The sequence below is a fragment of the Cebidichthys violaceus genome, unplaced genomic scaffold, assembly GCF_023349555.1.
Source record: "Cebidichthys violaceus isolate CVI_PGR_0920_01 unplaced genomic scaffold, fCebVio1.0.p SCAF_1, whole genome shotgun sequence".
Lineage (NCBI taxonomy): Eukaryota > Metazoa > Chordata > Actinopteri > Perciformes > Stichaeidae > Cebidichthys > Cebidichthys violaceus.
This window is the reverse complement of record NW_027176262.1, coordinates 17,687,644-17,759,732: the sequence shown is the minus strand read 5'-3', so window position 1 is coordinate 17,759,732 and position 72,089 is coordinate 17,687,644. Positions and strand designations below refer to the sequence as shown.

At 41.7% G+C, this 72,089-nt stretch overlaps 3 protein-coding genes across 4 annotated transcripts; 1 reads left to right on the top strand and 2 right to left on the bottom strand.

Annotated features, from left to right (window-relative positions):
* Nucleotides 1-6,128: 6,128 nt before the first annotated feature.
* Nucleotides 6,129-17,802, bottom strand: zgc:154093 (uncharacterized protein LOC777623 homolog). Its single transcript, XM_068712904.1, has 2 exons — nt 17,663-17,802; nt 6,129-8,622 (listed from the first exon to the last, which is right to left on the bottom strand). Exon 2 carries the CDS (start codon nt 8,061-8,063, stop codon nt 7,152-7,154), a length of 912 nt encoding a protein of 303 aa, XP_068569005.1. The 5' UTR covers nt 8,064-8,622; nt 17,663-17,802; the 3' UTR covers nt 6,129-7,151.
* An 18,574-nt stretch (nt 17,803-36,376) lies between these two features.
* zc3h4 (zinc finger CCCH-type containing 4) lies at nt 36,377-53,831 on the bottom strand. Of its 2 annotated transcripts, none has more exons than XM_068712893.1 (14): nt 53,555-53,831; nt 48,594-48,963; nt 48,382-48,492; nt 47,669-47,927; nt 47,310-47,500; nt 46,339-46,435; nt 46,055-46,191; nt 45,638-45,745; nt 44,715-44,826; nt 44,307-44,416; nt 43,649-44,118; nt 42,605-42,909; nt 41,417-41,659; nt 36,377-40,451 (listed from the first exon to the last, which is right to left on the bottom strand). In XM_068712893.1, exons 1-14 carry the CDS (start codon nt 53,632-53,634, stop codon nt 38,758-38,760), a joined length of 4,287 nt encoding a protein of 1,428 aa, XP_068568994.1. In that variant the 5' UTR covers nt 53,635-53,831; the 3' UTR covers nt 36,377-38,757. The 2 variants fall into 2 exon arrangements, with proteins under 2 accessions (XP_068568994.1, XP_068568986.1); XM_068712885.1 differs by lacking the exon at nt 53,555-53,831 and adding an exon at nt 52,234-53,495.
* Nucleotides 53,832-55,166: 1,335 nt separating this feature from the next.
* On the top strand, nt 55,167-69,991 carry sae1 (SUMO1 activating enzyme subunit 1). Its single transcript, XM_068712872.1, has 9 exons — nt 55,167-55,360; nt 56,651-56,762; nt 57,323-57,496; nt 61,241-61,386; nt 62,474-62,573; nt 63,002-63,107; nt 66,589-66,733; nt 67,114-67,183; nt 69,717-69,991. Exons 1-9 carry the CDS (start codon nt 55,260-55,262, stop codon nt 69,807-69,809), a joined length of 1,047 nt encoding a protein of 348 aa, XP_068568973.1. The 5' UTR covers nt 55,167-55,259; the 3' UTR covers nt 69,810-69,991.
* Nucleotides 69,992-72,089: the final 2,098 nt, after the last annotated feature.

Genomic DNA, 72,089 nt, shown 5'->3' with positions numbered 1-72,089 from the left:
CACACACAGAGCGGCTGGTTAGAGAAGCTGCAATGGTGTCACCCTGTCTATCAGGCTACATCGCCACAAGAACATCTGGACAATCTTACTGGTTTACTGATCGAATTAAACTGCAATTCAGTTGAATTATAAATTGAACTTGAGCTCAGCCTGACAGGTGTAACTCTGACGCAGACAGTTAATACATTTATGAATACATTGTTTACTTATCCTAACAAATAAATGCATCTTACTGGCTGTGGAAGAGCAGCAGGGTAACTGGTGGCCGCTGCATTCAGGACATTATAGAAGATAGGCAGGTTCTGTGAAGAGAGAGGGAAGGTTAGCCAGCCATGAAACACCAACACTCATCTCAAATGTATGGAAACACACAATAGTGAAATCAATCAAGTAGTATTCTGTTAAACCAATCATTCATATCATTCCTCAAGAAAAAATACAACAAAAATAGAACAAAAAATTATTTTCATTATTGCGTCATGCATGAATAATATGCCCAAAATTAAACAACGTTTCCATTCTGTCATGTTGTAAGTTAAGGTTGTTGAAAATAATTATAAAAGTTTGCAAATAAAAAAAAAATCTAATGTATCTTTCCAAGAACATTTTTTTCTATACATTAAAAGAAAAAGGGAGGGATGAGTTTGTTGTTTAATTGGTGATCTGTTGTGATCTAACTCAACATATAAAGATATAAAATGTATCTTTAAGATGAGTTGAGTAGAGCAGCAGAATTTCTGCATCTCACTCAGTTTGTCTTCAGGAAACACATTCTGCTGGACTGAATCTCACCATCTAGGACTCATTTCACCTCTAAACAAATATCACTTTGGCTTCGGGAGCTCTTCTTCTTTAAACCAGCATAAATACATGAAATATCTCATAATATTGATCATACCTGGTTGGAGATCTGCTGTAAATTAACATAAACAGATATGTATGTACTTTACAGTGTGTAGATAAAGTGAAGCATCACAATCGCAAAAAAAGGAAGAGCATGTTGTGTGTTTCACTCCTCACCGTCGGTGTGACATTGCTGCATACACTAATTTTTAAAGTTGTTCAGGTTGCCCTCACGCCTCCCATGAAGACCTATCATTGAGGAGGAGTAATGTTCAGAAGCCCACAAACAGACCTGGTTCTCGTTCTTCTTCACAGACCACTACAGAAAGAGAGAGAGACAGGATGTCGGCCAGAGAGGGGAAGATGACTATGAGTTAGGACTTGATTAGATTAGGTTAAACACTTTTGGTTGACAACATCACAAATTCAGTTTTCTTTCTGATTAAAGCTCGCCACTGAAGTTTAACCACATTTTACAAAGTAAGACATTCACCCAAATCTGTTTATTTCACTTTGTTGTTGAAATAACTGCAGCATTAATTCAAAGATATAATTATACTTCCTGCATTCTGTTTCACACTAATTTGAATGATGCTACAATCTGGATTAGAAACCACATTAAAATGCTGCACTAATGTTACAGTATTAAAACAAACATGTGGCTTGAAACAACAGACTTGTTATTCACTGTTGATGTAAAGAACCTGTATAGCAGCCTTACAGGAGGCAATGAAAAAAAGAACACCATTTAATCCACAAACATTTGGTCATACTTTATGAAACAAACCAAACTGCAATACAAACGTGTCCTTCCCAAGTACAACACATTTTCTAAATATACAAGTAAACATTAATAGGATGGACTTCTATCTGAAGAGGGGAGTAACGTTATTTAAATGAAAGATGCACAGACACAAACTTTCCTCAATCAGAATCAGGATTTAAAACTCAATGTATGAGGCCATGTTTCTGGTGATTTACATTATTCTGTCACACCACCACACGGCAAACATTCACAGGGTCGGAGAAGTGTTATTACCTCGTGTTATTACCTCTTCCTATTAGATAAATAACTCTTGATCTAAGTGAGTGCTTATGTGGAAATATGGAACCATTCTAACTTGGCACATCATCTACAGCAGATAAACATATAACTTACAGCCCCTTCTAGTTTATTCTGATGAAGATATTTAAACCAGTGGTTTTTATCAGGACTATAGGAGTAACCTTGTTCATGGCCAGAGCACGTTATCAGCATGTTGTTAACATCTGTAATAGTTTTAATGACCTTCCATTCATCTTTGCTAAAACCTCTGAGGTCATGGCTGTACAATAGTCTGCTTGTATATGTGATATTATAACTGATATCTTAAATGAAGAGCAGAAAAGGGAGCATGTCCAGGTTTTTGTCTTGTGTCATTTTTGTATGTATTTACGGTTGCAAGCAGCTGCATCAGCAGAAACAAATGGGCTCATGACAGTAACAAACAAGAAACAGCAGCCAAACAGAGTTATGACTTGTTTCTATTGGTGATCTGTTGTGATATAACTTCACATGTTGTGTGAGTGCTGAGACAAATTCCTTTTTCTCCATCGTGCGCCTCATGTGATGCTGCCTCATGTTGCATCTCTGTGTGATGAGTTCAGATGAGCAGCGATGTTTCCTCATCTGGTGGAGATGTGGTGTGTGTGTTTTTAGTGTGTTTTTTTACGTCCTTTATCAACTCACCTATCATTCACCACCCTGCAGTACTCACCACTCTCGGCTTTGCTGTAGAAGCCTTGTGTGAAGGGCACATACAGACCGATGGTGGAGTCAGAGGCCCAGATGGGGGGCTGGCCTGTGCAGGGTTGGGCCTCCGTGTGCAGACGGCACACAGCTGGGGGGGCCAGGACGTATTGCTGGGCCTGCTGGAGGGAAGAAAGCCATAGACCACACAAAGTCTTCTAAACTGAAATTCAAATTTACATCTACAAAGACAAACTCAACAACTCTGAGCTAGGCAGGACTTGGCAGTCCCATTTCTCTAATATTATTAATGGAAATCGTGCTTTATTTGCCACTGTTGACAGGTAAACAAACACCTCCTGACTCTCTGTCAGCTAAAGAATCTGAGGAGTTTGCATACTTCTTCCAACACAAAAAATATTAGCTCCACTCAGCCCAGGAAAGACATTACAACCTTGTTGCCCTCTGCAAAAGAGACTGGCCTTTATGAGTCTGAATCCACTGGATTTAATTACAAAAGGTAAAAAAAGAGTTTGGAGCATTTTGGGAGTGGATTTGTTTCCGGCAGTTTTCGAACTCCTCTTGTAAAAGAGGAACCTGGATGATTTAATACTAAATAACTAGAGGCCCATCTCGAAGCTTCTCCTCATTAGCAAGATCTTTTATTCTTCCAAACAAAAATAGTTTTCAATAGGGTTGCTGCCCACATCATGGGCAAAAAAAGAAAAGAATCTAAATGGCATTCACCTGAATAATAATTCAGGTAGCTTTAAAGGAGATCTTGCAAAATACACACAAGTGTAATTAAGCATTGTGACCAATAGAGGGCACTAAACACTCATGCTGTGTCAAAATCCAGTTTGAAAACCTTGACCATTACCGTTTAGATAAGCTTACATAGTGCATGACCTCATACAAATTTGTAATTAAATTATGTTCTCACACATTTAAGCAGCAATAATTTTTGCCTCCAGAGAGTAAATTTGGTCCTGAGCACTTCTATACACCGAACCCTTTAATGTCACGGTGTGTTGGAAGGCTTTATTTCCACCTGCAGCTCGCATCTTTGTACACCATGTGCACCTGCACAAATCTGGTAAGAATACTTCTGCTTTATTGTTCATAACAAAAGTTATAACCACCTACCAAGAGAATCTACCAACCGTAGAAAAAGAAATGACGGTGTTCTTCACCGGGGAAGGAAGAATGTCTCTAATCTTTAACTTAAGTAAAAGTAAAAAAAAATCACAGTGAAAAAAATACTGTTTCAAGTAAAAGTCCTTCATTCAAAGTAACAGCATCAAGGCCCACTTTAAGTAAGAGAACTCTTTACGCAAAATGGCCCATTTCAGAATAATATAGTGTATATGATATTGTGAAGTTATAGATGCATTCATATTTATTTGTACTTAAATGATGCAGCTAGTAAAGAAGATGTGTCTACTTTTAATGACTTAATATGCAGCGGGGAAGCTTCATATTTAATAATTTATTAGTAAAATTATTATTTTGTATTAATCTAAATCTCAAAAGTAACTAAAGCTGTAAGACAAATGTAGCGGAGTAAAAAGTACAATGTTTGTAGTGGAGAAGAAGTAGAAAGTAGCATAAAGTGGAAATACTCAAAATAACCAAAAAATATTACAGTTGAGTAAATGTTACATTCCTCCACTGCTCTTAACAAATATATTTTAAAGGAAGTGGTAGCCAGCAATTGTTTTTAGAATAAAGAACTTAATCACACACACACACACACACACACACACACACACACACACACACACACACACACACACACACACACACACACACACACACACACACACACTCTTTATTCTAAAAACAATTGCTAATTTTAAATTAATTATCAATCATTATTAAGCACACTTACAGTTGTGGTCAAAAGTTTACATACACTTGTAAAGAACATAATGTCATGGCTCTCTTGAGTTTCCCCGTTATTTCTACAACTCTGATAGAGTGATTGGAACAGATACTTCTTTGTCACAAAAAACATTCATGAAGTTTGGTTCTTTCATGACTTTATTATGGGTTAACAGAAAAAGTGATCAAATCTGCTGGGTCAAAAATATACATACATACAGCAGTGCTAATATTTGGTTACATGTCCCTTGGCCATTTTCACTTCAATTAGGTGCTTTTGGTAGCCATCCACAAGCTTCTGGCAAGCTTCTCGTTGAATCTTTGACCACTCCTCTTGACAGAATTGGTGCAGTTCAGTTAAATTTGATGGCTTTCTGACATGGACTTGTTTCTTCAGCATTGTCCACATGTTCTCAATGGGATTTAAGTCAGGACTTTGGGAAGGCCATTCTAAAACCCTAATTCTAGCCTGATTTAGCCATTCCATTACCACTTTTGATGTGTGTTTGGGGTCATTGTCCTGTTGGAACACCCAACTGCACCCAAGACCCAACCTTCGGGCTGATGATTTTAGGTTATCTTGAAGAATTTGAAGGTAATCCTCCTTCTTCATTATCCCATTTACTCTCTGTAAAGCACCAGTTCCATTGGCAGCAAAACAGCCCCTCAGCATAATACCACCACCACCGTGCTTGACGGTAGGCATGGTGTTCTTGGGGTTAAAGGCCTCACCTTTTCTTCTCCAAACATATTGCTGGGCATTGTGGCCAAACAGCTCGATTTTTGTTTCGTCTGACCACAGAACTTTCCTCCAGAAGGTCTTATCTTTGTCCATGTGATCAGCAGCAAACTTCAGTCGAGCCTTAAGGTGCCGCTTTTGGAGCAAGGGCTTCCTTCTTGCACGGCAGCCTCTCAGTCCATGGAGATACAAAACACGCTTGACTGTGGACACTGACACCTGTGTTCCAGCAGCTTCTAATTCTTGGCAGATCTGCTTTTTGGTGGTTCTCGGTTGACTCTTCACCCTCCTGACCAATTTTCTCTCAGCAGCAGGTGATAGCTTGCGTTTTCTTCCTGATCGTGGCAGTGACAAAACAGTGCCATGCACTTTATACTTACAAACAATTGTTTGCACTGTTGCTCTTGGGACCTGCAGCTGCTTTGAAATGGCTCCAAGTGACTTTCCTGACTTGTTCAAGTCAATGATTCGCTTTTTCAGACCCATGCTGAGCTCCTTTGACTTTCCCATTGTAGCGTTTGTGGGTGCTTGTATCTAATGAGCCCTATTTAAATGGCCTCAGAGAAGTCACCAGCTGTAGTCACTCATAATCACTCACAAGAAGTTAAGAGGCCATGCTATGAAGCTCATTTCATTGACACAACTTTCTAAGTCACCAAAATTGCTAATTCATGTTGCTGTATGTATATTTTTGACCCAGCAGATTTTGTCACTTTTTCTGTTAACCCATAATAAAGTCATGAAAGAACCAAACTTCATGAATGTTTTTTGTGACAAAGAAGTATCTGTTCCAATCACTCTATCAGAGAAAAATCAGAGTTGTAGAAATAACTGGAAACTCAAGAGAGCCATGACATTATGTTCTTTACAAGTGTATGTAAACTTTTGACCACAACTGTATGTCTGTTTGAAGAATTGTCCACACCCCGTCAGTTTTCTTTATAGGAATGTTTATTTTGTACATTTACAGTGACAGCATAAATGACATTTGAATAATAGGCTACTGTGATAATGCAGAGAGTGAATGTTAGAGAGGCCGGCAGTGAGCCACAACATGGAGGAAGAGTGTTTGTAAGAAGACAGAAGAAGAAAAGAATATTGCAAAATTATCTAATGCAGCACATTTCTTTCAGGAACTTTCTTTTAGAATTGTATATGTAAAAACTACAAGAAGGAGCTTCTTCAGTTTCCCTGCGATCAAAAGAAGGACACTGAAATGTTGGTGCTGCTGCTCTCATACGCCAAGACCATTTTACATCACTTACATCTTCATGTTTTACAGAAGGAGAGGACTTCTTCACATCTCATCTGACATTGAAGCGTTACAGTAAACCAGTGAAGATATTAATGTTCAAGCAGCCGAGACGGATTAGGACAGAATATGGCCTTCAGCGTGAAACTCTTCACGTCTGCAGTTCAGCTAAGCGTGACTGAGAATGTGCTTGAACAACATCCGAAGTTATGGGACGTTATTTATCAGTAGCTGTGGTTTCCACTCTGCTCTTGAATGTTGTTGACAGCTGCTGGTTTCTCAGTCTCGACACATTTATGTCCGACTCATTTGACGTTTTGTTAACCATTAACGGGCGGAAAATCAAACAACACAATGCTGTTTGTGGCTGATTGTTTTGTCCAGAGAAAAGGGTTGATGCGTTTGTGATAACAGGGTGAGTTTGTTAGCTTTCAGTATTAAGTGTTCACGACGTTCAGTTTTGATAAATGGCTCTTAAGGACCAGCCTCTGGCCTCAGCTGTTGTCATGTTGGGCAGCAACGTCCCGACACTTAACAACAGTGTCCACCTGTTTCTCACCTTTCTGAAATCCTTCAATGACCTTTAAGCTCAGTGTCTTCTCCACTCCTGCATTCCTTCTGTCCTCCTTTACTATCTTAACAAAGTCTTTAAGGGATTTATTTATCCGTATAAAAAAATATCTGTACATCACATTAACATTTCTTCACAGCTCGCAGCGGTCGTCCTCGGTCTTGTAGCGGTCCATGATGCTCAGGACGTCCTCCATGATAGATGGGCCCAGATCCAGGTCTAACCCCGCCAAAGAATCTGACCTCGAGACCCCGGATGACACCGTGAGACCTGCCGGATGGAAGGTGGAGCAGGGCGACTCGCTGCGGTCGCTCCTCAGATCCTCGTTGCTCAAGCCGGCGTCCGAGTCCAGACTGAGGCCCCGGCGGGCATCCAGGGGCCCGCAGGTTTCCGACATGGAGTCCTCAGAGGAGACCTCTGAGAAGGAGCCGGAGGAGGGGACGAGCCTGCGGACGGCGGGGGAGAGGGAGATGTCGCGGCAGGGCTCTGATGCCAGACGGCCCACCACGCCGTTCTCGAAGAGCTGGCTGTGGTTGTCCGTGTGCCCGTTGGCCTGTTTGCGGCCCGTGTCCGCCGACTGCTGATGGTGGTGGAAGTGGTTCTGCTGGGACGCCAGAGAGGGAGGGGAGGGGTCGTCCAGGTGGAGGCGCGGGGGTTTGGGCGGAGCCTGCTCGTGGGCAATGAACACGGGCATAGAGATGGTGGTCTTCAGCAGGCCGGTGGAGGAGTGCTGATAGTGGTAACCGTTGTAGGCGTAGCTGTGCGAGTCCTGCCTTGCCGCCAGGCCGTCGTCCAGCCGCCTCTCCACGCTGTGCGAGCGGCCGTCCTGCATCCGACTCAGAGCCGGCAGCATGCCCATCTTGCCCTGCAGGAAGCCCACGTCGCCGAACATGTCGCCCTCCCCTTCGGGCCCCACGTGGGCGCTGTGGCGCACGTCGCCCAGCGGCGGGCTGATCATATCGCCCGAGAGGACGTCGCGAAGCCTCAGCCTCTTTCCCTTCTTGGGGGTTGTCGTTTTTAAGTACATTGGCGTCTTTGCCGGCATTTTTGCGTCCGACGTCTGCGTCACGCGAGGTGATTTGGAGAAAACTCTCTTAATCTGAGAGGAGAGGTTCGTGTCCTCCGTTCAACTCACTGGGAGGCACCTCTTTATGTCTGGGTATTAGTCAGTTTCTGAGGAAATTAAGTTGAATGTAGACGAAAGCAAAACTCCCCTGATAAGAAGCTTTTTTCCCCTCCCAACCGAGGTGATCCTTTTGCTCCTCCAAGTGAGAATACAAATATTTAGCTTGGTCAGCGTAGCGATAGCAACCAAAGGGGTTGTGCCTCACGCTGTCTTGTGACTCCGGGGCGAGGAGGGGGAGGAGGACGACCGTGACCTCAGATCAGCTCCGTGTGTCTTTCTCTCATACACAGAAAAGCCATATCCAAGCAAACAGCAGCTCCTCTTCCCCCTTCAGAATGCAAACACGCTCTCGTCTTTATCCCTCCTCAGACAGAAGGGATGAAGGGATGAGGGGTGGGATCCCCGGCGGGCCTCACCGTCTGCTCTCTGGTGGGTTCTGTCAGAAACTTCGGGAACGTGACATCAGAATGCTGGAGATCTGTGCGGAGAAACGAGAAAGAGAGAGGCGTCAGGAAGTGATGAAGAGAGAGGGAGGAAATTGGGGAGATGGATGGGGCAAAAAGGGGGAACGGAGGAGGCAGGAGCCAAGGGGGAGATGAAGAGAGGAATGAAGGCGGAGGAGGAGATTTACAACTCTTCTTTTCAGGACATATGAAGGAAAACACTCCTGAGTGTTTGCTAAGAAAGGGGTCTGACTGCCCCCAAGTTGTGTGACTCTTACAGCGAGACAGTCCACGAATCAGAGCAGAAAATTGGTCACGCATTCCCGAGGAACCCCTCAGCTTAGTTGGTGGAAACACAAATTACTGTATTGGAAACAGTGAGGTTTTAAAAGCCTCTGGCCTCCACAGCAACTCCCCTGTTATCAGTGGAAAATCTTAAAAGTCTCTTTCCTGAGACAAACACTGTGAATTATGGGACAACAGTTCAGGTCTCGCCTGAGGGCTCTGTCATCTTGTGATCCCATCATCTGAAATATTTATTTGGTATTTAACTCTTAAAACGTTAAAAAGAGTGCCGTTTCATGTTCAGGGTTCAGAGGTTGCGACACAAAATTCAAAGAATGCGATGCATGCCTTTACAAAAAGATAGCTAGACTTCTTTAGATGACGAGGGAGTAGAGAGACATTTAAGAAGTGCAATCCCTTTCCTTTTTGTAGCCCGAGGAAGCATTGTCTTGAGAAATGTATTTGAAGTTTTTACGCAGCGACTTGGACAGTCGTTTTACTCCAATATGACTTTCAGATCTTATCTTATAATTATGTCTGAATGCTGCGCAGATCACAGTGTTCTCGATGAATGCTTGACCATTGTTTGAAAATGAGAGAAACAGAGCTTTTAAACCAGCGTGTAATGATGTTTATCTTGTGAACGCCTGACTCTTTAGTCTTTAGTGTTTACTGGGGGGGTGCACAGTGCAATGTGTGGACTGCAGAATCCGTAAAACTAGGACTTCTATTTGTCCCGTTTGTCTCCGGGAGTCTGTTTCATCTAAAAGAAAAAAAGTCACTTTTTAATAGCTAAACAGCTTCGATCAAAAACTATTTTCCAGCCAGAAACAGGAGGTATTCTGGTATCCATCATCACATTGGCATCTGAAATGGTTCACATTCAGGTTACTGTGAACTTCACTCAACCTGTGCAGTAAAAGTAGCAGCACCGCAGTGTAGAAATACTCTGTAAGAAAGAACAGTTCTGCTGTACAAGTGTACAAGTAGAAAAGTATTATCAAAATAGACAAAGTAAAATGACTGATTATTCAAATTAAAGTATATGGATTATAACTACTGAAGCATTAATGTGTTCATCGCTTTAATGTTGCAGCTGGTAAACATTAATTTGAATCACTTTATATAAATGACAGAGCATTATTGTTGTTTTTTTCAAATTCTCAATAGATATTTCAATAAAATCATTATGGTGAATTCTTCTGGCTATGAAAATCTAATATCATGACAGCCCTACCTCAAGTTAACTATACTTACAATATGTTTGTACAAGAGAAAGTACAAAAGAATAAAGTCTGAATCTCAGTACAGTAAATCTCAATTTGAGTTGCCAAAAACTGACTCCAATACACAAGCTGAAATAAAATAACTTCAGTCCACCTGTTCATGTTCAAAGCTTTTGTTGAAAGTGGGACTAAGTATTAGTCCAATTGGCATGGACAAAAAACAAAACAGAAAACGAACAGAAAACGAATCGATGGAATAATCGTGTTTTTTTACGACAGCATTGACTGCATGTAAGTAGATGATTATATTATCCAGAAGTTGGGAAATTACTTTAAAGCTGCTACAAGGAACTTTATTTTTTGTTGATTTTGGCGGTCCATCTGGACAAAAGTGGTAGCGTTTCCGAGCACCAGACTCCCTTTAGAAAACCTCTCATTTTACTGCTGCAGGTGTCTGACAATCTGCCCCGCTCAGTCCTGGTTCTGGTTCTCCCCATGCCTCCCTTCCCGACAGTGAGCTCAGCAATACAGCCTGGGCCTCCAGCAGTGTGGCGTTGGTTATGGCTCCCAGTGGGGACCGTCAGAGGCCCCGCTGGAGTCTGAGCTGAAGCCGTTTCTGGAAAACCTGCTCCCGGTGGGGCTGATCGGTGGGGCAGGTCGGTGGGGCAGATCGCAGCGCACACGCTCCCGGTGGAACCAAATATGTACCTTACCTATGTGTGTGTAAATAATGCTGATATGAAAAACAACCAGTAGTCAATGTGCAAGCTGCCAATTGAATGGTGATTTAAGCTACTCTATTGGGTTCATATATTTGTAAATCTGATGTATGTAGTGTCAGTGCCTCACCAGCCACTAACTTCACCGCACGTCACTGATATCTAGGTAACTTCTTAACATTGTTTCAGCAATATTTCAAGTCCTACATTTTGACATTTGGTTAGAATCTGCTAACATTGATCTATTCATTCAAGGTTTCAGTAAAGGATCGATGTGGATATCGACCCGGGTTAAGTTACATCCCTGGACTTCAAAGAACACAATAGATTGTAGATTATAAACTATGCTAGAAAATCTGAGGGCAGATTAGTCCTTTAACAAGGGGGACAGATGATGTTCAATTGCAGGGTTTCCACTAGAACACATTAACATGCTTTGATATTAAAAAAAAGACATTATTTTTCTCATACTCTCCGTCTGAATATACCTGTATTCACCCTCCATTTTAGTGTCTGTCGCTTTACTAAGCCCGTCTTCAAAAAAACCCCAGTCTGCTCCGATTGGCTTGAGAGGAAAAATAGGGCGCACCTTTGCAAAAATAGTTCTCAAGTTGTGGGTGGAGAAACTTGGATGGGGGGGGGGGGGGGGGGGTTCGAAAAAGTTTACAAGTTCTTCATAATATGTCCCTTTTAAATGTGAAAATCTTTAATCATACTCCTGTGTCCTTCCACTTGTCTCTTTCTCTCTCCAACACCACAGTCCAAAGACAACCATCAACCACAAATGAAAAAGAAAACAGTCTTTCCATCTGACTGTAAGAACATCTGAATCACAGATATATTAGACACGAGATCAGCTCAGTCTGATTTAAGCCCTTGAGAGACATCTTAACACAAACAAAATCAATAATCATGCAGCACATACCCAAGTGAAGAAGTGGAACAAATTAATAAAAAAAACAGTCAAGAAAATATCACGCCTAATAATGGGAGGCCGTTCACTGTCGGCTCCATTAAAACAACCAGATGACAATAGAACGACCACAACAATTCAAATACACATAAAAGTAAAACCAGTGAAGAACTGAACCAGTCCGAACTGGTTCAGACGGGTGGAGCAAGTCCTGTCGGACAGTCGAAGAGACCGTTTCTAATGTGTTTTGAAGATATTTCACTATTTGACTCGGTGAGGGATGATGGGATGTGGGCGACCTGCCCTTCAGCTGTTCCTTCAAAGGAATAGCTCATCCAAATGAGAGAAATTGAGACAGAAATCTGTCGGTAGACAAAACCAGATACTTTCATCACCCTTCTTCCTGCTTTGAAATTATTTAGCACACATATGCAAACGGTATTACAACAATCGAAACAAATACTACATCTCAATTTATTGAGAAGCCAAAAGATCTTAAAATGTTTTTTTTCTGCCTCCATTGATGTTGGCAGATTCAAAAATACTCAGGAGGAAAGCAGATTGTATGAACTGTGTGCTTCAGGAGAACTGGAGAGTGAGTCCCATATTGATCGGCAGAAAAATAATCAACCGTTTTGACGACTGAGAGTTTCATTTCAAGTAAAAACAGTGAAAAAGAATCGTAACATTTTCTCTTATCAACTTCTCAAATGTCTCAGTTTCTTTGTTTTACATTGTTTTAAATTTAATTTCCATGGACTGTTGAAAACATTTGAAGGCGTCCCCTTGAATTCTGGGAAGTTTCGTCAGCAAAATTATTTATTGACTAATTGAAAAAACAAATAACCGGGTGGTTAAACAATAATGAAGATGGTTGTTAGTTGCAGCCCTACTACAAACTATGAGGAAAAGTTGGAACTCATTTTTTTATTTGAATGTGTTTTATTCTGCATAGCCTGGAAAAGGCTTTCTTCAGTATTGTTAAAAATGTTCACATTAATTTATAAGTTGTATTGTAGACTGAATGTTATAAAGATTGTATTATGTCAAAATGTAAACGCAGCACACTGAATCTGGCTATTATTATTGATGGTGTCTTGTGCCACAATAGTAAACAGACAGATGCCAACCATGTATTTACAGCTCTAATCACCAGTTTCAAAGCCACTCTACTACATGCTACACTATTCTCCATCGTTGATTTCGATAATACAGCAAATATTTCTCTTAATAGTTTCAAAACATAAACACAATTACCTATTTATTTGTGTACTATTTGGCAGAAGGTTGAAACGGAGCTAAGAGATACATACATTCAGCTGCCCGTGAGTGAGAAGGCTTTTCTTTAATGTCATTAGAGAGGAAATTCAATCAGTGGTCAGGTAGGAAGTTAGTTACTGGATGAAAAGATTGTAATTAGTAACCAAAAGTTATTTATCTAATCTTATTGATTAATTTTGGTTTTACTTATTTATTTTTTTTCATTTCTAGAAAAATTAAAGGGGAACTATGCCCATTTAAAAAAATCCATACATAACTTTAACTATTATTGACTCTTATTGACTCTTATTAACTATTATTAACTCTTATTAACTCCCTCCCAAATCAGAAAATTGGAGTGCTTAAACTCAAGACCTGTGATGTCATCAAGTATAAAGAGCGGAACGGCTCCATAATGAAATAAAGATGTTAAAGATTACACTGAGGGGAATGTTTAGAGTGTATGGGAACATTTTCTGTTTCACAATTAAGAACACTACAATAGAGTTAAAGCCAAAATCAGTCTCCCATTCATTGTCTATGGAGCAGCTCCAGACTTGATGAGGTTTGAGACTTACTTCTCTGGTTTCTCGCTTTGAGAGAGGGTAGCTCATGTTCACTGATATTGATTGCACTTTCTCTAGGCCATGGAGATAACATATTGGAATCTTAATTTCGGTGGTGTTCCCTTTAAGACACAAATAAGTCAAAATCTTCAGCGCCACCAACAAATGTTCAAAGAAAAAGTACTACAAGGACATTAAACATTCCAACTTACATACTTATCACATTATTTATGTATTCAGATACTAACACACACACAAACACACTTTATGAGTATGCATAACTTCACTGGAAGCTTTCCAGCATCAATGAAGCATGAGTGAAATGTTTGTTTGTCCTGCAGTTCAGACATTAAGTTTCTCAGCTCTTATCTGTCTGTCAATCACAAACAGACACACGCGGTAGCAGCCAGTGTGGACTCGAGTCACATGACTTGGACTCAATTTAGACTCCAGTCACAAAGTTGGTGACTTAAGACTCGACTTGACAACTCGACTTGAACACCGATGACTTGTGACTTCACTTGTACTTAGAGCCTTTTGAGATGAAAAATACTTTATCACTTCCTCCTAAGCCCAAATATTAAGAGTTATGTTATTTAAAAAGTGTGTCAATAATCAATCCATTTCCTGAATCAACTAACAATAACGCTATTCATTCACTGCAAGTCGATGCTGTAATTCCCCGGATTCTTTTAGTTTATCGTCGAGGTCAGTTGCACTTGCTTTTACTAACTTGTTTTCACAAATAAATACAAATTTTAAAAACCACAATATATATTTAATCTGTCATTAAAATGGTATTACATTTGGTGTGGAGCAGATTATGACTTGTTTAGGACTCAAAACTCAAAATGTAGGACCTGCCCGTCATGACTTGCGACTTGAGTTCAAAGACTTGAGACCTACTCGCGACTTGCTAAACATTAACTTGGTCCCACGTCTGAAAAATCGCTCAGACAGCTAGTTGCCATTTCTTTCCTCCATGTTTCACCCCCCCTTTTTATTCTGGGACGCTGCTGATGATGCAATCAGCCACGGAGGAGGCTGATCTGACATCTGTTTCTGCTCTCAGGCCCCATTTGCTGCCTACATTGTGTCCGCTACAGCAGGACATGAGACTCAGTGAGCCCTGTGATCTTCTAGGACAAACACATCGCTGCTCCTATTATTGTTGTGATCCTCCAGTCTGTCGCGTCACGCTTAATTGCGCACAGCAGGAGATTGTTGACAAAAAAGCCCTTTGCTTGTCTGTTAATCCGTTTGTTTTTACCATAAAAAAATAAAGCTGATTTCATCTAGTTGATATACAGTTGCTGTTTCCATAGTGAGGTTTTGTTAGGGCCCAAGCACGAAAGTGCCAGATCCTAACAGTCCTGAGAGGTACCTGTTTACCTTGTTTTTGTAGAGAATATTATTCTACTGCGCAATCCCGTTTTTGAGGGGCTTGGGATGCTCGAGAACTCACAGAAATTGGCACACACTTCAGACCTAGTGAAAATAGCAATAAGTTCTGCTGTGATTGATCTCAAAAGGTGGACAGGACATCTAATCTTAAAACTTGCATTCTCTCTACTAACCAGCAGGGGGCGACTCATCTGGTTGCAAAAAGAAGTCTGGTTGCATAGAAGTCTATGAGAAAATGACTACTTCTCTCTTGATTTATTACCTCACTAAACATTGTAAACATGAGTTTATGGTCTCAATCTCTAGTTTCAAGTCTTCTTCAATACAGCATGATGTTCATTTAGTAAATTATGATCCTTTGAGTAAAATAGACCATAAAGCAGGGTATGCTTTAGGGCGGGCTTACTGTGATTGACAGGTCACTGCCTACCAGAGACGTATACGGCATCTCTACGTCACTCCTCCGCATTCCAAATATGGTAACTTCTGTTCATTGGTTGCGAAAAAAAAAAGATAACTACAGCTGTAATTCAAGATGGTGATGGTTAAATCGTTGAACTCAAGGCTTTAATACGGCAGTCCACAAACCGTGACATCACAGTGACGTTGTATTTTATTTATTATACTTTATTCATCCCACAAGGGAAAATTTGTTCTCTGTATTCCACCCAGGGAGCAGTGGGCTGTACAAGGATCAGCTCCTGAGAAGCGCCCGGGGAGCGGTTAGGGGCCATGGCCGCCCCAATACATCCACTTCTTAATTACAGTCTATGGATTTTACAAGTGGGTATGTCGAGGTGGGCAATATGCACGTTTTCGCCACAACACACGTTCGTAACTAGACTTTACATTGTGCGATATCTCCCAAATTTCACACGCTGGATAAGAGTTCAGTCCTAAAGGCATCAACACTCCCATATTGAGTCATAGTCGTAGCGCCACCTGCTGATTGTAGGAAGTTAAGCCTTGTGTGGCAAAGATCATCCAATTTACATTGAATTTTCGCGGTGTGGTGTACACGTGATGTACAGCAACATGGCGTATAATTAGTGTGTGTTTTCCAGCACCACATTGTGGACACAGAAGGTGGTACAGAATTTGCAATACATAATTTCCAGCGCCATGAACTCCAACGCAGGAAATAACGTCTAAATTGTGCGCGCGGTGTCTGGCGGAATTACGCAGCCGCATCAACCGAGATCCCGCCAGTTCCTCTTGGGGGTGAGCAAGGGCCCGTATGATGCTGTCAGCAGCTTTAATATATATTGTGTCTGCAAGAGTGGCGATACGTGTATTCGTATCCACACTGATGAGGCAATGTACTCATTGAGTCACCTGAAGCTGTGATTCACAATGTGTTCAGGGGTTTCGCTAACATGTGAACAGGTCTTGTCTCTCTCTCTCTCTCTCTCTCTCTCTCTCTCTCTCTCTCTCTCTCTCTCTCTCTCTCTCTCTCTCTCTCTCTCTCTCTCTCTGAGAGCGCATATTAACCAGTAACCACAAAAAAACTAGATTGAAAGTATAACCCCTGCCAAAGATTGAAGATAAAAGACGAGTGAGTTCAAGAATAAACTCCAGTTAACTCCCCCTCTCCTTCCCTCCCTCCCTTACGTAAGTGCAGCCTCTGAGATCATCCCCATCCTCCTGAAGACTCTCTCGGGGTTGACTGGTTGGTGCAAGTGGAACAAATCTGTCTCTTTTTTCTGGTTTAATCCAGTCACAGATATTACTGCACAGCTATTTCCAATCGGGCTAATATAAATGAATGCTTCTGATTGGCCGGGATGAGACGCTCATTAGTGACCCCTCACAAACCCTCCTGGTTCACCATTATCATCAGTTAGCAGCACTGTCGCATGTTGAATTAACCACTAAATGAAAAATGACATCAGCTTCTGGGAGTTTTTTTTCATTCAGCGGTACTGCCGACTGCTGTGACCTCCCGTCTTAGGCAACAGTGAAGAGTATATTCCCGGAGCACTGCAGGTACTCTGAGTCACTGAGAAGCCTGGCACCGTTTTGAAATTGTGTAACATTCCCCTCATTACTGATTTCTTTTTTGGCGAAGGTCCCACAGGAACAGCCCTGTCCTGCTTCTGTAACACCTAATATTAGTGCGTGCCCATTAAGTCAAATCACTTCAATATTATGTATATAGCCCAAAATCACAAATCACACATTTACGAGTGAGAATCAATTTGTTTGAGGGTCTTTGAAAGTCTCACTTCAGATAAGGAAACACTTAAACAACAAATATACTTTAACGTGGGGGAAAAAATAAAGAAAACTCATGAAGAGTTAATGGGGAGGAATCCGTCTTCCTGGATGGACAGACATAAAATAATAATAAAAAACATAACGTTCAGGTTACTTATTAAAGTCTTCAACAGATGATAATATTTGATGAAACCTTGTATTGTTATCGCGTCTGTCTAAAACGCCTAAAATGTGCATATTTATGTTTTTCTCCCCGCATGGCAAACGACGCAAACGAAAGGGTCACGCGCGCCGAAGCCGAGGCTATTATGTTAACAAATAAAATGTTCCACTGGTCAGTTCTTTCCTCTTTTTGTTGTTCACATAATAGGAGACAGTGGGTCTATTCAATAGGTAGGTACGCAGCGGCCACCGACCGACCGCTGACCAGTTTAAAAACCCATAAAAGAACCTCCACAAATCCACCAAAAGACGCTGATATTTACCTCCAGCGTGACGCGTCGCTCCGTCTTCCTTGAGGGAATAAAATCACAGGAGTTTAGTCGTACAATCCACTGACACAGTCCTCGGCGTCAGCGCAGGTAAACCTCTTACCGGCGGGGTATTAAGCCCTCTGTCTCTGGAGCGCTCTGGACAGAGAAAGTAGTAAAAAGGGGGATCCGCTTCTCACACAAGGAGCGCCATCAAACCACCTGGAATGAGCACAAACAACGTCCGGTTAGGATTTTCAGATTAAGATATTCATCTGAAAACATGTGCTGTGACATTTTATTGTCATATCTATTTATTTGGAGGGACTTTTTTTATTATACAGGGGAGATAAAAAACACAAGTGAACGATACAATTGCCCTGTACATTTTTCCCCGCCACTTCTTCTATGAAATATGCTTCAGACAAGTGAACAAGTGAGAGTATTAGGCCTAGATTATGACAAAAGGGGTAATAGCCTTTAGGTCACATCTGATAATTACATCAAACAAATACATTGTTCTTAGGCCTAACTAAAAGTACCAATACACCAGTGTCAGAAATACTCATTTAGTAGAAATCATGCATTCAAAAAGTAATAGCACCAAACTTTACTTATAGTACCAAAAGTAAAAGTACTCATAGTTCAGAAGGGCTGTTTTCAGGGTTATATTTTTATGGAATATTATATTATTCTGTTCTATCAAATACATGTAAAAGCATTTCATTGTTGTAGTTTCTCAATGTTGAGCCAATTTTAAATACTGCATAGGCCTACTGCTGAATAGCTTAGTAGAACAGTAGAATGGCATCATATTATATAAACGTATCAAGTTTTTTTTATCTAAATAGTAACTCTGAACGAAAGCTGTCCGATAAATGGAGTGCAGTACAATATTTTTACAGTATAAAGTAGCAGATAATGAAAATACTCAAGTAAAGGACAAGTATGTCAAATGTGTACAGTACTTGTATAAATATACTACATTCATTGTATGAATTTACAAAAGTAAACAAGACGTGCGTTGTCTTATTTTGAAAGTAAGACATTCTCAGCTTCCGGTGTCATCGTGGGCGGCAATCACAGTGATTTCACACAGCAGAGTTCAGGATAAACAACCAGTTTATACCATTAAACGGGTCTTTAAACCATTGTGTGATAATTAAATCACCAGTACTGCTCCGATAAAGATGGTGAGGAAGGATAAGGCTGTGTTATTGATTACGTCTCTGATCGACAGGTGGGAAGCCACAAAAGGTCAAAGGTGAAAGGGTGAGAAATAACATCAGGAAGCAGCCTGTAGGCAAGGTTTGACCCTCAGCTGATGATGAAATCTTTCTCTAAGTTAGGCCTGTGAATTACACTACAGATTCAACCTGTTTATATTTATGTGTCTAAGGAAACACAAACAGATTATTTGTTTGTTTTTTAAAAGTCATTGTTAAAGTTGCATTATGCCCAATGCTGCTGCTGCTGTATGACACCATTTCTCTGCTTTGCAAGTGAATCTGATACATCACGTTTTTCTGACCACCTGTACGTCAGAGAGCCGTCTTACTGTTGACCTCTCGCTGTGACATACGGTGTGGAGGTGATGAAGACTCTGTTCTTTAATTGGATTAGCAGCAGAAACCACAGTCCAACAGCCAAACCAGTTTAGACTGATTTAAAAAAAACAAAAAAACAGGAGCAGCCACAGGCCCCCCAGCAGGCTGTGTTTATTGTCCATGCAGACAACAGCGAACAAGTGAATTCAGTTGACTTTTAGTAATTGTCAAACTGCATGACTGAATACAAGTTTAATGTTTTTTAAAGCTGCATTAGTTTACGGGGCTAAAGCAGAGCATCAGCAACAATAATATTTTTAGTGTCTGGAAATATTTCAGGTTCTTAGTGAACTATGATTCACAATGTGAAACTTTGACCGATTTTAATGTTTTATCATTCTCGTCCCATTGGCTTTCTTTCATTGTTTCTGAATATTGACAATTGCAACTTAAAATATGTGATGTTTGGCTAAAATCAATAATCCAATTAAATCCAATTAATTTATTAAGTCAACCATATCATACCATACAACTACCTTTTGCACTACCCTCATTCTCTCTAGGTGCTCTCATTTCATTTAATTCAATTCTTTAAATATCAGAATCAGAATGATTTTTCTTGTCATTATACTCTGCTAAATGAAAGTTAGCAGGCTTTTATTGGTGTGGTTAAAATAAATATATATAGTAAAACATTTGTAAATAATTTTTCCGTGTTTGTAGCATAAAGGGCCTTCAACTTACATTTCGCTGTGCAACCCTGTATTGAAATGATAATGAACCGTGTAACCTTGTTTCTGTCTGCAGCTACAGTATCTGGCTAAATCTAAGATTTTGGCTTGTTTTCTCCACAGAGTTGTAAAGTCTCTGCATTACGAGGAACAATTACACGTTTGAATGGGCCTTCAATTTTTATACTGCTGGCTCAGTGGAGACCTGCTGGAGCATAAAGTTCGGAGCCTCGTTGTAATGGCCCCAACAGGGTTGGCACTGCAGCTTCATTACAGCGAGGTAACGAGGATTTAACAAATGGAGAACGCAGACGTTTGCTGTTAGCAGCTCGGACTGCAGACACATCTTGTTTACAGCTCCCGCCCGCAAAGCAAATTAAACCCATTCCCTTGTTACTCATCCGCTGGTGTTTGCACTTCGTCTGCAAAGAAAGACGGGCGTCTTTTTCTTTTTGCTGAAGTCAGCATCACACCATAAAACTGCCACATGGGAGACGACATGAAATGTTTCTTTTAGTGGTTTCAGAGTTCTGGCACAACTTCACCTTCTTCCGAGGTGCATTGAGAAGGACAAAAGGTTTGAAGAGGTCAACACGTGCAGTTTAAAGAACAACTTTATTGTGGGACAGAAGCATTTTGGCTTGTGGCCTTCATCAGGGTCATCAGAGAACATATTTATGTACTGTATGTTGTGTTGCAGAGGTGAAATGTAACTAAGGGCATTTACATTCCAATTTGAGGTACTCGAATATTTCCATTTCACAATGCTTTATACTTCTGCTCCACTACATCTCAGAGACAAATTTAACTTTTTTATTCCTTAGCTTTACTTTACAGATGACAATTTTTCATCCCCCTTCCTGCATGCATCATCACAAAGCTGAAAACAGGACTGTTTTTCTTTTTTAGAGATACGTGGTTTTCACAGGACAGAGGAGCTACAAACATGTGATGATCTTATAGAACATGATGCATTGATGTAGATTGAAACATCTACAGATGTACAATACAACATTTACATTAATGCAGCAGTGATATTAATCCAGAAACATCAGATATAATAGTAAAACACTGACAGGGAACATTTTACTTCACACTTTAACTTAAAGTCCTTTATGTACATTTTGCTGATACATAATTTTATACTTGAGTCAGGTTTCAAGGTTTCAGCAGACTTGGACTTCCATACAATGAGACAAACATAAATAGAACACCCTCTCTGTCCCTCTCACTCACAGTATCACTCTCACCCTCCGCAAGTGTTTGAAGCTGATTGGAATGTGTACACCAGATAAGCACAGAGCTTCACCAAGTCTCTGAAAGACGTGCTTATATCACACAGCAGGGGACCAATGTGTGTACACACACACACACACACATACACACACACAGATATGACGCCACCTAAACAAATCAAGATGTAATCAGTGCGGTATGGGGTGGGTCCACATGGATCCAGGAGACCACATGAGCTCTCACTCTCCAGGCCCCCTTGGCAGAGCTCCAGCCCTCCCAGGTGTCGCCCCATGCTAAGACCCCCAGAGAGGTCGGCGTTAGTCCAGCTCTGAGAGATGACGTGGGGGCTGGAGGTTTGTGTCTGCGTAACCCCCCCAGAAAATCGTGTAAGAAAAAAGAAGGAAATTAAAGGTAGAGATCTAGTTTTGTCTATTTAGATTGTTGGGGGGGGGGGTAGAAGCAACAGGAAGGAGGAGAGAGATCGTAGTTAGCCCGCTCTTTGTAACGCAGCACCATGTCGGTCCTGCAGGCCAACCCTGGCAGACCGCAGAGCCAATCTATCCTCTCTTGTTGTACATTATTACGCAACAGGCTCACTCAGCCAGGTGGAATTAATTCATCCCCTTGAGACCAAAGTCTCATAGATTTCACAACAAGAAGACTCAAGATTTAGGCAAAACTCCCACTGTTGAATCACTTCCATCCCAGAAAGTTTGCTGACCTGCTGCTTACAACTTGTACAAAAACTTAATCAGCCCCTTAAATCCACCCTGTTTTTCTAAAAAAAGATTCCCACATTACATGACGTGTAAAAATCTGCTTCTCCTGACACTTCACTATACAATCATTTTAGATTTCAGATTATAACATATAGCTTGTTTGCAATCATGTGACTATTACTCCAGACTTTAGATGGAGGTTTTTGATCTATGCCTGTTGCCGTTTCTCTGTGAGTTTTTTAAACTTATCACCTTTGTATTTTCGGGACTCGAAAGTAGTCCTTGTTTTTTCCCCGATTTGATTGGTTGTAACAGCAATAAACAGTGCAAACCACAGGCATTAATGCCACAGTATGGAACCTGCCTCCAGTAGCCTGCCCTCCATCTAGAAAGCGTGCCGATGTGTGACGTCATCTGCAAAGAACCTATTTTCTCTGTTTCTGGGTCTATGATGATTGTCCTCCTATTTATCAGTGTGTTTTGCCTTTCTTTATCTGGATTCCAGTCCTCAATGAAACCCTAAATTCATGACTTGAAAAAATTCATCTTAAAAATGCTTCAACCTCAACAACCTGACCCACATAGTCCTAACATCAAGCCAGCAGTGGTTCCTGGTGAGCGTGGGGTTTGTATTTCCATTTCCGAGCAGTGAAAGTCAGGAGCGACGCACAACTGAAACACTATAAGTGACCTCATAGTCAGGAATTCTGGGAATCTGTGAGTAAATGAGCCTTCATGTGTTTCCATTTAGGTTGCTGTGATTGAAGCAAACTGCAGAGCCTCAGGGGTGATAGGCTGAAGGAAGAGAGGGGAGTTAAAAAAGAGGAAAAGAAAATGCAGAATGAGTGACAAAGTGAAATCAGGAAAAGTCAAGAGGAAGAAGATAAAAAAAAATGTAAGACTTAACTCGTTTTATTAAGCTTTTGTTCACAGCTTGTATTTGGCCACCAAGATACACAAATAACAACAACCAGAGAGAGAGAAAGGATCAAGAGAAAAGAGGCCCTCTGACCAGAGAGATGACCTCAGAGGGGATGTGGTTTCCAGCTGTTTTCCTGCATCAGAGCAACACTGTTACTTGACTCATTCAGAAACAGAGAAGCATCTGTTGAGTCTTCACCTACAGTAATACTTCTTTCTAAGAGATTTGTTTTCTGAAGAGTGACGAGTTCTATCTTACAGCATTTAGCAGCTAAAGAGACATATATTTCCCTCTGGAGCTGGTTGAGACCAAAAGCAGAGCTCAAAGAGAGTGAATATTATGACTTACATTCATCAGGTACACACAGCTGCTCTATATGAATGCTAATGCTGCTGGACGTGTGTATACGCAACTGCTTGCTCGCAAGTTTGCCATAACTCAAAAAGCTTTAATGTTCTGTTTTACGTTTTTTTTCCCCAAATGGATTTGTTCGGCAAGAAGTGATATGGATTAAAACGGTGTCACTGACCTGTAGTTTCTACTTTGCCAAAATTGCTGCACAATCGTTACTGGTTTGTAAAGTCATGGGCCATTTTTTTTTTTTTATCTACCATGTAGTCAGGGATATCAAAAGTCAACCCAGAGATTGAGTATAAATAAAGCATTGGCAAATCACATCTCATAATTTCATCACCTCAGAAATAGTTTCCATTTGTGCCACTGTATTTCAACGAAAGAATACTTTTTTTTCCTTTCTTTTTACTATCCTTTGGTGACGTGTTTAAAATTAGCCAACCATCTCAGCTTTCACGGTTTTCAACATTGACCAATGAGGGAAAGATAAAGGGGCTTGTATGCTGCTGGGCTGAGACTGTAAATGCAGTGTAGCTCTTAATTTTTTTCCAGTGGCGTTTTCCCGGAGAGAGAGCGGGCGATGGAAATCAAAACAATGATGTAAGAGGGCCGAGGGCAAAATAACACAGGACGCCGTAAATGTGTCATTCCAGCCTCAAAATACAGAGCTATTAACATAAACACTTTGCAGAGCAAAACACACGTTTATACAAGCAGCAGAGCATTCCTTCTCCTACTGCAGAGTAAAGCTATAACAGAAGCTAAAGCAGGTACACAAAGGTTTAGGCATACACCTACACACACACACACATTAAGAAATGCACAATATCTATTTAATACATTTTCCCTCCTCATCATCCTCCCCATCCAGGGCCGATCCTCCCGCCTCTCTGGCCTGTTTCCATTCCCACAATCTTCCCCTCCTCTGGCCTCCCTGCGTCTCTCTTTATCCTCTCTCCTCCCTCCACCCTCCTCCTCCTCTCTGTCAAGGCTCAGGGGTCGTCCGGATGGTCAGAGTCCCTGCCCGCCTGGAACAAACACACCGAAATAGACAAAGGCAGTGAAAGAGCGGAAGGGACGTGGCCGGATGATCACCTCTCTACTTATCGCTGAGTCTGAATCGAGCAGGGACACACTGTTTTTACAGTTTTTCTTGATTGCTTTGATGCAGCAGTCAACTCAAACTCCACATTTTCAAAACGGTTAACACACAGGCCGAAACAGTGGCACTCATGGTCGAAATGACACATTTTGTTTGCAAAAGGCTCTAACCGTGCCAAAACATTTAAAATATGCAACAAAAGCAAAATTTTGCCTTCAAACAACACAACTTGCAAACAAGTGTATGAGCTCTTCCAATCAACCATTACACAGTGGACAACAAAACACAAAATACAGCACTCAGTGCGAATCAGTGCACCATTGCTTGTCATTGTAGCCAATTACTGTACGTAGCTTTCATGCCAGTGCCATTTGTTGTCAAATTTGCCTTCTTGCAAAGAATTGGATCCAGAATCAGAAATGCTTTGATGCAAATTTTATTGATTCCATTGATTCTTTTTTTCAAACTGGCTGAAAACTGAAATACTTTAAATATTACACAAAATACATGTAAACCAAAATAAAATCTATTACAGTAAAGTATAAGAAATAGCCACGATTGATACTCAGTCTCTTCTGTCTTGACGATGGGGCCACATGGCCTCATCCACATCACATTCAATATCCTCTCTTGCAATGCACCGAGGGAAAAATCTTCTTGCATGCCTTATCCAACCTTGACATTCCTCTGCACCTATTTCTTGGGCAGCAGCAGTCATTGCATTCAGCAAGGGCATCTGCTCATAGGGACGGTGATCATAAACCTTCCACCTCCAAGCACTGAAGAACTCCTCTGGGATTCAAAAATGGGGAATATGCTGGAAGGAACTGCATCATCATTCGAGGGTGTACTGCAAACCACTCATTGACAAGGCGAGAGTGGTGGAACGCCACATTGTCCCAGATAATGACGAAGAGTGGCATGCCAGGCCTCAACAGCCCTCTCTCCTCAGGTGGGATCAGCCTGTCATGAAGTGCATTCAGGAATATTATGAGGCGCTCGGTGTTGTATGGGCCAATAGTGGGGATATGGCATAGGACACCATCATTGGAGATGGCAGCACACATGGTTATGTTGGCGCCCCTCTGTCCTGGAACTGTGATAGTGGCCCTGTACCCAATGAGGTTCCTTCCACGTCTCCTCACTTTACAGAGATTGAAGCCGGCTTCATCAACATAAATGAAGACATGATGTGGCCCCTCAGCTTCAAGCTCCATTATTCTCTAAGTAAAAAAAGGCAAAATGACAATGAAAAGTGACTCCAGTTGACTCTAACTGCATGATATGACAAGGCATTACAGTATACTGTAGTAATGTTTCCTTACCTCCACATATTGGCATCTGGCCTCCTTCACAACGTCAGAGTTCCTTTGAAATGGAACTGTATAGAGCTGCTTCATGGCCATATGGTTCCTTCTTAGGATGCGGTCAATGGTGGTCACACTCACATTGTTGATGTTCCTAAACATGCCCTGATCTGCGATCACTGCTGCCCTGATTTCACGCAGCCTTATGGCATTGTTTGCCACAACCATGTTCACAACAGCTGCCTCCTGCTCAGCACTAAAAGTTCTCCCTCTACCACCAGAGAATGGTAGCCTTTGGATTCTACAAAGAATACATGTAATGGGAGTGAGGAAACAATTACATAAAGTATATCACTGAGGATATTTCTGTATATACTGTACAGCAACATTACCTGTTTTCCTGTTGAAAAATTCTGACAATGGATGCAACAGTGTTTCTGTTTAGCACAGGTTGGACTCTTTGTCCAGCCTCTCTCAGTGAAAGACCATGATTGATAACGTGATCAATAACAGTTGCCCAAATTTCATCAGAAACCTGAGCCCTTCCAACTATACCTCCACCTCGCACTCGGACTCCTCTTCCTCGGACCCCTCTACCTCTTACTCTCACTCTCATCTGCCTTAGACCTCTTCCATCCATGTTGGCAAAGAACAACCCAGACGCTGCACCTTTTAAGGCCTGCAGACTGATTGCTAATTGAAGATTTGTGTGAAGGAGTGTCAAACAGGTGCTTCAGTGATTTCATACTGATGTAGGTAGTTTCTAATAGTTAGGAACAGATGGTTTCTTTTTGGTTACCATAGCTAAAACAATGGAGTTTGGACAGCTTGAATGACATCCGTGTTAACTGTTCTGCAAAAGGGTGGGGAAAATGTGTCAATCCAATGAGAAAGGGTTAACACATTTGCAAGAGGTGTCTTGTGCTCTGCTGAGACAGTGACGATGAAAACCGAGTGGATCCCAGTTTCTTTAAGCAGGTCAAAGCAATCAAGAAAAACTGTAAATACTTATAATGAGGACAGTTTTGTATGGTGGGGACACTTTGTCTTCACAGGAGTACTTAAGCGTGTTAAGGGGCATTTATTGGCAGAAACGTAATATAATATTCATAAGTATGTTTTCAGTAGTGTATAATCACCTGAAATTTAGAACCGTTGTGTTTTCGTTAGTTTAGAATGATAGTTTAGTACCGGGTCCTCTTCACGCAGTCCACCATGTTGCACCGCCATGTTTCAACAGTAGCCCAGAACAGACAAATCAAAACCTGGCTCTAGAGAGGGCCTTTTCATGTATTTATGTTACCTGAAGGCCAACGTATAGTTCTCTGACATGTTTGGAAAGGGAGGGGCGAGTGGAAGAGTATTCAGTCGGATGCAATTTCACGACCTCACCACTAGATGCAAGTCGGCCTCAAGTGGACTGATCCGAGGCACTTTAACAACCTTCGAGATACAGTAGACAATTATTTCCCTTAGTGAGCAGATCTCTGTCACTTAAAGGAAAAGAAGATTCTATATTAGACTAAACAAGGTGCTAGAGTTATTTCTGCAGTTACAGAGTTTTTGCGTCAATTCTTACCATTTAATTTAAATACAGACGCGAATTGCAATAATTTATGCTGCTGTGATACAAAAGCCAATGGGGGTACTTAATGAACAAACAAACAAAACATCAAGCCAAGCTAGCGGATTTAGCTAGCTTGGAAAGAGCCAGGCTAGCTGATTTCCCCTGTTTCCAGTTTTTTGTGCTAAGCTAAACAAGCCGACTGCTGGCGGAAACTTCACATTGACCGACCAAGCAGCATCAGTCCAACTCAAGAAAGCTAACAAGTGTGTGTTGATTGCCCAAAATGTTGAACTTTTCCTTTAAGACTTGGTTCGAGGGTTAAGGTCACTTAGATTCATGTTAATGCGTCATGCCTCAATGATGCTGGAACGCTTCCAATAGGGATAAAGGCTTTAACTAGTAATTTCAATGGAGTTTTGTGTGTGTGTGTGTGTGTGTGTGTGTGTGTGTGTGTGTGTGTGTGTGTGTGTGTGTGTGTGTGTGTGTGTGTGTGTTTGTGTGTGTGTAACAATTTGAAACTTGGCAGATGGAAGACTTAAAACTCTCAACAGTGTTTATCTTAGTGAAACATCAGGACTGCGGAGTGGACGGCATTTATTTATATGCGTGTGTGTGTGTGTGTGTGTGTGTGTGTACTGAAGCGTGTGCATGCACTAAAATGTTTGTGTGTACGACATTGAGGATAATAAGTGTGCATCTCCGTTCTTAAACGACAGAAGAGGAGTCTGTGTGTGTGTGTGTGTGTGTGTGTGTGTGTGTGTGTGTGTGTGTGTGTGTGTGTGTGGGTGTGTGTGTTTCTGTTTCAGCGAGCATGTGTTTGGGAACATGCCAGTTTTAGATTTGTCCCATGGATTGGCTCAGTCCGCTGCACAACAGGAAGTTAAGATGTTGATGTTGGGAGTCTCTGGGAACGGAGGACGACCAGGCCCGACACACGTTTGCGTCGGCGTCACTTGAAATTGTTCCCCTGAGTAAACTGAGTTCTCCAGTGGGTGAATTGAATATCTCTGTTTGCAAGGGTAGAGTAAAAATAGTAAATACACAGTGTAGAAACACGACTACAGGTAAAAGTCCTGCATTCACAATTAAAAGCATTACAAATGTTAGTGAAAGTACTGATAATGTTGTATAATGTAAATAATTGTTCTCTGTTTGGGATTACAAATACTTATAACCAAAGGAACATCATCAGAATGAAACCGTTGAATTATTCCTGACCCATCTAAACCCAGTGGTGCCACAGCAGCAGCAGAAATATAGAAAGAATGTGTCATGCAAATGTTTTTTTTAAACTAAACTGCAGGATTTTTGCAGGTTTCATCAGCCGAAAAACACTTAAATGACACCATCGACCATCAGTTCATGGATGATTATCCTTTGACAGAGGAAAAATAGAGGCTCAGGGCTTCTCAGCAGACAGACAGACAGACTGCGATCTGACTCAGACTATAATGTTCCTTTTGCATTTGACGGGAGAGCTCAGCATTGTTTAGTTTGTTAGCGAAGTGATCCATCAAGTAGGAGAAAATGGGCTCATCCCACTCTGACCAATATGGAGAAATGAAGAGGAAAACAGGAGATATGGGAGGAATTTGTTTTGATGGGAGCGATGACAGTGACCACCGAGCCACGAGTGGAATACAGGGATTTGAACTGAAGTAACCTCAGTGCTGAACCTGGCAGAGAGAGGAAAGGACAAGGGAAGGAAAGGAAATTTAAAGAAAGGCAAAGAAAGGAGGAGTCTTCCCAGGATGAGAGCATGGTTTGAATTCTTTCAACAGGACAGGAAGCAGGGTGTGGGGGGGCTTGAAGTGTATGTGTCCGTGTGTGTGTGTGTGTGTGTGTGTGTGTGTGTGTGTGTGTGCAGAGTCCACATGGGAACTGCAGACTTGGCAATCCCGGACTTTTAGCATGACACAGTGGAGCGATAAACACTGTGATCCGGACACAACGCACGCTAACTCACAGTGACATACGAGCGAACACATGTGCTTCAGCGTTCCCGAATGTTTCCCCGTCAGCTATCCGTGAGTCCATGTGCACACTGATGCAGATAACCAGGTTCTGTCCATACTTCAGATATTAGGCGTCATTCAGCAGCAATCTCATACATTTCTCTTCTGCAACGAGAAAAAAATAAGGGAACTCAATCATAAACTGGAGGCGTGTGGCTGATTGTTTTATTATAAGCAAAGGCAACTCCCCCTAAACACTATATAAGGGCAGGTGTTGTGTCGTGTAAACTATAAGAAGAACTTCAGCAGTAGGGAAATCAAGGTACTTTTAAATAGACGTAAACAAAGTAAACGTGATTCTTCCAGAGACTTACAGGAAATTGAAAAGCATCAAATAGCAGCATATGCAAGGCATTCAGAAGCTGAACGTACACAAAGTAATCTGAAGGGTTTTATTGTCACAATTGCGATCAATGGACCAATAGCATTCCATTTAATAATACAATTAAAATGACTCTAAAACATTTAAGAATTTCAATTTGATTATTAGATTTTTCTTTTTATGCTTATATTTTATGTCAAATTTTAAACTTTCCTTGCGTTGGACAATTTAAAGACTTTTTTTTGTAAAAGTTTCTCTTACCTAAGGGAAGAGCAAAAAAGAAGACATTGGTTAATCCCAGAAATCAATGGGTAATAACAAAATAAGAACAAATCATGGAGAAAAATTAGCATGTTTATCCTAAACTGAACTCAATCAGATTTACTTCAGTTTAAGCTAAATTCTGTGACTGTGAGTTCATTTCAGTGTGAAATTACACAAAAAAATGTTGGTTTGATTGGAAAAAGACTGAGATGTATGTTCACTGTAAGTGAGAGATGACACAAGCAGACACAAATAGTGAATTGTGTGTGAGGATCAGCGCAGAAGCACAGACTTATAGGAATACACATACACACACACACACACACACACACACACACACACACACACACACACACACACACACACACACACACACACAGGCACCACCAGCATGTAGCCACCACAAAGGCCCCTGTCACATGTTGAGCAGATACATACCATCACCGTGATGTCAGTTTGTTCATCTCAACCTCAGACTGCTGATCTATTCATCAAAAACACTGAAGGCCACACTGAACACTGTGGACTCTTTTTTTTTTTCTTCTATCCGAGTCTCTCATGGTCAGTAAACTCAGCAGCAAACAATCATTTGTTCTCTGGATCTTTAGGCGGCATGGGAGGTTGTGAGAATCTGCATTAACAACAAGCACACATGATTTTTGATCAAAATGTTTTTTTTTGTTTTTTTTAATGAGAGGCATTACAACTACAATAAACTGAAATGTGACTCAAAACAGACTACTTTGGTTGATGATTTTTGTGTCCTAATGATACAATCAAACAGAATAGGTTTGATTATGATGTGTCATTGTGAATCCAAAAGTTTTGTTTGCAAATCCTGAAGTTTTCAATTCACATTTAATACATATTTAATCACTTATTTATTTATTTTTTTGACAGAAAAAAACTTTGGAGTTTGGAGAAATCATGCCAATCAAGATCTCCGGTAAATAAAGTTCTTCAGCCTTTCAAATGTTAAACCACTTGATCAGTGGTACTCAAAACACTGGAGACGCCTTGCTACTAAAGTTTATTGACGCTGTAAACCCCACCCACCTGGTGCTCTCTGGTGAACAAATGCAAATCGTTCAGGTTTCACTCGGTGTGAAAATGTGTGGTCACATTAAAGTTTTGTACATCTTTCAGGTAAGTAACAGCTGACTCTGAAGTGTTTGGGCGCACAGGCTGTTCTGAGGTCAGTATTTTACTATCACACCCACACCTGTTTATTGCAGACAGAATGACATGTTAACAAGTGGATGTTTGCACGTCCATGAGGATTAGTGTGTACAGCCTTGTTATCAGCTTGGCAGCCATTTATTTTCTATTAACCGGACTGGTTTACAGGGGATTCAATTCCATCCACCCAGTAAGTGATTCTCAAAGGTTTCGTTTCCCTGTTATGTTGTTTCATATGACATAAATACGAAGTTATTGTAATTCATGTTTTATCCCTCTCTTGCCATTTTATCTCTTTCTATTACATGTATTCTATCCCGCAGTGATTTTATGGTTTAATGATCTCCCTGCTGAGTTTTTTTATAGTTTTGAGGTTTTCATCATCACAAAATCCTGCGCTGTGAGATGGACTTTGAGTTGACTGGGGCCACACGGCATATAATCATTCGATTAATTGAGTAAATTAACACATAATAAACAGAAATTGTGTGACTTTTAACCTCCTGAACGCAACAATTCTTGTCCCCTCAAACAATTAAACAGCTGCCATTTGAGGTCATCTCCAGCAACATGAGTCTTATTGATAGAACAAGTGTCAGGTCATAACACGGTGATGCATGCGGCGACACACAGTTCCTAGTCTGACCCACAAGTGGATTTTTATCACAGGTGGATGATGTCGTTTCAGAAGAATTGGACAGTGTTTCTGCTCCACTGTCTCCCCAACAAAGACAGAGGCAGGAATTTACAGTTGCACATTCTTTGGCATTGGAAAGACGCTCTTATCTGGAGCAGCTTACAACAAGCAACTCACAGAGACAGACTCCCAGACTGGGGAGAGCGTGGGCGCCGGGGTGGAGAAAAAAACTATTGCAGGGAAACAATGTGGGCTTTACTTTTCTTTTCTGTTTTACGCAGATGATAGCACAAGCACTGGGCTGTTGTTAAAAAAGGGTTTAAGTGTTCTTGAGAAAAAAAGGCCTCTAACAGTAATTGCCAGCCCTCTGGTGGGGAATAAATCTCCTCGTTATTCCTTTTAACCTCTGTCATTTATGAAGCAGTGATTCCCAGATGATGAGTCAGACAGACACAAGCAGAGATAGAGAGAGAGAGAGAGATAACACACCTTTATGAAGGAGACTGAAGGTTTCACACGACGCCCCCGCAAGCGTGGAAGCGGCACTGCAGCTGACGGGCCGTCAACATCCAAATCCCAGCTGAAGTCTTCCTCTAAGAGGATCACGTCTTCTATATATATACACTCACCACAGGTAACCCGACAGGGAGCTAAGCTGATTACTGATGAAAGATGCAGTGAACACACAACATGTCAGTGTTTCAGGGGACTCCGGGAGGGAAATAGTGCAGAAGAATAGATAAACATAGGGCCCGGTAATATTTCTAGGTCATTGCTCCAAGTTGGCCCCAATGAGGTCCATAAATATCTGTCCAACTGCTTGAATAGCTTCAGAGACAATCACAGCTACGCGACAAGAGGAAGCTCAACAGATTTTGTCCTTTGTTAGAACCAAGCAAAGAGTATCTCTCCAGCATCTCTTCAACTCATTGAAGTTAGAGATGTTATGATACCATTTTTCCTTCCCGATACCAATACCTGAACATGTGTATTGGCCGATACCGAGTGCCAATCGGATTTCAGTGCGTTAAAGACAAAAACTACATTAAAATTTCTAAACAGCTGTACTACTAACCCTGCATGGATGTGACACGATTGCTGTCATTAAACCTGTAAAACATGAATGCCCCTCGTCACTAAACGCCTTGCATACTGTACACTTCAATGTTTTATTGGGGGTGAATTCCAGTTTAAATGATAATTTTTCTAGCTCAGGCTAACGTTACACTCTCCTCTGGCACCTGCCCGATCGCTACTGAGCATGTGCAACTCTCAACAGAGATGAGAAAAAAGCAAGATTGATAATTTGTTAACAAGCTCCATCATCGGAACCGGAAAGAAACGTGTCAGAGATTGATGGATGTACGTATCGGGTAGCCAGTGAAATGTGTTGTTGTGATATGTTGTATCATCATAAAAAGATGATAATGATGGTATTTATTTATTAATGTTAGAATTCACGTCAAATTGCAGCATGTGCCATTTTTGGGGCGACCTTAACTAAAATATTCATTGTACTATTAATATATATCTAAGCATTGTTGCTGTCATTGGTGATTCACAATGACCTATTCTTTTGACTTGCTTGGACTCAAACTAAAACAAAAATAAAATTGCTTATACATTTTTAAAGTGGTCAAAATTTCAAATTTTTGTGAAAACAATGGAGCAGACCTTCAGCTTTTCATAACTGCATCCATTTTTTGGTGTTTAGACAATAGAGAACAAGTCTAATGGAGCATTTATTTCTGGGAAAGTAGCCACAACCAGTTGGTAATAATGCAAAAAACACAAAAAGATTAGCTTCAAGAACATGCAAGTACGGGTATGAATATGTGATTCTGTATGAATAGGTGCATGTCTATGTGACTATGCATTGCTATATATGATCATGAACATACAGTATGATGGTTGTCTGTATGTTTTAAACATGTTTCTCCTCATGATTTTAACAAAAGACTTTAAAAAAAAACTATATCAGCTAAAAGAGCTCCAAATAAAGCAACTCATTAGAGCATGAAGACGCGTCCGCCCAAAGTTTCAGGCAAAACATGTTTAAGTTCAAGTCAAAGCAAAACTATTGTTCATGTGATACACTTCCACAGACGTTCTGATGGTTGCACAGTACAGGAATCCACCTAGCTAAATTATAGACGTATCCAGGATTTGCATGCAGGAAAGAAAATGATTCACACAGCAGGTACAGTGTGTGTGGTAAGACCACACTACTATGACCTCAGCTGGTATCACTCATTAGCTGTCGTGACTTGCAGTGTTACATCGAGTTTCTAGTCCACACCCTCCCCTTCAGACAAATTCGACGAGTCATAATGTACACGCCACATTACTGTGGTTTTTGTTCAATCAGAATCAGTTTGGCAGGCAAGATGAGTGACGTTTGTAAATGTGAGGCAACCTCCAGTTCTGAAAAGTGAAGCCAATGATTAAGTGCTTTAAACTTGCATTCTCTCTACTGACCAGCAGGGGCAACTCCTCTGGTTGTAAAAAGAAGTCTGATTGTATAGAAGTCTATGAGAAAATGACTTTACTTCTCTCTTGATTTATTACCTCAGTAAACACTGTGAACAAATGAGTTTATGGTCTCAATCTCTAGTTTACATTTTATTTATTTATTAATTAGTAAATTATGGTCTATTTAGATTCAAATAGACTATAAAGAGGAGTATGCTTTAGGGCAGGGCTACCTTGTGATTTACAGGTTTCAACCACAGCGTTGTCCGGTCTGGGAGTTGTTTGAGTTTCCGTCTCACAACTTCAACCCTTTCCTTGTGTGTTTTCAGCTCGTGAAAATTAATTGCATGGTGTGCTGGTTTGAGTGTCTCTGATGTGTCTTCAGTTGTTTATCTGATGGATATTTCATGTTAAGCATAACATTGCATCATGTCACAAGTCACCTAATAACTTATTTTCGTCTGCACATTCTTCAAATTTCAACCCCAGATCTTAGATTTGGAAAGGTCTGACGCAGTATGCCCATCTGCACAGACGCAATCTTTGTCTCGTATTGCAGAATCCGTGACGAACAAGATGTAAATTAGCTTGTAGCTAACTCTGGTGCAGCTAAGAAGCCGTGCACTGTCCCTGCCAAATAAACAAATAGATAAATAGCAGCTGCTCTGAAGGTCCAAAGATTAAGGCAATTAAGAGCATGTACGTGTGTTTGTGTGATAGGAAACCTTTGAGGTACAGGATGAATAGTTTGTCTTCCTGGAGCCAGTGTTGCAGGATGGGAGGGGAGCAGGAAGTGAGTCACTGGAGGATCGTAGCTCACCAGGACAAAAAAATAAAGGCGGCGTGCTGCTGAGGTGCTGATCCAAATCCATGGAGGGCGAGCCGAGAGCCGCGCAGCTTCAATCGCTGAAGGCCTCAAGATAGAAAGGAACAATGTCAGAAACGCTCACAGCATCTCGCCTGCTTGTGATAAATGACGGGATTTAGGGTCTGATTTATCTGGAGAGGCAGGATGCAGTGGCGCCACCAAGGGGCGGGAAGGGGGTCCACGTAAACTTGAGCTGGCTTGTTCCCAGGAAATCAATGTACTCCTTTAGAGTTGCCAGAGCAAATTGACAGTTTCCACCCTGATCACAACTTTAAAACAATTCAACAGCGCAGGTCATTACTTCGCCAGAAAGCCGTGTAAAACCGTAAAACAATTAGGTGTTCTTACAAAGCTACATATCTGCATCAAATAACCACAAATACAATGTTAGAGAAATAGGATATCGCAACCCACGTCAATGATGACGTCAAGCTAAGGTACTCCTCCCTTAACCCCGACGACAGTTGAGTACAACTCATGACAATCAAATATTTCTCAAATGAAATTGAATAATATGAGAGTGGACATGTATGTGCTTTCTGACCATAAAATGGCAGCTTGTTTGGTGGTATTGATTTTGCAATATTTCCAAAATCCCTCCAAATGTTGACAAAAGCAGCTAAAATTGAATCTATCAACCCAAGACTTTTTGAACCTAAAAATGTAATCAAAAGAAGCCCAATTGGGCGGAAAGCAGTCCAATGTGGCAACATTGACTCAGATTAAAGCTGGACAGTATATTTGCCTTTTTAAGGAAAAGTACATCTAGCCTATTTGAAGACCAATGTATGGCCTCACACAGGTAGATTAAATACAGATACATAACACATTAAAACAGGATTGTTGTGGAACTCAAAATGTTAACTGTACTGGTATAACAGGTAATAAGTAAAACTGTAAAATAAGAAAACCAAAGTACATTTCTATGAAATGCCTTCACTCTCATATTGACATCGGCCTACATAGTGCTACAGCATAATAGAATTCCTGAAATTCAGTTGTGGCTTTTGGTTTTCAGCGAAATGAAACATTTCGGGGAGGCCACTGGCACGACGAGAGAGCCACAACAGAGCAAGGGGATGACAATTTTAAATAGCCACAGGCAAGAGAGGTCAACTCAGTGACCACGCCGTCAACCCGCCTGAAAGGTCCCGATTCTCCAGCCCCACCCCTCTGGTTCTCTAAGTAGCTTAAAATAAGCTTTAGTGGTGTTTTCATAAAAGACAGGAAAAATGAACACAACACAGTCCCATTCAAAGTGGACAGGGGAACAAAATAAAACAAAAGTTGTTCTCTTTAGCAGTCGCTGCTGCGGATTATAAGTTTATAGACACATCAGCGTCAACTGCTTCGATCCTGACTGCAAGTATGGAAACATAATGTTTGGTCTCCAGATGTTTTTTTTCATTCAGATTTAAGCAACAATATGGCTTCAGATATATAAAGGTATCGAAATGAATGGAATAAAAATAAAAATACAGAAAACAGACTTTTAACTGGTTGATCATGTGTCAACTTTATTAAATACTTTAACAACCTCACCTACAGTGTACAGTTAGAAAACTCCACTCCTCCAAAGACAGATACTGGTCAAATTTACATATCAGGAAAAAAAAACACAAAAACAAACAAAGGAAAAATCAAATCAACAAGAACTTTCACGCCTGCTATAGCTGACCCTCAGAGGCTTTTTCATGGCCTGCCAGGAAGCAGCAATTGTGAATCTTTTGTTAGTTTATATCTTGCAAAACACAAAACTAAAAGTAAAAATAAACACGTCTGTCTCCTCTCTTCACACTGTTACGGGCTTCCTTACGTCCCACTGAGGTGAGCGGCGATCACATATTCCTGTCTTATAAAAGGATTCGGTTCAAAAACTGTCAGGTGAGGGAGTATATTTACCCAAGTATAAAAAAATAAATTAAAATGATCAACATTTATACACAACACGGTCGATCCCCGACACCTCCTGGAACTTGTAGAAGCTCCTCGACGCGTTAAGAAAGATTTTTAAACAAGCACTGGCAATGAAATCAACTGTTTGTGCTAAAGAGTATAAAACTATGTGAAGGGAGAATCTGGAGGGGGAAAACAAATATTTAATCAATCATCCGAACTTTGGATCCATCCCAATAATGAACATTTCCACCATGAAGTGTGCGATCTGTAGCTGCAAGCCTGAGAGGGGAAACCGTGTTGAATAATCAATTTTTAACAGGCCGTGCTAAGATCAATGACGTGGTTCTCTTCATGCATGAGCTCAGACTGACAGCCTGCAAAAGATCAATGCAAGATCCATGCATTAATTGACTTTTAGGTCCAAAGTCTCGTTTCTGATTGTCACACTATCGACAGCCACTCAAGCCAAACGCTTCTAAATTGATGCTGAGTCAGCAAATTATTCCGAAATCTGCAGACCTGTCCTTTAATTCCATTCTCAACAAAACGGTTAATAAAAACAAAGTAACTAAAAGATAAAGGCTAGATGGAGACTTTGTTATTCTTAGTACGGTGGAAAACCAATAGATTGAAGCTATGAAATGTCCGTTTCTGCAGAGAACAAAGAAAAACCTGATTAATGTTCCCTTGTAATGCTGTAGCTTATGGAGGATGAAATCTGACAAAATAAAATAAAAAATATTGCTCGATAAATAAGTGAATATGCCATTAAATATACCAAAAACAATATTTAAATAAATGTAGGCATTAATTGATCAAATGTGAAAAAAAAGAAAAGATATTTCTGTTTTAATTTGCTTTTTAATCAATCAAATTTACTATTAGTTTTCTATATATATTTTTTAATCTGGCAGGTTCCGTCCTCTATAACGACTATGCATCATTTAGCAAAAATGGGATGCGGGGAACTTTTCCATCTCTCTTCTACCTTCATTCATTTACAAACTCAACATTTTTAAAGAAAGATAAAAACAAAAAGATCACAAGAAAGCATCAGGACGGCTGAAAGGGGGGAACAATAGTGGCGTAGTGATTAAAGAAGCAGAACCGAGAGTCACTTCCTGTACCAGCAAAGTTACTTGTTTCAGGTAAGAGCTAAATATCTGAAATGAAACGGTATATGAACAGCTGGAGGAGCTACAGACGTTAAAAACATGAATATAGCCCCAAGAGGACTCAAACCGACAGTGTGAAGAAGTAAAAAAATAAATACAATAAAAAAAAAAGTCATACTGAAAAAAATGTATGGTAATGTTTGACAAAACTTGCTGATCTGCTTCAGTGCCGTTCATTTAATCGCAAAAAAACAATAGCAACACAAGCAAAATTTTTACGGGAAAGAAATAGATGTATCACATCATTTCATCAGTTGCCAAGAGCACGTCAACTTTGACCGACGAAAATATAGACAAGCGCTTTGACCGGTTTAAAGGTGAGAAGAAAATGTAGGAACTGAAATGAGGATTAATGAAAATACAATGTGAATCTAAAACATTACGTATAAATGAGTTTTTGCTGCCATCTGAATAACTTTTTTCATTTAAGTGTTGAGAAGAGGAGAATACATTTATTTATACATCGATAAGTTTGTTTAAAATAGAGATTTAACTTTAAACCCTTCCCATAACCCAAGAGTCTTTTATAGAATCTGCAACACTGTGCTAAAGAGAGTGTGTGTGTGTGTGTGTGTGTGTGTGTGTGGGGGGGGGGTATCAGTTTGTTCACAAAAGTTTGTCTTCTTAAGCTTCTAACAGTCTTACGGGCAATTGCCTCAGTGCGCTTTTCCTTCTCCTTTTTCACTGATCTGTTCAGTGTCCGAAAATGTTAAAACAAGACGACGGCCAGCCGTATGACGGGCATCACGGTACAACAATCAGTGTGTGTGTGTGTGTGTGTGTGTGTGTGGGGGTCACTGGCAGAAGGGCGATGCTGTGGGGTCAAAGCCTTTGAAAACGTCCTTCAGCGAGGCCTTGTCCTGCTCTGTGGTCGCCTGGTCGGGCTGCACCGGGCTGTTGCCTCCGAAGGGGCTGCCCGTCCCACCGGGCTTGGCCGCCTGCTTCACCGCGCCAAATAGAGTGGACACCGGTAGGTTGTGGACGCCTGCGGGACCCTGATCCCCGGCGGCTCCGGGAGCCCCCTGACCTGCGGCTGCGGCGGCTGCGGGCCCTCCCTGGCCCGTGGAGTTGGGCGCGGGCGAGGGCGCGGGCTTGGGCCGCGGCCTGTTATAGCTGTTATATCGGTCGGTTCCTTGCTCGCTGCTTTTTTCCGGCTCCGGTTGGTCCAATGCCGACTTCCGAACAAACAGGGGCTCCTTGGACTTGGGTTTGCTCGGTGGGGGGTCGCTGGGCTTGGACTCTGCGCTGGCTGAGTTGGGGGAGTTGCTGGCACCGCTGCTGATACCAGGGCTGCCTGGTTTGTTAGTCCGAGGATCATACAGACTGATGCTGCTCAGCACGCTGGCTCCCCCTGGTGCCCCGGCTCCCACACCGCGGCCTGCCCCACCTGAGGAGAGCAACCTAGGGTCGTAGGGAGCGATGGTGGGGGGGGGTGAGCTGGATGTGGTCGCCGGGGTAGTAGAGGAGACGGGAGAAGGCACAGGGTCGGAGGGTTGCTTCAGTGCTGACTTCTGCGGCTGCAGACGGGGGTCGGTGAGGCCTTTACGGGACACACGGGGGTCAACAGGCTTTTCTACAGGCGGGGGAGGCATGGGGGGAGGTGGACCTAGCAGCGACATGGGGGCGATAGGGGTGGGTAGGAGAGGAGGGGAGGGAGTCTGGGAGGGGCTGGAGTTGACAGTCTTCAGGATACGAGACAGCAGTTCAAAATCTGGGAGAGAGGAGGAGGAAGAGGAGGAGGAGGAAGAGGGAGCAGGGCGGTCCAAGGAAGGGGGAGGGGGCTGAACGGGAGGGGGTTGCGGGTGAGGGAGCGACGCCGGGAGCGGCTGCTGATTGCGGGACAGGCGCGGGTCTATGGAGGAGACGGGAGGGATGCCTGGTGGGAGTGGAAGGAGGTCCTGCTTGGGGATTGGTAGAGGGAGGAGATCCTCGGGCGACCAGGTGATGGTTTTGCCGAAGGCCGGCATGTGGAGAAGGATATCCTTCTTGATGTGGCTGAACTGCTGCAGCTGCGAGCGCGGGTCTCTAAGAGCCATGCCCATGAGCGGGTCCAGAGGAATCGGCACCGGCTTGTCCCGTAGAACCCGCTCCGTCTCCTCCTCCTCGGCTGCCGGGGTCGTGAGCGGCGGGGGCTTGTAGACCAGAGGCGGCTCTGGTTTGAGGGCGGGAGGCGAATGGGAGGTGGGTCCCGCCGAAACGGCAGCAGCTAGCCGGGCCAACCTGGGGTCCGCAGGCGGTCCGGAGGAGACCAGAGTGGGCATGGAGTCGGCCGAGTCTGTGGCACGCGCCAGGCGCGGGTCCCGAGCCAAGCGGGGGTCCGCTGGCCGAGCCGGAGCGCTGGCGGGAGAGGCCTTCTGTAGGCGGGGGTCGCTCGGGGGGCCCTCGGATTTATGGGGAGCCTGGGTCTGCTGACGGAGCGTTTTCAAGATGGAGGTCACGCTACCGCCGCCATCCTCATCCTCACTGGAGTACCAGTTTCCTGAGTCACCTAAGAAAGGACGCACGTTTGGGTGTTAAATAGATCTTCTTTAGACCAAAAGCACATTTGATGAACTTGAATAATTGAAGGTCATATTTGAGGTTTCTGTTGACTTTTGGGAAGGTGGGAAAGCGACCAATCAGCAGGGAGAACGAAACTCACTTTCACATTGTGCAGTGCAAAGATTAATTTTTCTGCTTATTGTGTTCACAGCCATGTCTGAACATTATCAACTAGAACACTGAATTAACAAAAGTCAACAATAACTTCACCAGTCAGCCGTTCCTCGTCCATTGCAGTGCTTTCAAAGTCCTTTAGGACACAGTGTCATGGACATAATGCACAGAAATTGATATTTGAATAGATTTGTTTTTTTTAAAGTGACAGCGGATCCATTGGCAGACTTGGAATATAAGATTTTTTTTTCTTCTTGTATAACAACCTGAAAATAAGAAACGTGTGTTCGTTACCTTACAATGAGCCGTTTATATCTACATACGGAGCAGGTTCTCCTCACAGCGGCTGCTACCAGGTTTCTACAGTAGCCCAGAACGGACAAACTACAGATTGGGTCTAAATAGGGCCATTTGGGTTTTAGTAGCGGCCACTGTAGTTCACCTCCACGCTTGGCACATGGAAGACGTTTCAGCTGGTTGCAATCTGCAACTTCACTGCTAGAAGCCACCAAATCCTACACGCTGCACCTTTTTAAGGTTCTAAAGATAACAATCGTATCAATATGAATTTTAAATTGTGTTTTTTAACATCTAATAATTAAGTTGGTCTATAACTACTGACAATAAATGTGTCGACATGAATCTACAGTATTTTTCTAATTTTGTACAACTTTCCTGAAGCTCACTATACAGTGTTTTAGGAGATAATTATGATACGGAATTTTTAAGGACTACAACTCCCTATTGGAAAGGAATGACTAATTAACACACCAGGAGGTGCAGATGCTCATCCTCTACCTTCAGTGTCTCTGCTCTTCTCCGCTCCTCCCTCGGCCATCCTGCGAGCTCTCTCCTCTTCTTCCTGCTGCTTCTGTTGGATCCTCATGAACAGGACACGCTGCGCTGGAGGCAGGAAGTCGGGCACGGACATCCCTCCCTGATTGGCTGACGCTCCATTAGCAGAGCCGTCTGGGCCGCCTGACTGATTTCCAACATTTCCCCCTCTTTCGTCCATACCAGCAAAACCCTGGTAGTTGTCACCTGAGAGGGAACAGCAGGGTGTCAGTGCAGAAACAGTAATACCCCATTCCCACCAAAATGAGCTCATATATGCAGGATGTTTTTAAGACGCCAGAAAACCTGCTAAAAACAGGCCATACTTCCCTTTCCCTTTGCCATCTAAGGATATGTAAGGTCTTTTTCTATTACTTATTCAGTCTCTCATGCAAACTCTCAAACCAGAGTTGGTGATGGTTGGAACAGTGGAAAGACAGTTCTGATGAGTGTTTGTGTTTCTGTCGAGTTCGAATGAAATCAGCGAGGTGAAATGACTAGTCTGACTGGACTCTGGTGGCTTTGAGGAGAGTTTATTAATGCTATGTTTTTGTACAATATTAAAATAACATTAAATTCCTGTTGATCTTATTTTAAATTCACTGTAATGTGCGTCTCATAGCATTGTGGCAGAAAAGGTGCAAAAATTAGTGCATCACATTTCCATCACTGCTGATTGGAACTTCCCGAAAACTACAGCAGTCTTTTGTCTCGGGAATGAATGCCGATTGTAACCTTTCCCAATGACGTCAACAGCCAGATGTTTGTGGGTATTAGTGAGTTTTTTTTCCCCCTTGGGCTTAACTTTGCAACCAGTAGAAAAAATACTATGGTGGGGTGACCGTGGCTAAGTGGAGAGCAGGGCCGCCTTTCAATCAGAGGGTCAGCGGTTCGATCGATCACCTGCTCTACTAGTCTCATGTCAATGTGTCCTTGAGCAAGACACTTAACCCCAAAATTGCTCCCGTAGCTGCGTCTACGGTGTGTAGATAGATTCTGAATTGTAAGTTGTAAGATAAAAGCGTCTGCTAAATGACTGTAATGTAATGTAAAAATGACTGTAATGTATGTATCAATCAACTGACTGCAGCAAAAGCTAACTTGCTACTTAGTCTTCAATCATTCAGTTTGATGAGTGGAATCGACTCTCACCTTCTTGCACCACTCCCTCCATCTGCATACCGTCCTGCTGATTGAAGAAGTTATTAAAGAAGTTTCCTCCACCCGGAGGAGGACCTGGCGGCATGGCCCCTCCATGTGGAGGGCCGTCACCAGACCCGAATCCTCCCATCATGGGCGGTCCGCCGGGGCCCATGTTGGGGGGCCCGAGGTTGGGGCCCATGTTCTGCATGTCAGGGGGCATCATCCCCGGGGGAGGAGGGAAGCAGGGTGGGGGGGCGCCAGGGGCCCCTTGGGCTGGGGCCGTCTGGCCCTGGTTGCCGCTGGGAGTCTGGCCTCTGATAGAGGAAAGAGAGGAGGAGTTAAGATTCACAGAGTGAAATCAGGAAGAGTTCAAGAGTAACTTTTTGTTGTTAGTAAATCACGTTTGGTCACTTTATCTCACTATCTACTGATCCTGGTCCCATTCTGTGGTTTTCATTACATCAGAAGTTATTTTCCCTTTTTCTTGTTTCACACTTAGTAGTGCTATGGATCTGAACATGGGTTTTACAGAATAATCCACTATCAAGACCACTAGTCCACACTGTGCATCGCTGTAGACTAACCGTTGCTCTGTGGTTTTAGAACAGGGCAGTAATAAAGCAGTGGCAGTGCATCTACAGCAGATACGCAGCTGGGGGTGCTGTGGGCAGCTGTTGTTGACTAGTCATAGTGGTCATGTGTGACTTTAAATGTGCAGTGTGGGGTGCTTAAGGAAGGGGGAACTTTCAGGACATAACTCTGGCTGTCGCTTCTTAACAAACACTCGCCGCCTGTAGGCTCTAGAGCTTTTAACTGCTGCCATAGTTGACAAAGGAGCCAGCTAAACCATGTTCAGAGACCTCTTTCAATCCTACTTGTTATTCCAAAGATCGAGTCTCTGCGGAGTTTTCTTTTATTGAGCTGCACATGAGAACTTGACTGACTTGAATTTGACTGCTGCACTCTTTAATAAGATCAGCAGCTGCATTTTCTACAATTGTAAATCTAAAAAGATTCACTTTTATTCTTAATGTTTCTTTTTGGATTTCTTACCTGACGGCCAGTTTATGAGCCAGCTGTCCCGTCGGCTTCACTTTAATCTCAAAGAGTGAGGGGATCTTTTTCCCTGCGGAACCTCCCCCTCCGCCGCAAGGAGGCGGGGGGCCCATGTGGGGGGGAGGGCCGATGGGATTTGGGGGCCCGCCTTGGAAGGGACTTCCGTCAGGCCCATGAACAGGGGGACCAACACAGGGGTTAGGCAAAGGTCCGCCAGGACCAGGGCCTGGGGGACCTTTGTTGGGAATGGGTCCCTGGTTAGGTCCAGGAGGACCCCCAAAGTCACCCACTGCAGGCCCGCCAAAATCCCCAGGCCCTAGGTTGGCGTCTAAGGGGACTGGCCGAGGAGGGGTGGGGAGGAGGCCGACTCCAGGAGGGGGTTTGGGGAGAGGGTTGATCCCCTGCTTCTTCAGCTCCTCCACCTCCTTCTCGTCCTCGGCTCCGGCCTCTGCATCCTCTGCCAACATCTAGAAAACAAAGATCTCCACCTGTGAGTTTATCGGAAATATTTTTCTTAAGGTGTTCATGAAAACAAAAGATGTTTAAAGGAGCTGGACGTACATATGATACTAACAAAAACATATTTTTCAGACATTTCAAAGATCTATTGAGCTCACAGAAAATAGAGGAGAGAACAGGGTTAAGAGGATCCTACCTTGTTGAGCAGGTCCTGCGTGTCGTCGTTGAGGGCGTCGTGGGAAAACATGCATTCATCGCCGTTGACGCAGTTCCCCGTGGTGTGGAACAGCTTACAGGGGAATTCACGTGGCACTGGAGTCAAGGAGGAACACTCAAAAAAGAAAACACAAACTTCTGGATACCCTGTGAAGCATTCAAGCGCTAGGATTGGCCGGGCGCCTCTGCGCTGGCCAAAGGGCTATCCTGACCCTAACTACTCAAAGTCAATGCATAACCCTAACCAATCGGCTCTCCTTTTAACCAGCTACACAGGGCGGGTCTTGCCAAGACATAATTCCGCAGTAACAAATTGGCAGCTTTAATACCGCCATAATTCCCTTGTAGTAATAAAGAGTCTCTCTGTGTGGTCAAATGTGAAGGATATCATGCATGTAAGGACAGTGGTCTGCTCGGGCACAAAATCCAGTGATGTAGAACTTGCACAGCTCCTTCTTCTTGGGCAGCTCAATGTCGTGGCTGAAGTTGCAGTGGTCCCCCTGGTGGTTGAAAAAAAAGAAAAGGCCAGAATGAAATCTGAGGATTTGTTGCGTGTTAATAAATGGTACCTGCATGGTTTTTAATCACCCTAAGCTTAATCATCATCTTTTGATCTTTCTACAGCTCACAGGTGCCAAGTTTCCTTTGAGAATCATCTGAGTTTATCCATATGTTAAACACATGTAGCTGTTTTAATATTAAGAGACCCACACAGACATGTTTTAGTCAGGAGATCTTTAGTGGCAGAGAGCAGGTCAACAGTGTACGCTACACAGAAGTGGTGTACATCATCTGAAAGCCCAGATTAATTTGAGCTCAAATTAATGTGTGAAGTTGTTCTAGTCATAAATCAAAATAAATATTAATTAAAATAAATTGTGAAAGTGTAAAAGGGCTAAGCAAACTATGGTGGAAGTAAATTATGGCCATTTCATTGCCATATTATTTATCTTAAATTATTCCAGCTTTTGGGTTGATACCATTTGTTACATAAATTTGGTCCTAAATGACATTTACCACTCAAGAAAAAATGTAAATGATCAGAAATCCCTTCAAAATACCAAATTAAGACACAAAGACCTTGAGGAACGCCAGAAACAAATGTGATTGGGTATAAAAATCATGACCTTTTGATAAAAATACATATTTTCTGAATTTGCTGTGAATTTCTATTGATCATGGGCTTTTTAAAATAACAAGTGTATTAAGAGCATGAAATACATAACTTGAATGAAAAAAATACATTGGAACGCAGCCAGCAAACTTGTAGCAATAAAAAAAAAAAAAAAAAAGGAAAAAAAGTGATCTTACCCAGGTGCATCGTCCCTCGATGTAGTACTTGCAGATGGCCTTTCCTTTCTTATCCTGGTGCTTCTCGTTCATGTTCCTCCTCCCCGGTCCTGGTCCATCGCCTCCATCCTACACACACACACACACACACACACACACACACACACACACACACACACACACACACACACACACACACACACACACACACACACACACACACACACACACACACACACACACACACACACACACACACACAGAGACAGAGAGAGAGAAAATGTCATTTTACTCCTCAGGTCACTATAGAGGAATTAGTCCTGGGGGCAGCGGGGCTCCAGACTGGAGTGAACCCACCACTAATCCACTTATTAACCCCATTATCAGCCTTGTATCAGGACACTTTGGGCTGATCTGACATCAGTACAAAAGCCTCACCCCGTTGTCCATGTCCCCGTTGTTGTCGTCGTCGTTGCCCATGTCGCCTCTTCCTCTCCCGCGGTTTCGACCCCTTCCTCCTCTCATCATACCGCGTCCTCCTTTACCTCTCCCTCGGCCACGGCCACCTTTAAGCCCTGGTGAAGAGATCGAAGGCAGCGTGAGAGGGACTGTAAGCCTGTGCTTGCTCTAAAGGGAACTAAACTGAATGAACCTTTTCTTCAGGAACAGTAAAGATGAAAAACACACACAAACATGAACAACTACTGAAGATCCAAACTCACCTCTGCCTCTGTCTTTGGACTTCTTGTACTGATTGAGTTCTTTTGAGTAGTCATCGTAGTCGTCGTCACCCATGTTGTCATAGTCATCATCTCCAAACTGTAAGAACAGATTTCACGTCTCAAGTGTCACATATTTAAAGGGATAGTTTTTGAAGTGGGTTGTATGAGATTATTATTATTATTATTACCTGCCATCAGACTGTTAGTTGTTATGGGGAACTGAATCCGTTATCTATACTCTCTTCAAAGTCACAGGACTCCGTTGACAAAAACAGTAACTATACCTCGCAGAACAGGGGAGTTGCTGGTCTACCAGTAAATCCAAACTAACCAGTGAGAATATTTTAAATATAGCATAGACTTCAAATGAGTGTCTAAAATATGCAGTACATTACTTTGTCCTTTGCTGGAACTCCCGTCTGTTACTTCAAATTGGGGACCATCTACTGTAGTAACACACGGACATGGACTGATGGATAAGTTCCTCATACAAGCCCACTTTGAAACCAAACTGCCCCTTGAAGGCTATAAATATAAAAGTAATGCAGTTTTCTTTCACTGAATTACATATTACGTGTTGATGGTTAAATGTCTGTTAAGCAAGACTAAAGGTTCTGAGACACTCTGAGCAAAGAGTTTAGCTGGGAAACATAATAATTTGTACTCTAAGTTTGGTTTGGGAAAAGAGAACACAGCAATAGTACAGAGTGGGGACAAGGCCTTCAAATTTGTTTTCATGTATAAGTATTTTCCTATCACTCTTCCTAAAACCACCACCAGGCATGAGTGGTAAAATGCTGGACAGTAAACGGAGATGATCCACATTCAGTACAGACCGCTCCATGTTTGTCTAACACAGAATGAACTACTTTAAAAATGAAGGAAACTGTTGTCTCCAAGTGTTTTTTTGTTTACTGGAATGCATCCATGTGAATTATGTTTAACCAACTGTGCAAATACACAAAACTCACCTCCATCTCCTCCCCGTAGCCGTCTCCATCGTCGTTGTCTCCCCCCATCTTTCCTCCTCCTCCTCCTCCTCCTCCTCCTCCTCCTCCCCCTCCCCCTCCTCGGCCTCCTCTTCCTCTGCCTCCTCCTCTTCCCCTCCTCCCTCCCCTCATTCCTCCACGGCCTCTCTGGTTCTTCATGCGACCTTTGCCCCCTGCAGAGACATAGAGACATGGAGACAAAGGGAGAAATTAAACGAGTCAGTGACTTATCTGTGGAATTTGAATTGATAAGAATAAATGTAGTTCAGGGCCTCTCCACCACATCTGGCCTCACACACTCACTGAAAATTGGATTAAATTTCAACTGGGCAAATATTTACCGTGCAGAAGTCTATTTTTCAACTCCAACAGCTTTGACCCGACCGCCGAGGACCCACCTCGTCCACGGCCGCCTCCTCCCTCCTTGGCCTTGCGGTACTGGTTGAGCTCCTTGGTGAAGTCGTCGTAGTCCTCGTCCCCGATGTCCTCCTCTTCCTCCCCCTCGAAGTTGTCCTCTTCGAAGTCTTCATAGCCTCCGTAGCTCTGCTTGTCCATCTTCATGTAGGTGCCCTTCTTTGAGCCGCCGTAGCCCCCATGGGACTGGAGACAAGTTAACGTTAGCAGATTTTACTTTATGGAATATTGACATTATTCAGGAATACTGAAAGTTACTTTAAAAAAAGCATAGGATTGAGATACATTCAGCAATCAATAGTTTCGGCGCAGGCTGAAAACCCACCTCTTTAGGAAGTGCTACCCTGAGCCTTCCACTTAGCACTTATTGTTTTCATACTAGCTTGTTGCACTTATTGTATTCGTATTACTTATAGCACTAACTGTTTTTCTTGTTTCTGCACTGCACTTTGGCTCTGAGTTATGCTCTGCTTCATGCTCTTAGATGCTTGTTTGGAAAAGGAAATGTACTTATGACTTCTGGTGACTAGTAGTTCTTTTGATTACCAATGTTGATGCACTTATTGTAAGTCGCTTTGGATAAAAGCGTCTGCTAAATGACTGTAATGTAATGTAATGTAATGTAGTTATTTTGACTTACAGGCGGGGGGGGGTACTGTGGACTGTACTCTCTGTACTTCCTCTTCTCACTGGGACTGTAGTCAGAGTCGTCGCTGAAGTCGGAGTGGTCGTCATCAGAGGACGCATGACGCTGAGAGAGACAAGGGGAGAAAGAATATAGAGATAATCAGAGAATAAAGTTGAAATAAAAAGGCGGGTCTATCTCAGTTCTCTACTCGTCGACAATCGTACTTTGTGTTTGGATTTGCGTTTCTTCTTGGACCTCCTCTTCTCCCGCTCTCGCTCCCTCTCTTTCTTCCTCTTTCTCTTGCGACGGTGGGATCTCTCTTCATCCGAATTGCTGCTGGCGTGGCGCTCCTTGCTTCGCTGGGCTCCTTCCCCTCCGGCTTCGCCTCCTCCGCCTGCTTCATCACCGCCATCTCCTCCTCCTCCTCCTCCTGCTCCTCCTCCTCCTCCTCCTCCTCCTGCTGCTGCTGCTGCTGCTGCTGCTGCTACTACTGCTCCTGCTGCTGCTGCTGCTGTACCTCCACCATTGTCCTCTTCCTCCACTTCTCCCCCATCATCTTCCAGCTCGCCCTCCTCCAGCTCTCCATCCTCTGCCCTGTATATGTAAACACACAGAGGGGGAGTTACACATGTCATATTCTCGTGGGCTGTGGCTCACTCTGCCCAGCTTCTTATAAGTTTTGGGTAAAGTTTTGGGTTTTGTTTAAAAAAACAGCAACATAAAAATGTATATTTAATTGTTTTCAGTGGTCACAGATGAAAAAGGAGTACAGAGGCTTAGTGCGGATGACATTAAGTACTTTAAGGATTCATAGTGTACCCAGCCCCCATGCTAAAGTTGCAACATTTCTATTTTTATGAGTCAAACGAGAGTTAACTAAAGTCATTTATTTCAGAGGAATCGAGAACCCGCTTAGCATCTCACAGCTGACTGAGAGCCTGAGGCCTAATTTGGGGTGAAACACATCAGTAATTAGAAAAATAGCTTTTTAACTGTTACATTTGTGGCCTTGGGTCCAATTAGAACGTTTTAAATGTTACCCTTGCAGCACCTATTGCCCTGAAAACGTCTTATTCTAAACAGCACTAACAGGTATCTGCTTTTAAAAATAGTGTGCTACGATTGGTGATGCACATCGCTTTTCTTTTCTTTTAGTTTAAAAATGCAAGTCTGTGTCTTTTTAAGTGCCTGTGACTATGATACAATATATATATACTTACACATATCACCTCTATTTCTCACAGATGTTTGCCTGTTTATACTACTGATGAAGTCATTACTTCACATATGAATCCACTCAGAAATATGCTCCTAACTAAATGCCTGCAGTGAACATAGGACTCTCCTAAAACTGACCGCTCAAGACACACGCCAGCTGAACACTGCATACACTGAGTGTACGGTATCTTACTAGTACAAAAACATCCCCATAAGGAACATGCAGTGTGATTATAATTAATACCTTCAGTTTGGCAGACACACCCGATTGTTAATGTCACCAACTAAACCAGCTGCCACAGGATAATAAGACAACATACGGTTGAGATTAAATACACTAAATAATGCACACGTGGCACTGCTACACATGCATTCAAAATGTAGAAAACAGCTATTGGCAAAACAAAAAATAAAAAATAAAATAAAAATCACCATTCTAATTGGACTTAACCACATCATTTTAATTGTCTCGCTGCACACACCATCATGTCAGGTCACGTGTAATATCCATTTTATAGAGTGTGAACACATGATCCTTCTGGCATACGGTTCTGAAGCACCACCACACACACACACATTAGGTCAAATCCACCAAAATGTCCGAGGCTGAGGGGTCCCAGTTCTACTGCAGTACTAGTGGGCCGGACAGGAAATGACTAATGCGCTGTTACTGTGGTCAACTGCCAGGGCAGGACCATGAGTTGAGGACCATTGAGGGTGTGTGTGTGTGTGTGTGTGTGTGTGTGTGTGTGTGTGTGTGTGTGTGTGTGTGTGTGTGTGGGGGTTAACAAGCTAAAGCTGCCATTAAATCCAAATTCCAAAAGCACTAATGTTTTTTTACATTAAACTAATACAAATGATTTGCATGTACTGTTTCTTTCCCTACCAGCCACCATTTGTATCCAAGCACCAGATCACAACCACCTATTGACCATATTCTTGAATTGGTCAGTGTTATTTCTGCTTTTTTCCGGTGGCACGGGTGTGATATTATTTATGGAACAGGCAAGGACAGGGATCACATATTAATGACAATGTGTTTAACACTATCGGAGCAGTCAGGTCCTGGCTCTCCCACATAGGCCCACACCCAGAGTGCTGTCTGCAGCAGGCTGGGAGGGAGGCCTGAGGCCGGAGCGATGTGAACAGGATCCACCGCATTACAATATCCTGAAAACGAAAATCCATCAACGAGCACACGGTGAACGGAGGACACAAAGCAGGTGGTGGCTTTGAGTCAAAATGTCAGCTGCACTGTGTGTGTACACACTACACCACACCACACCACATCCTCAGCATGCCAGCTTCCTCTGGGGAGATAGGGCAATAATCAGCCTTAATAACATGTGCTTCAGCTCTCTGTCAAACAAAATGCTCATCTGCGGAGCCGTATGCAAACTTGTTTCCAGCTACCGGTGAACGCTACTCAGTTTATTTCATCCTTGGAACAAAGCAAATTCGAAATAAACGACTTTGTATTTTCTGAAAGAATACAGACTTTTTTAAACTCCGGTAGGACTTCAACATTCTATTGAAGTCCTACCGGAGTTTATTAACTTGCCAAAATCTTTTGTTTTATGAGTCTGAAGCCACGAAAAAGACCTTGAGGGAGTTGCGGGATTTTCGCAGCAAAGTTATCCAGATAATTTAACTCCTGTTATCTGCTGTGTGTTACAGAACACAATATAAAACAAACATATATCTTCATATTTGGGGGTCATTCAAAAATAGAATCCTCGGCTACTTTTAGCATCTTTACCGTCACTGTATGCAAAGTAGCTCCTAAAATATAAATATACACACATTGTGTGGTGTTTTCAGTCATTATTGGCTCAATATGTGCATGTTTACTCAAAATACTTTAACATTGGCCCTTTGTCGCTTAACTTTGTTAAACTCTAACAGGTTCCTTGTCCTGCACCAGCTACCAGCTTTGAATCCAAATGCCGCAAACTTAGGAACATCACCTCACACCGCCACGTCTCTCCTCGACCGCACTAAATCAGTGTCTGCCGTGAAGCTGCCCGTTAATCTAAAACCTGTCGAGGAGTCAGTCACACGGAGCGGTCACAGTTGAGGCCTCTCTGTCATAGCGCAGGCATTTCACTGTACTATGGAAGCAATTCTTAATGAATAGGGAGTGGCTGGGATCCACTACAGGCAGACACTGGGGGCCTATCTGGCCTGTCGAGATGCTGTGCAAACATCACCTGCTGCCAACAATGTGGCAGTTTCAGGAGAAAAAAAAAAACTTGCAATGCAAACAAACTCCATCTCGACTTCACTATGCTCAGCCAAACCACCGACAAACTAAATAGACCTGTGAGAGCAAAAACTGTTATTGATTAGACCCTACACAAGTATCCCTGTACTGCTGACGATCCAGGTATTTCATCCATATTAACAAATAACAAGTTTCCATTTATGTCCATCGACACTATACCAAACTGATCATCTCTGACCATGCCCAACTAGCAGACAACCATGAAGTTCTAAAAGTTCAACAAAGCACAAGATCACTCTAGTCTATGAGGGATGGTTGAATCACAGGATTTACCATGCATTATGGTACATTATTAGCTCAGTGGATGAGTCCATCATTAATACTAGAAGCAAAGGGCCATGATTAAAATGGGGAATACTTACTGTGACTGGGTTTCTTCACATATTGCACTCAAAAACGTTTTTTTGGGTTTTTTTTTGCTCCCGAACATTTTAGGGACACTAGTGGGGTTTGTGGGACTTTGTGGGGTCAACTGAGTTAACATGCAGCACATTTGCCAACTGGGGACTGGGGAAACAAAAAAAAGGGAACTTTGTGTTTGACTTGAAACACTTCTGGGATGCTTTGCAGACGTTTTACACATTTTTGGGGGGACATTGGTGGATGTTTGGGACGACTCGGTGTGGGCACGGCTGTGAATAAAAGTGATGTTAGACAAACATCCATGACAGCAGGCAGCACAAACGCGTTGAGAAAAAGCTAGCTAAAGCAAGCCAACAGGCTACAAAACGGATTAGTCAATAGCGTACCCTTCCAAAATAAATATTTTGAAGATATTTAGCGTTTGAGACTTGAGAGGGTACGAATCCCAATTATTAAAGGTCAACCGGGACTGAAGAAATGTTTCCTATGAGCGTTATTCATCTAGGAAGACGACAATTCGAGAGCTATTTCTAAGTGCGTAGAGCTACTTGAGAGAAGTAGCTTCGCGTTAGCTAACAGTTAGCTTTACACCAACTGAACGAAGAGGTCTGGACGGATTTTAAGAGAATGAATAGCCCATACTGATCGATTAACATATACAAAGTTGATCTCAAGGTATTAGTTAACGCAACGTTTAATTCGATGGAGCGATTTGAAAAGTAAATCAGGAATTACTGTTAAGTAAACACATTAGCTGTTAGCTTAGCCTGTCTCTCTTGTGCCAACGTTTGTAACGTTAGCCAACAAGCTAATGTTGCTAAGTTAGCTTGAAATAGGCCCTTCGTTAGCCAAAGACTATCGCTCGGATTTTTTGGGGATCTGTGGGATAACAGTTACTGTGACCGCACACACACACATACACACACAATTAATTGGATTAAAGCAAATTAGTTCACTGTATAACAATGGGAAAGTAATTAAGCGATGCTTTGGAATCGTTGAGTTGGATAGAATGGCGGTGAAGTTATTATTAATCAGCTCTTTCAACCTCGGCTTTCTTTCTTCATACACGTTGTCTGGAGTCGATTGACCGTTGATTGAGTAATAAAATACAGGGAATAACGTTATCCCGGGTGAGGGCTGGCCTCCCAGTTGGCGGTGTCGTGTCAACATGGCGTTCTTTACCTCTGTACTCGTTTTCCAGAAAAGGCGAGTTTAATCCCTCTGACAGAAAAAGGAAAAAGAAACCCCGGGCTTTTTGTGTAAAAGCACAGGACAAATAAATAATTTCATATAAATATGATTGTAGAATTACTCGACCTTTCGTCAGTCAGGAGACTGTTGTGTTCGTGGTTGGTAGTTGGGGAGTTTGGATGGACAGTCATGCTTTCCACAGCCATTTCCTCTAGCTACATTGAGGTGCAAAAAAATTACAACTCGACACTGGAATCTACTGGCTTATGCGTCACTTCACTAGGATCTACTTGTTTTTGGTTTTAAGGAAGAGTTTCAGTTCATAGTAGGCAATTCTCCACTACAGTTGTAAGAGAAATATGATGAAATTGAGTCCTGACGTTCTCCGTCCTACAGTAGCGATGTGAAATGACGACTGATAAACTTAAAATGGCCGTCTGTCTTCTCTTAAGAGAAAGGGGCGGGCTTTCTCCGAGGATGACGTCATGACGAATAACGTTATTGTACGCTCCTCACGGAAATAGCCGAATGGGGATTACCGAGGGTAAAGTAAGCCTCCAAGCTTGACTCGCAGGTGCATTTGCAGAGCAAATAGTGATTATAGAATGTTTAAATATTAAATTAAAATTCATATTTAATTAAAGTAACAGTAAACATTACAGTTCATTTTCTCTTTTGATACATTTACAATTACCTGTTTACCACAAATACAATTTTATTTTACATTTTACACGTTATATGTCATCTTTATATTTTAACTTCTGCACTACTTCATGTCTTATATTCTCTTTTTACATACATGTTTTTTTCTTATTATACATTTTTTTTGAGCATTCCAGGAATTAAATTGCCAAAGACTGCTTCTATGTAATTGTAGTGCATTTGACAATAAATAACTTGAAACTTGGTTGTCACAACATTTTGTAATAATTAAGTACTTTCCTCAGATAATGTTTCAAGTGATGCTTTAGAGGTGCAGTATTCAAACAATTCAACTATTATTCACGTTGCACTTGCTCCAATAACACACATTAGCACAGTGCACCTCAGTCTCACAAGAAATTCGACACCCGTCTTATGAAATGTTGTAGTTACAGTAATGGTTATGGCATGCCAGCGAAAGAGAGCTTTGGAGAAAGGTTAAACAATTTTAGGTTGAGTAAGTGTGTAATAGTAAGTTCCACCTGATGCGATGGTTACATAGAGATTTATCCTGGAGGCCAAGGCAGGGCAGGGCTCTGTTCAGGCATGCTGTAGAATATAAAGTGCGGCTGTCTGGTTAGCACTCACGTAAAATAGTTATTCTGAGTCTTTTTGAAAATAGCTGTGAAAATGTTCGTAAAAGACTACACGGAGGGGAAATTAACCCACGCGTAAGCCCTGTCCGCTTGTTGAACTACCGGTGTGTGATAAAGGTAAAACCAAATATAGAACAATAATTACTGGTTCAAAGTTACGTTTCAGGGCTTACTGGCCGATGCATATTTTATTTCTTATTACACGTCAGTAAGGGCGATGACATATTTTAGTTCCTTACTATTTTTAATATTTAAATGAGAATTACAGACAAATATAAACTTAAAAACTAACATGACGATGAAGAAATGTCTGATATAAAATCGAACTGAAAGTACTACCACAAAAAAAATCGAGAAATTACATAAATTATTACATAAAAATGCGAGAAAACAAATCTATTGTTTCGTTCGGGTGACGTCATCATTCAGCGCCCATTCAGCGGGACTGCCGTGGCATTTGAAACAACCGAATTTGTAGCTGCACTGAAAACGGCTCTTTTGCACCGTTATCCCCGTCTTTAGAGTGATCCAAAATGATCGATATGTTCGAGAAGGAGGACCCGGTCATCAGCGAGGAGGAGGCGGCACAGTACGACCGCCAGATCCGTTTGTGGGGGCTGGATGCCCAGAAGAGGTCAGTTAGCTCACTTAGCTCGGCAGGCTAATCGGTGCAGCGGAAGGTTTGAGGTGTTGCACTCCTGCTCGGTTCTGACCAAACTGTTCGATTTAACCAACACGTTGCGGACATTTTGGGACCTAGTAATTATTTGAGTAGACAGTGGGGGGAGTATTCATTATCGATACTTGTATAGGTCCGCATCTGTGCATTGTCCATCAGAAAGAAATGGTCCCATTTCAATACCACCCTGTAAAAACAGTCCACTACAAGTAAAAGTATCGCAATGAAAATGTTATTAATATGTAAAAGAGCATCTGTATAACCAGGGAAATGTACCTAAAGTATTAAAAGTAGTCAAAGCAGAAAAATGTCACTCATGCATTATAGTAAAATCAGTTATATCGTTGTCGTGTCAGTTGTACTTGTATACACTTTTGGGTATTTAGATTTTTGAACGAAACGTCATATTTTTCACATTCATTTCAGTTTTGTGGGCTAAAATCTTAATTTGTAAAGTAACTAAAGCTGCCAGATAATTGCAGTGCAGTTACAAATACAATATTTCCCTCAGAGATGCATAGAAGTATAAAGTGGCATGAAAAGAAAAGTAAATTACAAGTACTTCAAATTTGTACTGAAGTACAGCGCTTGAGTACTTGTACTTGGTGACATTCCACCACTGTTGTCCATACACATAGTTGTACTGTAATAACAGCCTGGATATCAGTTTCATATGTCCTAATGCTTTATCAATGTTTGATATCAGGCAGAATTACAGTTCGTTACCCTCCATCTTCAGTCTGACTCACAGTCTGAGCGTATAGGGAGTTAAAAGAGAGACAGAACTAGCCTATGATGTTGGGCCATGTTGAGAGGGCATGCCATATATGTAGAATGATTTGTTATGTAGAATTATTTGCGGATTCAAAGGTCTGGACCCAGGTACGCTTTAACCTACACGCTACTTATTTATAACATGTATGTACACATGACTGTGGAACATTAGGTTATGTGGAGAAAACAGTACTTGTAATGTTCCGACAAACCCTTAAGTCAGACTTACATTTCAGTCAAAGATTGTTTCGTCATAGACTCTGATCATATATATGTTCTTATAATAGTAGTTAATCTTGGTTTACCGGTATGTTGTTGATGAACATGTCTCTCTGTGTTTTTTTTGTTTTTTTTAACAAGACATGCAGTTCAAATAAAGGTCATTCAACTAATTTGTTACAAAGCCGTAGTGGACAAAATCTACATTTTTATCATCATAATATGCTCTGCATGTTTGTTTGTTTTATACAGATTACGAGGGTCCCGTGTGCTCCTGGCTGGTTTAGGTGGTCTGGGGGCTGAAGTGGCCAAGAACTTAATCCTGGCTGGAGTTAAAGGACTCACTTTGTTGGATCATGAAAAGGTACCCATGCTCACACACACACACACACACACACACACAAGAACCTGTTATTTTCTCCGTCCTCATCAGAGGTCACTGTCGCCTACAGAATTGACTTGGGCTTTAGTTTAAATCTAGAAATCTTTGTTTTCAGATATCAATTAACATCTGTATGATATATTCATAGCCCGTAGAAACAATGGAAGAGTAAATGGTCAGTCTTTGTTGTACTGTATGTCCACTAGATGGGGCTTGTGGCAAAGTAATGATTTTTACTTTCAGTAAAGAAACAAACCAGCTAGTTTGCATACGGTTTGTTGTGGTAACATCGCAATAACAGCTTGATTCTGGCTTCATATCACGTTTCGAGGTGAACATTTATTCCACAGCATACATGTATTTGCTCTGTGAACCTGTGTAATCGTTGGAAAATATATATATTTTCAAATAGTGGAAATGTAGAATTTCCAATGGAGGAAAATGCCCCCTGAATGCACCATGTAAAAATCATCCAGCACAATCCTCACCCTGCTATGCATCCCCCCCCCCCCCCCCCCCCCCCCGCTCCTGTGGCCCACCAGGTGACGGAGGAGTCGTGTCGAGCTCAGTTCCTGGTTCCGGTGACGGCTCGGGGTCAGAATCGAGCCCAGGCCTCTCTGGAGCGAGGGCAGAACCTCAACCCGATGGTGGAGGTCCATGCAGACCCGGACCGAGTCGAAGACAAGCCAGATGACTTCTTCCTGAAATATGATGCGGTGAGTGGAAACGAGTTATTAAATTCATTGATTAAAGACACTCAATGTTAGACTGAAAGATGTCTCTATTCGATGTATAAATGGGATTTTTTTTTAAAAAATTCCATTTACATTTTTTATTCCTTTAAACATATTAACATTATGGGCTGCACGGTGGTGTAGTGGCTAGCACTGTCACCTCACAGTAAGATCCTGGGTGGTCCGTCTGTGTGGAATTTGCATGTTCTCCCCGCAGCGTGGGTTCCCTCCGGGTTCTCCGGCTTCCTCCCACAGTCCAAAGACAGACAGCTTAGGTTTTTTGGAGACTCGAAATTGCCCGTAGGTGTGAATGTGAGCGTGAATATTTGTCTGTCTCTATATGTGTCCTGCGATAAACTGCTGACCTGTCCAGGGTGAACCCTGCCTTCGCCCAATGTCAGCTGGGATCGGCTCCAGCGCCCCGCGATGTTTTGGATAATGGAATGGAATATTAACATTATACATAGATACAAAAATTAGGTTTGTCAGACAGTAAAATAAAATAATAATAGTATCTTATGGGATAATAATTGGGATATTTTAAAACTAATTTGAGTACCCAGTCTGACCACTAGATGTCGCCCGCATCTGCACCCAGAGCTCTGCTTGTTCTGCTCCGTGAGGTTCCAGGACCAGAACACCTGCCTGGTTCACATAAAGCGGTGCTGAGCTTTATTCTTCAGGCAGAACTGTAATGGATGCATTTTTTGTCTTGATTCAAAAAAAAAGTCTTACCGCTGGCTTGTGATATGATTAGTCTGTTAATTATGTAATGCTGACAGATCCTTTTTTAGAGAGCCGGTGTTTGCCTTATATGGTCCTGTAGGGTTCACAGCAGTGGGTGGAGGATGAACTTTTTCGGTTGGCTATTAAAAATCTCCCCACTCATGTGATACTTTGCCCAAAAAGTCAGACCTGGAAGACAAACATGGGCACCTTTCTGTAGCAGCCTGATGCAATCTGATTTAAATAACCAAATGTTATTTATGATGGTGAATTTGTATTGTTTTTTTTTTTTGTAGTTTACAACATTGGCTCTGAAACTGGGATGAAACAATGATGAGGCCTTTCATTTATTTTCACATCCACACTGGATGAACAGTAAAAGTGTGAAATACAACGCTGCCACTGTCCTGCTGCACTGTGTAGAAGAACGTCTGTTAGAATGTATTCATCTCCACAGCACCGCACATGTCCGACAACAATACACGGGACACCATGGCCGACAACTGTGCCCACACACACACTTCATATGAATGTGTACATGCTTAAACATTGTTAAAGAAACTCTCCATGTTGGGAAGAAATAAGGTTTTATTGTGTCATAACTCAACCTGCAGCAGGAATTTAATTCCCACTGGGCGTTTGCGCATTAAACTGTAACAATTATGATTATACCGTTGTTGTTGTTAAGCCAGCAGATGGGTTTAGAATGAGCAGCAATAAATGGATTTCAATAAATTTATTTCCACAGGCAGCTCTACACACAGGCTGGATCTCAGTTTTGAAGGCAACTATGCATTTGAACACCATCAGTGGAATAACAGAGCTATTTTTTTCTTTTTACCCTCCTGTTGTGTCTGAATTGTCGGCGGTCTTCCTCCCTCTAGGGGTACTGAGTGAGGGTCGGGGGGAGGGAAGGGGGAGGAAGACGACAGAGGAAGATAGCGGCGAGACATAGTGAAGTGAGGACAGGATGAGATGGATGTTAGTAGGACAGAAGGAGGGAGGATAGGAGAGAGAGGAGGCAGGACAAATTAAAAAAGCTTGAGATAAAATTGAAAACGGAAGGGGTGGGGGAGAGGGGGGGGGGGCGTCTGTGTGTGGCTCAGCGGGAAGATGGAGGGTGATTAAAGTAGAGCGGTTGGACTGCGATCACAGTTTTCATATGAGAGGCCTAATTACTGAGGGAGGACATAGAATAGGGAAAAAAACACACGCCGTCCATCTGGGTACTTGCAGAGTACAGCTGACTCACTACTACTAACAGAAAATACTACCTACAATAAACCATGACAGGCTATATATATATATATATATATATATATATATATATATATATATATATATATATATATATATATATATATATATATATATATATATATATATATATATATATATATTTTGATTATAAATAACTAATCAGCTTAACAGGGGCTGCATCACAGACAGATTCCGATTTTCATATATTTAATAATTGTGATTGGCGCATTGAAGTCACCTTTTTCCAAAAAACTAAGAAAAAACAAGGTCTCATGTGAAATAAGTATTGATCACATGTGACTATGTCAGCGTTTAGGACTGCAGAGCTTGTAGATTCTCATTAAGGAAGCAGGTTGTTTTTGCTTTTGTCGTAAAAAAAAAAAAAACAGGAGATTCCAGCATTCCTGTTTTCCTTCCATGTCTTTCTGATGCTCTAATCACTCGGTGCTCTGCGCTCAAATATTTGTAAGCAAGTCATTTACAGGAAGGAAAAATGTGGAGGTTAACGGCTGATGTTGTGCATCCACCAGGCTGTTAAAGTAGAGCTTCTACTAAAGTTGTTGCACTTTGTGAAAGAAAGATAAAAGTGTGACATTTAGTGACAGATAGAATTTGTTTTCAGCCCTTCGTATATGTTCTAGATGGCACTCTACTGTAAATACTGGGAGCACTGGTCCTTGGCCCTGGTCTGCTTGCTGCCATGTGGGACTCTTATCAGTGGGCTGAGGGTGTTTGGGGCGTGCTGGACTGGGCCAGCAGGATAAGGTGGACCCAGCCCAGCAGCGGTCGGTCAGTTGTTTACATTCAGACATCAGCCCACCATGGTTTCACCGTGGAACACCGTGTTCTCTTTAGCCTCGTTTGGTGGTTTGTTGAGGGAGGCTGGCTATCACCAGATGCTGCCGTGGCTGCTGCAGTAGGTGTGTCCCGGTCAGTTTGGCAGCCGGTCAGCCGTTGTTCATAATTTGTTGTTTCTAAGAATTGAGCAGGCTGAAACTTTTTTGTTTTTTGCGGCCAATTTGTTAAGATGTCTGTCTGTCCCTCAGGGATTCAAAGCAAGACAACAATTACCGTTTGATATTTTTTTGTTATTGCAAGCATTTTTCGGTGTTATGTTAATGGTAATGGAAATGAGCAAATAACGGCACAAAAACAAAGCGTGGTAGAGGAGGAGGAGGAGGTGGTTGCCCAGCGGACCAAACGCAGCGGGAGTTCAGTTTCATGCATTCAAATTTTTAGAGATTAAAGGTGCTGAAAGGTGGAGGAAATGCAAATTCTTGAAATGTAAACGGGCCTTGTTGACAGGAAGGGTCTCCTACGGCGGTCCATCTCTGCACAAACAGTGTAGCATTTCAATATTTGCAGAAAAAGGATTTTTCTTGAGTTCGATTTTCCTTTCTTTATATGCAAACAAGTTATTTGCTTTACTAGGATGGAGCTGTTTGTTTCACAGTTCACTCTCGCCTTGGATTAAAACCTCTATTGACGATTTATTGTAGTTGTCGGGACACAGAAACTTAGAAGCAAAGTCAGAGACGCTGCAAATATAGCTTTATTTACAGATTAACTGAATTAACTCATGAAATATGGTTTGTACTGTAATGAGTGTATTTGTAAAACAATGGATATTTGTTGGTGTGTCTGTAGCATAAAGGGTTGCTTAGAAGCACTTTGGCATTACTGGTAATTGATCAGGCAACCATTTGACCAGAAGTCCCTATTTGTTCTTATCTCCCTCAGGTGTGTCTGACAGGCTGCTCCAGAGACCTGATGGTGCGGGTCGACCAGCTCTGTTCTAAGCACAACATCAAGGTCTTCTGTGGGGACGTCTATGGTTACTATGGCTACATGTTCTGCAACCTCGGAAAAGAGCACAAATACGTTGAGTAAGTGCGGCCAACAACAATCCGAAGTGAGGGAGCTGCTGTCTGTGGGATAAGTGCCAGCAAAACATTGTATTGCCATGCATCTTTTCCATATAAGCACACATAATGTCAACAGACACAAGATGAGCACAGAAAAGAGAAAACATTCACTGCTGCTCTGAAACGTAACTCTTTGTTCCTGATTTGAACCACCGTGAAATTACAGGATGTGGTCTGTAACACTGTGACATTCTGCAGGTCAAAGCCAAATGACAATACCGTCGTGGTATTGGTTCACACACAGGCCTTTATGTAGACATATTAACCATCAACCACATTTCAAAAACATTTTTGACTTCCTCCATGTTCGCACAAATATCAAATATCACACTGAGCTGATTAAAAGAAATAACGTAGAAAGACAAGCAGCTCTTACCACGGAAAAAACCTCTAAAGTACAAGGACGGGATTTAAACTACAGGAGGACCAGCGGGTCTGCTGGAAAACAGGAGGTAATAGTTGTAATTAGTACTGGTGTGGGAATTAAAAATGACCCACATTAAGCACTGATAGCATTAAAACCACTGAGGAGAGCATGTGATGTTAAACTCACAGTGAATTTGATAACGGATTATATTTTGACGATGCATATTAATGGTTGTTATAACAATCAGTAAATTGTGTCGCTTAACGGTAACTGAGATTTTCAACATTTAAGCTCCAGTGTATTACCGTCGTGCAACAACTACAAATCCCAGAAAGCATCTTGTCTCACATCAATATATCACCCAGCTCTACACAGCAATACATGCATATGTCCTATCGAAGTGGTGTTATAATGGGGTTTTAGTTGGGTGAAAGTTAGGTTTAAAATTAACTTAAAAAATATCAAAATAATTTCAATATTTCCTGATGGAATTAATTCATGTTTTAATTTTAATTATGGTCACTAACCGGATTCATGGCATTATTTGACGAGTTGAACTGTAATGAGTTAATTGTTGGTCAAATTATATTACGCTGCAGGTAGAATGAGTGAAATAGTTGTTTGTGTGTATGTAAATGTACCGACTTTATTTAATGTAATACTGACTCTCTCTCTTTTTAGGGAGAAACCGAAACTGGTCAAACCGACTGGAAATTCTAACGACGGTCCAGAGAAGAAGAAGGCCAAAGTCGACCCCAACGAGACCATCATGGTGAAAAAGGTCAATGAGAGCATCTTTAAACACATTAAACAAACAAATGTGTTTGTTTTTTAATCTTCCAGCCAAACTGATATAAAGAACTGTCCGATATAAAGATGATTTCCATCTTTTTGGCTCAAAGGAGTGGTGAATAAAATGACTTCCTTTAGGTGGACACCAAAAATGTTGAGAATGGGACAATTGGAACACATTGAGAAAATTACTCTAAATAGGAAAAAAAACATGATTATTTGTGAAGTGTGATTGTCTTATTTCCGTTCCCTATCCTTATTTTATTAAGTCCAAAATGAGAAAATGTATATACATGATATTTATACAAATGACCACCAGACTCATTTTATTTGTCCTAAGATGAGCAACGAATGAATTAATACAACTCTGGTTCACCTCCTATTGACATTGTTTTTTATATTCTCTAAACCAATCAGACGGCCAGTTTCTGCCCTCTGAAAGAAGCTCTGGAGGTCGACTGGACAACTGAGAAGGCCAAAGCCGGGATGAAGAGAACACCAGTGGACTACTTCATGCTTCACGGTACTTAAAGGCTCAATTCATAAAGTCAACGGTTTAGTGGAAACAGGTTCTACATTGTCAAGTTAGATTTTTCTGTGATTCGTGTCATTTCAAATTCAAAACCTTTTGTTGTTGTTTTTTCTTTGTCAGAAACGATACGTTATTATAATAATACAACATTTTCAGATGTTTAAGCTCTGTTTGCATTCAAAGTAATTACACAACTAAAGGAAAATATAGTCAGTACAAACTAATAATTAATGAAAATAATTAGTAGTTGCAACCTCAGAAAGTAGATTTGAAGCTAAGCTCTTTAGAGGATATATTTTTGAATTGGAGGCAGCTCTACCTTTACATTTGACCATTTAATTCCATTAAATGACAAATATTTAAGCGTTTTCTAAGAATTTTAGACTTTTTAAATATTTTTTAAGGGATTCCCATTTGTTGTGAAACTGTGCATTTTAGTTTCATTATGAGATTGTTATTTTTATGATTTAAAAGTGATAAGAAGCGGTGGAGCCCACGAGATGTCTTGTGACATTTCTGTGTAGGAGGCAGGACACAAACAGAATTTCCATACAGAGAATTGATCAAATATTACAAAGAATCCTGAAAGGTCTAAAAGAGAATAGAAATTTGAAACTGAAAATGCGTAGGGACTCTGCAGCGAGACTGAAACGCCTACCGTGAACATGCAAAGTCACTGGTTCCAAAAATCATGTCCATAAAGTTAGTTAAATGTCAATCAGGAGAGAAGGGCCAACGGTTAAAATGTCAAACCCAAATATGTCGTTGTGGTTTAAAATGTTCAGGAACAATCAAACCCAAAGGAACTCTTTGACCCTTTAAGTAAATCTGAAATGTTCATTCCTGTTTTTCAGGTTATTTACAGTATCTGATGACCTTCTCTTTAAGAGTTGTTATTGTCCCTCTTGTCACCTGGCCCTGCAACATCCCCACACACTGCATGCTAGTTTCCATCACAGGCTGTCCATGGCCAGTCATGTGCACTGAGCGTAGAACAGAGAACAACCCGACATCTACACCGCATGACGACAAGCACACACCAGCAGGAAGTAACCAGAAAATGGGTACTGGGTGCACAGTTGAATGTTGAGCATTTACGCTTGAACATAAAAAATTCTGTTAGACTTTGACAGGATGCATAGGTCTCAAATGCTAAATGCACTTTCATGTCCTATTGGAAAGTGCATTATATGAGGTTGGGAGCATTCCTATTACATCTCAACAAGGCAACGCCTGAGCTGGCTGCTCGTAGCTAACGATGCTAACAGTACAAACTATCGCACAAGTGCTAACAGAGATAACGGTGTTTACCTGAGGGGAAAACGGAAGCTCTGCTGACACACACACACACACACACACACACTCAGAGGGAGAGCGACCTCATTCTCTGCTCAGGTAGACTTACTTTTTTTGCAATAAGTAAGAAAACAAAACGACTACACTGTAAGTCACAAACATCATTACGCATTTGATAAAAGTTGTTAAATGAGGTCAGTTTTAAAAAAAAAAACACTACTATAAATAACCTTTACCCTAAAAGCATCATTTAGGAAACGGGTATGATAGGTAGGAATTTTTAGAAAGTCGTAACATCTGTCCAAGTATTTCATGTTTTTTTTTATTTTTATGTAAACTTCTTGAAAACTTTCTTTCTTCAGACAATGACACTCTAGCAGAGGACTTATATTATGTTTAACAGCAATACACTACAATATCTCCATATGTAAGGACAGAGGCAATAAGACGCTATGATATAGTGACATAATGTTCTATTACACAAACTTCAGTTATAGAAAATAAAATATCAGCCTTCATCACTGACTCACCTGAAGCAAATTGTAAGTTTAAAATCATATCAGATAACAACAATGACATCGTAAAACAATACCAGGCAGCTGCAGATGTGCAGTATGTCACTCGTGGTATTAGCACTTGTACTTAAGGATAGGCTCTGAATACTTCTTGCCCGGTGCATTTCGGGTGTGTGACAGCCGTCGTGACCTTCAGTCTAATACAGCAACTGCCCTCTCTGAAAAAAAACGCTCTGAAACTGTAGCCTCGCCCCGGTCTTCTGCCTGCTCTCTGAGTGGAAACAGTTGTTGTTGTTTTATTTAGTGAACGTCACACAGGAGGCAGTGTTATTATTCCTCCTCTGTTTCTATAATTGGATCTAGCTTTTTTTTGTTTTGGGCGACCGATGAGGAAGTGGCTCTTCCTCTGTTACAACTGCTTCCTGTCTGACTAGGAACAGTCGGATGATCTGAAGCGTGTGTGTGTGTGTGTGTGTGTGTGTGTGTGTGTGTGTGTGTGTGTGTGTGTGTGTGTGTGTGTGTGTGTGTGTGTGTGTGTGTTTGCTTTTTATCATTAGTATCTCTGATCTACTTAAAACTTTTTTTTTTTTTTAATAAAGTGCAAGACAAGATGACTTAAATATTTGGACAAAGCAGAAACAGAAGATTTTTCCTGTTTATCACAATATATACAGAATAACATAAGTCCTACTCAAAAACATTATGAAAATCTTTTTTCGAACACTTAACAAGCCAAATAAACAAGAACTCTTTGTACAGATTTTGCATTGATACATGGAAAAAAAAATGTCATCCGTTAGACGCAAAGGGCCATCTCCCTCGACTTTAATCTGAAGACTGTTGCGTATCACGACTACATGTGTAGGTTTTACAGATGCTATCGTTGTTCCATCCATGTGCACATTATTATATTCTGTTATGAAATTCTATTTGATTTCCTGCCTGGCGCAAACCTGAGCGTGATGCCATTTGTGCCAGTCTCTAACTTTTTTTTTTCTTCTTTTTTTTGCCAATGCCAGTTTCACTGATTTCAAAGACCCAGAGCCAAGGTGCAAAAGTGATTCATCGCCACTGCTTGTGTGTGTGTGTGTGTGCGTGTCACGCTGGTGGAAATGGCCGTGGGAGGACTTGACTTCCTTGTGCGGTTTAAGTTAATGGACGAACAGGAAATATGGGGGCGAAGTGTTGATGTGTGGCACAGTTGGAGCTGGTGTCGGTTATTTGAAATTTTGCTCATGAACAAAATAAAGTGCATGCTTCTGATTGTTCATTTCTCAATCAGTCATGCAGCCGACTCTTAGACACAGGAAAGAGTTTTGTTTTTTCCCCCCTCACCCTAATATTTTCCTCACTGAACATGTGTAGGTGTACGTGTGCATCTTGGCAGTCTGTGTTCGCACTCTTTGAATTTGTTGCGGGGGAACATGAGGCCCTAATCGGATGAAGCGGTTCACGGCGCAACCGCACACAGATCTTATCCTGTTTCAGAGATAAGATGTTGTCGTTCCATGAAATGATAATCCACTGTGGAAGTCCCTTGAAAGCGTGATGAAATTATGAATGGCAAATGAATACAAAAGGTGCAATATATTGTATGGAAACAATTTGTTTCCAGCCTCTTAACCGTCTCCGTTCTGTTCACGTTCCTCCCGTCTCCGCAGTACTGTTGAAGTTTCGCACCGACAAAGGCCGCAACCCCGACCCGCAGACCTACCCAGAGGACAGTCGGCTCCTGAGACAGATCCGGGATGACGTCTTGGAGGCCCTGGCAGTGAGCGCTGACCTCCTGAATGATGACTTCATCAGGTATAAAGCGCGTCCTCGCGCGTCTTGTGACTTTAGTTTTAGACAAGTGACACGTTGAATGGATAATTAGCTCAGATAGGAAATGGAGGCTGTAGACACCAGGGTCCAGCAACACTTAGCCACCCACAGCACCCATATGTCCTGTTAGAAGTGTCCTTGAGTTTTAATATAAAACATACATATATATACAGAGTATTGCCAAGTTCCAACTGTCAGTGAAAAGACGTTTGGTTGGACTCTGTTACTTAAGTAACAACAACAACACAATGCATGAATCAGCTGGCTCACTAGCAGGGCTCCAGATGGAGTGTTTTATTTTATTTTTTACATTTAACTTTCTCAGTTTGTCATCACCGTCACACTTTTCTTTTTATTCTCAGCTACTGCTTCTCCGAGATGTCTCCGGTGTGCGCCGTCGTGGGAGGAGTTCTGGGACAGGAAGTTGTCAAGGTGAGCATGTAAACATTAAAAGGAGCCTCGTAACTCCGGGAAACGATCTGCAGAGGTTAACGTTATCGATGGCGACTCACGATATTCACTCCGCCGCGATGAATGATGGCAAATGTGGTGTGTGAGGGAGTCGGTCAGCTGACAGGTGGCCGCTCAGCTGGTTATCTGGGTCGGCTTCAGAGAGACTCCTCTCTGTGCAGAGGAAGGATTGTCACTGTGACCACAGCCAAACTCAGTGGGACGCTCCTGGCAGAAGCCCCTCAAAAGGGGGATGGATTTACGAAGTCCTCGAGCTGAACAACATAAAACACTCATTGATATTTCATAATAATAATATTAGACAATGTTCCTTTCATACACACAGTCTGGAAAATGTTGTCACGATTATGAATATGCTTGAACTGGAACATACTCCTTGAAAGAATTCCTGATTTTCAACATAATGTGGTGTTTCATTTTCATACACGATCACTCACCAAAAATCTTTCGATATTCAAAATGAAACAATCACGTCGTCATATTTTCTTATTGTCTCAGGATCAAAACATACAATCATTTTAACATGAACAGCTGGTAAAGTGCTGTGGGTATTTAAAAATATTCTGTAAACTTTATTTTTCACAATTGCAATTATAGTAAGAATTTAGATGTTATGATAAAGGCTTCGAGGGTCTGAACGTTTTGTCTTTAGGGAGCTAGAAAGTGCTTACATTTTACTCTTAAAAAAGCTGAACGAACCCTGAACGTACACACACATTGTTGTCATTGATCTCAGCAAATGGGCTGTGAGACTGTGTGGCAGAGATATTGAACAATAAACTTTATTGTCAAAGATCACATTTGAAGTAAACATTGTGAACTGCCAACTTCAAAATTCAACAAACGACGAGATCTCGAGGAACGAGCAAGTCCTCTAATGTTTGAATTTGGGGACTTTGTTTTTAGTTGAATTTCAACAAAATAGACTTGAGATATATTTTCACTTAGTTCACAATTTTACCTGGCCATATATTTTGTGGCGTTATGACTGATTACTATGTACACTACCGTTCAGAAGTTTGTTGTATCAATGTTTTTCTTCTTAACTTCATTAATGACTATTTTAACGGTGATAATTCAGACACCAAATGTTTTATTTACATCTGAAATAGTTTTTAAGAGTGAAATGATTCAAACTTCATTTAGTTAATGTCTCCACAGTGTTACATGACGGAGGAGGATGCTGTTGAATTGGATGTTGAATTTGTCTTCCAGGCCAGAAAAGCATCAGTGATCCAAAATAATGATTTGCACTGTGCTCTAAATATTGAGTCACAGTTGAAGTAAAACTTTTGAACCTCCAACTTCACTGGAAATTAATAGAAATTGTAGATATAAAGATGCATAAATGAATATATACAGAACAGTACAGATACAAACTTATAAAAAACAATAACGATATTATTAGTGCATCCTGTAGGCAGCGTTGTGTTATTTATTATTAATCAACATTGTTTTTTAGAGTTGTGAAGATGCATCAGTGCTTAAAGTTTTCTGATAATCCAGACTGATCAGTTCCACCATGAGTTCTTAAATTGAAAAGATCTCGACGAACACAGGAATCCTCTAAATGTGCCTGTTTGAATTCAGTGACTTTGTTTTTGTTGAATTTCAGCTAAAAAAAGGACTCAAGGTATAATTTATTAAAAAGATTTTGATGTGTAACTTCAAATGAGATTCACAGATGCAGTCACTGAGGTCGTTAGGATTCATATCTCAGATAAAAACAGTATCATCATTTAATGTGTGTGTGTGTGTGTGTGTGTGTGTGTGTGTGTGTGTGTGGTATATATAAACAGAGAGAGAGAGAGAGAGAGAGAGAGAGAGAGAGATTGGGCTGTTTCTTCAGTGCATGACCTGAATAAGATTTCACTGAGCTAATTAGGAACCATCTCTTTCTGAGCTGCGTGCACGGTGAGCTGAGGTAACAGGAGTTCAGGTCAGGGTAAGTGTGTGTGTGTTGGTGTGTATTAGAGGGAGGGGACTGACTGCATTATATTGGCACAAGGCCAACCTGCCGTCTCTATTATGATGGAGATGATGATGAAACCCACTGCAACTGGCCGACTGATGTCTCGCCGGGTGAATCTGACTGATTTCACTGAGCTCGCCTCGCCGACAGAACTTCTTGTGTGTGTGTGTGTGTGTGTGTGTGTGTGTGTGTGTGTGTGTGTGTGTGTGTGTGCGTACGCACGCACGCACAAAACTAGAAAACTGGCATTAAATTGATTCTTGTTGGTCGTGCTGGTTGGTACTTTGGCTCTTAGTTCACAATATTACCTGTTTTGCTTTGTCTTCTGTTGTCAGTCTGACTGAACTGTTGTTCAAAGTTCTGTTCTCCATGTACTAAACAAAACAACATCTAATTGTAAAGAGGAATTTCTACAAGATAAAAGCATGAAATATCATTTAGACATAAAGATGTGTCTCTCAGACACCTGACTGGACAAAATGAAGCTGTGTGCTCAAGTGTTTTCTCTCTGTCTCCCTTCAGGCTCTCTCCCAAAGAGACCCTCCTCACCGGAACTTCTTCTTCTTTGATGGTCGTAAAGGCAACGGCGTGGTCGACTACTTTGGACCGAACTAAACAGTTTTACACACAGATGCATGTCCAGCAAATTTATGTCTTTTCCTTAGTTTGTTCTGTCAGATGATTTATATCCGTTCTTGCTCCACTACTCATAAAGTTAGTCTGTTGTTCCAATTTTTGGCATTTGGTCTTTGTTTTTGTTTTTACATTTGCTAATAAAACCTTGTTAAGTGAAATGATTCTGCCTCAGGTTTATGAATTTGCTGATGAATATCTGCTATGTGTAGTCTCAAAATGTAGCTTTAATCATTATGTTGGATTCAAGGGCTGCAGGGGAAGTTTGAAAAGCCGGGACTTCAGCTATAATGTTGTTTTCTCTGAAAGTCAAATCATTGTGATCGATACCATTCTTTTAATTCGGAAAATTAGGGTTTTTGTCCACTTATTTTAAAATCATGTGACACTCTTGCATCATGTAAATTAGTACAAACTAATGTTGTGCAAGGAAATCTGTGTAAATCAATATTAATTTTCCATTTGATGCAAAGGTGCAGCCATGAAACACAGATGTTAAAAATAAAAAAAATCTGAAGGGGAAGGACTGTAGATGGTTACATGATGTTTAGCAGAGTGTGTGACCGTATTTGGTAATAACCTCTCACCGCCCCGGCGTGTGACTCACCAACCCAAACATGGCTGCCTCAGTGACAAATAAGGCAGCGCCAACAACCGAGCATTGCAGGGGGGAAAACCAGACCTGTGGTCCCATGTCTGACCGTGGTTGAACCTGTTAAACCGGCCGGACCTGGGGAGCCTGAGGCGCAGAGATGTGTCTTACTGTAGGTGGAAATAATGACGCTTATTTTGATGCACTTCTGCAAGTGTCGACTGCTGTGTGCTCAACAGCAGGTGCCACGAGGTCGCTGAGTCATTCTGCTGTTTAAAAAAAAAAAAAAAAAAAGTTAAAAAAATACTTCAACAGGAAACTGTCATCTTATGTAAAATACTTTTTTTTTTTGCATTGTCAAGTCTGTTAATTCATAAATAGTTTTCTAGACATAAAAAAATCAGTGAGACATTACAATAATATGACAGGAAGAGGTGTATGAGGGTGACTTTTTAAAGGTTGTTGCCTCTTCAGATACATTTCATTCATGGTGAGCTGAAGCAACGTTTTCATAATGACCCGCAAAGCATGTGACCTTAACCGCAACAGGAAATTTCTATGGTGTTATCCAGCAACCAAAGATCATCTATCTCTCTGTGTCTCAAAAGGGAACCAATCGATTCTGTGGCAAACTTTGAGGTGAATTACATGTGATTTGACCTTTTTGGACGAGTGACAGATACCCCTAGTCGACTGACTCCTCTCAAACTACCGGATCTCATTCCCACCACCTTTTTGTTTGTTTGTTTTTATCTCCTCCAGGTGTAAGCCTGAGGAGAGATCATGTGCTTGCACGTGTGTCTGTTCGTCTGTCCGCCTGTCTACAGCTAATCTCTCACACCACTGGACCTGTCAGCCAAAAGTTTTTTTGTGCTCATTTACCACTGTATGCTCAAGGAATACATAAATAAATTATTTTATTAACTAGTGCATAACTCGTCAGTGACTGCTGACCGTAAGTGAGCGACAACTGCTTCAGTAGCCAATCATTTCCGGTAATCGGCTCGGCTAAAAACAAGCCGTACCAAGTCTGTTTCAGGCCACATTTTTGCCTTTGTTGTGGTTCCAAAACTGACATCCATAGAAAGGTTTGTTCTCATTTTGAACAACAGCATATAGCATATGCAGATTAATTCCACATGCGAGATGTTATGATCCACTAAAGTTATAGGCACGACACAAGATGGATAAATCCCTGTTTTTGTTATCTTCGCTGCCGTCTTGACTGTAAGGGAGCCAGGGGGGACAATCGGGTGAGATTCAACCTCTTTGTTTGGAATGCGGAGCAAAAGACACCTGGCGGAGATCTCACTTTTGTAGTTTATTATTAAGTTCAGTGTAGTTTGTTGTGTGAAGCCAAGAATAAATACATGACACAAATCCTCCAAAGGGAGATTTCAACGGTAACAGATTTTACTGTAAGACAAAGTAGGAATCGCTGTTTGACACTTTTGAACCATCATTTTTAAGGAGGAGGCCAACACTGAGGCTAATGAAAGCAAACCTCAAACTTTTATTTTTGTGGTGGCAACTGCAGAGCACAAATGTTACTCCACATAAAAAACAAAAAGTGATCACTCTGAACTGTGCCCCCGTCCAGACTGTTTGGCTTTAGGTTGCATGAATCAGTCGACCAAATGATAAAAACACAAAAATTAGAGATTAGTTTC

Excerpts from the sequence above, each read along its gene's own strand:
- zgc:154093 (XM_068712904.1), bottom strand. The coding sequence starts at position 8,063 with ATGCCGGCAAAGACGCCAATGTACTTAAAAACGACAACCCCCAAGAAG.
- zc3h4 (XM_068712885.1), bottom strand. The coding sequence starts at position 52,454 with ATGTGTAAAACGTCTGCAAAGCATCCCAGAAGTGTTTCAAGTCAAACA. Across the intron at positions 47,501-47,668 it reads GAAAAATAGACTTCTGCACG|GGGGCAAAGGTCGCATGAAG; the intron begins GTAAATATTTGC and ends ATGTCTCTGCAG. Across the intron at positions 46,436-47,309 it reads GCTACGGGGAGGAGATGGAG|TTTGGAGATGATGACTATGA; the intron begins GTGAGTTTTGTG and ends CTGTTCTTACAG.
- sae1 (XM_068712872.1), top strand. The coding sequence starts at position 55,260 with ATGATCGATATGTTCGAGAAGGAGGACCCGGTCATCAGCGAGGAGGAG. Across the intron at positions 55,361-56,650 it reads GGGCTGGATGCCCAGAAGAG|ATTACGAGGGTCCCGTGTGC; the intron begins GTCAGTTAGCTC and ends TGTTTTATACAG. Across the intron at positions 66,734-67,113 it reads CTGAATGATGACTTCATCAG|CTACTGCTTCTCCGAGATGT; the intron begins GTATAAAGCGCG and ends TTTTATTCTCAG.